The sequence below is a fragment of the Phyllobates terribilis genome, unplaced genomic scaffold (genome assembly GCF_046119375.1).
Source record: "Phyllobates terribilis strain yellow unplaced genomic scaffold, ASM4611937v1 Scaffold_36__1_contigs__length_13169755, whole genome shotgun sequence".
Taxonomy (NCBI): Eukaryota; Metazoa; Chordata; class Amphibia; order Anura; family Dendrobatidae; genus Phyllobates; species Phyllobates terribilis.
This window is the reverse complement of record NW_027362796.1, coordinates 3,224,778-3,296,435: the sequence shown is the minus strand read 5'-3', so window position 1 is coordinate 3,296,435 and position 71,658 is coordinate 3,224,778. Positions and strand designations below refer to the sequence as shown.

Here is a 71,658-nt window from a genome sequence, read left to right as displayed (position 1 = left end):
TATCTAGCCAAGTCCCCTTGGGTGTAGGTTTTTTGTAGAAACTATGCACTAAATGGTCCCTAATTGACTAACCCTTTCTGAAAGTTATTGTGGGAGTAGATCACACAGCACCCTGAGGTCCGGCTCAGCCACAAGTATATCCCAGTGTTTTCTGAGGGTATTAAAGATACGGTCACTCTGATTGTCATAAGTTTTTCTTACTTGTGTTATCCCATCTTTTTCTTGGTCTCTTGGTTAGGTATGGAGGAGTGTCTGTCTCTCCCATTTTTCTGCAAACGATGATGCGGAATCCAATATGTACCATGAGTACCCTTTTTCCCTGAATCTGGTGTTCAGGTCTATTGCCTGCATATTAAAATCTGTGACATTATGGCAGTACCTTCTCAACCATAAAAATTGGCCCTTGGGTATTTCTCTTTTTATGGGGATGGGGTGGTGGTTATCCCACTTCAATAGTTTATTAGTGCTCATAGGTTTATGGTAGTTGAGAGTCCCTAGGGTCCCATTCCAATCTTTCTTGATTAGTACATCCAGGAAAGGCAACTGGTAATAATTAAACTCGGATGTAAATCTCTGGCCCACTCTATTGATGTTGAGTTCCCTGACACATTCAAAAGATTGTTCACTCGTCCCCGACCAGATGATAAAAAAGTAGTCAATATATTTGTACCATACCCCAATAAATGGATGCCATTACTTATGATCATCCCTGAATATTGTGGTTTACTCCCACCAGCCCAGGAATAGGTTAGCATATGAGAGAGCCCAGGTGCTCCCCATCGCAGTACCCCTGAGCTGGTGGAAGTACTTCCTGTCAAAAAGAAAGAAGTTATGAGTAAGACAAGAGTGAATTTTAGAAGATCCTCCATGAAGTCATTATGTCTGCTACACTCTATTGACCTCTATTTCAAGAAACGTCTTACTCCTCTGATATCATCCTCATGCGGAATATTACTGTACAAAGCCTCGATATCTAGTAAGGGCTGCACCCCTACATGCTCGAGGGTCTACATGTAGGGGAGCAGGCAAAGGGAAAACCAACTCCAGAGGGATTATTCCAACTGTAAAACCTCAAGACTTATTCCAACTGCAGAACATCAGGTGGTACTGGGGGAACATTATACTGTGGGGGTCATCATACATCCTGCATAAGGGGCATAATGGAGGCATTGCACTGTGTGGGGGTATCATACATACTTCACAAGGGGCATAATGGGGGCATTACACTGTGTGGGAGCATCATACATCCTGCATAAGGGGCATTACACTGTGTGGGAGCATCATACATCCTGCATAAGGGGCATAATGGGGCATTACACTGTGTGGGGGCATCACACATACTGTATAAGGGGCATAATGGGGGCATTACACTGTGGGGGGCATCATACATCCTGCATAAGGGGCATAATGGGGGCATTACACTGTGTGGGGGGCATCATACATCCTGCATAAGGGGCATAATGGGGGCATTACACTGTGTGGGGGCATCATACATACTGTATAAGGGGCATAATGGGGGCATTACACTGTGTGGGGGCATCATAAATCCTACATAAGGGGCATAATGGGGGCATTACACTGTGGGGGGCGCATCATACATACTGTATAAGGGGCATTACACTGTGTGGGGGCATCATACATACTGTATAAGGGGCATAATGGGGCATTACACTGTGTGGGGGCATCACACATACTGTATAAGGGACATAATGGGGGCATTACACTGTGGGGGGGGCATCATACATCCTGCATAAGGGGCATAATGGGGGCATTACACTGTGTGGGGGGCATCATACATCCTGCATAAGGGGCATAATGGGGGCATTACACTGTGTGGGGGCATCATACATACTGTATAAGGGGCATAATGGGGGCATTACACTGTGTGGGGGGCATCATACATCCTGCATAAGGGGCATAATGGGGGCATTACACTGTGTGGGGGGCATCATACATCCTGCATAAGGGGCATAATGGGGGCATTACACTGTGTGGGGGGCATCATACATCCTGCATAAGGGGCATAATGGGGGCATTACACTGTGTGGGGGCATCATACATACTGTATAAGGGGCATAATGGGGGCATTACACTGTGGGGTCAGTAAAGGGTCCTGTACTATGAGAACAATACGTTTCCTCCCTTCCTGTCTCCATAGTTGGGTCGTATGTATCTATTACAGGAAACAACAAAAATCTTATGATTCTTATAAAGGGGCAACACGACCCCAAAAGAGTCTCCGTGCTGAAGGGGTTAATGCCGCCTGCGCCCAGTAATGGGGTCTCCACATACCTCCACCTGCAGAGCCGCCACCACATATATGGCTGCTCTGTGCGCACAGGAGCTGTGATGAGGTCACAGGAGGGGAGGAGTCAGGGGTCACATGATCAGGGGCCTCAGTGGATGCAGGACTCTGCTGTGCTGGTTGTCATGGTGCTGGATGAGCTGAAGTTTATGTGTGGGGTCAGGAGGGGTTTACAGTGTGGATGTAGCAGAGCCGCGTGTGTACGAGGTGTACGGAGCGGAGCCGCGTGTGTACGAGGTGTACGGAGCGGAGCCGCGCGTGTACGAGGTGTACGGAGCGGAGCCACGCGTGTACGAGGTGTACGGAGCGGAGCCACGCGTGTACGAGGTGTACGGAGCGGAGCCGCGCGTGTACGAGGTGTACGGAGCGGAGCCGCGCGTGTACGAGGTGTACGGGGCGGAGCCGCGCGTGTACAAGGTGTACGGAGCGGAGCCGCGCGTGTACGAGGTGTACGGAGCGGAGCCGCGCGTGTACGAGGTGTACGGAGCGGAGCCGCGCGTGTACGAGGTGTACGGAGCGGAGCCGCGCGTGTACGAGGTGTACGGAGCGGAGCCGCGCGTGTACGAGGTGTACGGAGCGAAGCCGCGCGTGTACGAGGTATACGGAGCGAAGCCGCGCGTGTACGAGGTGTACGGAGCGAAGCCGCGTGTGTACGAGGTGTACGGAGCAGAGCCGCGTGTGTACGAGGTGTACGGAGCGGAGCCGCGTGTGTTTGTCAGTCCTCACTTGTGAGGGCCAATAGCAAAGCCCTTGAGGTGGGAATAACACACAACCCCCTGAAGTGACCCCATTTTGGACACTGTACCCACCAGGGAAGTCATCTGAGGGTGTAATGGGCGTTCTTACGTTCTTATCCCACAGGTGTCTCACTGATTTCTTTACCACTCGTTTGTGTGTAAATATTATTACATTTGCTGAGAGCCGCAGCGAGGGGTTCAGCCAGGGGTGGACACAGGGCCGGCGTCAGCACCCGGGCAAATGCCGGGGCCCTGAGCAGGCAGAGGGGCCCACTGGCGGTCGCGCACCCCGCTGGGCTATGGGCGGAGGAGAGCGGTGTCAGCGCCCGCCCTTCTCCCCCGCTTGCTCAGGGCCCCGGCAGCCCGATACTTACCTCTCCCCGTGCCTCCGCAGATCCGCTGTCTTCCTGCTCTGCGCTCCCTGTGACGTCTCAGGTCAGAGGGCGCAGTGACGTCTTTTCACCGCGCCCTTCCCTGAGCCGTCACAGGGAGCGCTGAGCGGGAAGACACCGACAACGCTGGAGTTCGGACCCGGGCAGCAGGTAGCAGGTGAGGAGAAGGGAGGTGAGTATTTGATTTTTTTTTTTTTAATGTATGGAGGCATGGGGCATTATAAAGAGAGGGGGGGGGACATCCTGCATGGGGCATTATAAAGAGAGGGGGGGCATCCTGCATGGGGCATTATAAAGAGGGGGGGGGACATCCTGCATGGGGCATTATAAAGGGGGGGCATCCTGCATGGGGCATTATAAAGAGGGGGGGGGACATCCTGCATGGGGCATTATAAAGAGGGGGGGGGACATCCTGCATGGGGCATTATAAAGAGGGGGGGGACATCCTGCATGGGGCATTATAAAGAGAGGGGGGGACATCCTGCATGGGGCATTATAAAGAGGGGGGGGACATCCTGCATGGGGCATTATAAAGAGGGGGGGGGCATCCTGCATGGGGCATTATAAAGAGGGGGGGACATCCTGCATGGGGCATTATAAAGGGGGGGGGCATCCTGCATGGGGCATTATAAAGAGAGGGGGGGGCATCCTGCATGGGGCATTATAAAGAGGGGGGGGGACATCCTGCATGGGGCATTATAAAGGGGGGGGGGCATCCTGCATGGGGCATTATAAAGAGGGGGGGGCATCCTGCATGGGGCATTATAAAGAGGGGGGGGACATCCTGCATGGGGCATTATAAAGAGGGGGGGGACATCCTGCATGGGGCATTATAAAGAGGGGGGGGGACATCCTGCATGGGGCATTATAAAGGGGGGGGGGCATCCTGCATGGGGCATTATAAAGAGAGGGGGGGACATCCTGCATGGGGCATTATAAAGAGGGGGGGGACATCCTGCATGGGGCATTATAAAGAGGGGGGGGGCATCCTGCATGGGGCATTATAAAGAGGGGGGGGACATCCTGCATGGGGCATTATAAAGAGGGGGGGGACATCCTGCATGGGGCATTATAAAGGGGGGGGGACATCCTGCATGGGGCATTATAAAGAGGGGGGGGGGACATCCTGCATGGGGCATTATAAAAAGGGGGGGGGGACATCCTGCATGGGGCATTATAAGGTGGGGAACAGCCTGCATGGGGCATTATAAAGGGGGGGCAGCCTGCATAGTGCATTATGTGGGGGGGGAACAGCCTGCATGGAGCATTATAAGGGGGGGCAGCCTGTATGGGGCATTATGTGGGGGGTAACAGCCTGCATGGAGCATTAAAAGGGGGGGGGGGCTGTATGTGGCATTATGTGGGGGGTAACAGCCTGCATGGAGCATTATAAAGGGGGGGACAGCCTGTATGGGGCATTATGTGGGGGGTAACAGCCTGCATGCAGCATTATATGGGGGCCAGTATCCTGTATGGAGCGTTATAAGGGGACCGGTATCCTGTATGGAGCGTTATAAGGGGACCGGTATCCTGTATGGAGCGTTATATGGGGGCCAGTATCCTGTATGGAGTTTTATAAGGGGACCAGTATCCTGTATGGAGCGTTATATGGGGGCCATTATCCTGTATGGAGCTTTATAAGGGGACCAGTATCCTGTATGGAGCGTTATATGGGGGCCAGTATTCTGTATGGAGCCTTATATGGGGGCCAATATTCCGTATGGAGCCTTATATGGAGGCCAGTATTCCTTATGGAGCCTTATATGGGGGCCAGTATTCCGTATGGGGCCTTATATGGGGGCCAGTATTCCGTATGGGGCCTTATATGGGGGCCAGTATTCCGTATGGAGCCTTATATGGGGGCCAGTATTCCGTATGGAGCCTTATATGGGGGCCAATATTCCGTATGGGGCCTTATATGGGGGCCAATATTCCGTATGGGGCCTTATATGGGGGCCAGTATTCCGTATGGGGCCTTATATGGGGGCCAATATTCCGTATGGGGCCTTATATGGGGGCCAGTATTCCGTATGGAGCCTTATATGGGGGCCAGTATTCCTTATGGAGCCTTATATGGGGGCCAGTATTCCGTATGGGGCCTTATATGGGGGCCAGTATTCCGTATGGGGCCTTATATGGGGGCCAGTATTCCGTATGGGGCCTTATATGGGGGCCAGTATTCCGTATGGAGCCTTATATGGGGTCCAATATTCCGTATGGAGCCTTATATGGGGGCTAGTATTCTGTGTGGAGCGATTCACCGGTTTCTGAGCTATTGTGGAATTTACAATAGATATCACTCATGTAATGTAAGAAGTGAAATCTTTGCATTGTAGTTTATATATATATATATATATATATATATATATATATATATTTCTCCGCTGTATCTCTGCGTCATGAATCGTGGTATGTGTTAAAGGGGCCCACTGAGACTCTTTCGCCCGGTGCCCAGAAAAACCTGGAGCCGGCCCTGGGTGGACACACCGTCGATGCAGCCGCTCCCGGGCCCAGAGGTGAAGGGGGGCCCATGCAGGAAGGGGCGTAGTTCTCAGGCAGTAGACCATGCAGCTGCTATGGTGCCCCTTGACTGAGGGCTGATGCTTCTTAACCCCGACCACGCTCACCCGTGATGATTTCTAATACCCTGGGCAGAGTGCGGGCATTGAAAAATGGGGCATGTCATGCAGGAGAGAGGCCGCTGGCCAATGAACGCTTCCCCCATCAGACTGATGAGAGCGCTCATTGACTGCTGTGTCTGTCCTTCTGCAGGGACTTACAGGGCGTCTTACAGGGGGTCTTCTGCCTCCTGCGGTTCCTTTCCTAGCAGCATTTCCTCAAAGAGTATAGTGTGGGGGAGGAGAGTCCACAGCATCGGACTGCACGCAGGAAGCTGAAATCAGTCCTGTCTGCTGTGTCCCCTCCTCCACAGTGCGTTCTGCAGCCCTCTCCAGAATACCCTAATATCGTAAAAGATTAGTATATGTGGTCAGGGCTGCCACCAGGAATTTCAGGTCCCATACTGGCAAAATTTTCAGGCCCCCTGAGACTCCAACCAGGCTCCACCCCAGCTCCTCCTTCACTCCTCGAACCTTCATCAGTCACACCGCCCACTGTTGGAAAAACTCCACTTCTGCACCACATCCTCACCAATTACTCATTAAGGGTATGTGCCCACGGTCAGGAGCCGCCTGTGGGATAGCCGCACGACTTCTGCCCTCATTTTATGCAAATGAGTGGCACAATTTTTTTTTTTGTACATGCAGACTTTCCTCATAAAGGTAAAGTTTGTGGAGAATGTCCACATGTGGACTCACAGGTCAAATTGACATGCTGCTGGTCTGAAATATGCGCCGCATGTCAGTTTCCACGGGTGATCTGCAGTTGCACAGAATCGCAGAGTGAATATGGGATTTCTAGAAATCCATGCACTATGCTGTAATATCTGGCCCCTGTAGGTTTGATGCTGGATACGCACGCAGTGTCAAACCTGCAGTAGCTCTTGACCGTGTGCACATACCCTAACAGTTCCCAGAGAACACCAGATCACATACATAGCCAACAGCTTTTGTATTGGCCAAAAGATTTTGTAAGCCAACACCATGACAAGGTGGACTCTTCTGGCCGGACCCACCCCATAGTAACCAAATAATACTACATACAAGGAGCAAATACCACCTAACCATGGCCGGAGGACATATTGCCACAAAATAGTGAACCAATAATACCACATAAAAATAACAAATATTGGCACACCATGACTGGAGTATATATTACCACCTCATAGTCACCGAATAATACCACGTACAAGGGACAAATATCGCCACAACATTACCAGACCACATATTACCACCACATAGTGACCGAATACTTCAATACTGATCATTGATAAAAAAAAAACAATACTAATATTACCATAAGTGCCATTATACACAGGAGCTCTGTACATAGTATACAGTGTATAGTGTCAGTGTACATGTAATACAGGGATCACCAGTGACATTATACACAGGAGCTCTGTACATATAGTCAGTGTAAAGGTAATACATTGATTACCAGTGATGTTATACACAGGAGCTCTGTACATATAGTATCAGTGTACAGGTAATACAGTGATCAACAGTGACATTATACACAGGAGCACTGTATATAGTGTCAGAGTACAGATTATACAGGGATCACCGGTGACATTATACACAGAAGCTCTGTATACAGTGTCAGTGTACAGGTAATACAGGGATCCCCAGTGACATTATACACAGGAGCTCTGTATATAGTGTCAGTGTACAGGTAATACAGGGATCACCAGTGACATTATACACAGGAGCTCTGTATATAGTGTCAGTGTACAGGTAATACAGTGATCAACAGTGACATTATACACAGGAGCTCTGTATATAGTGTCAGTGTACAGGTAATACAGGGATCAACAGTGACATTATACACAGGAGCTCTGTATATAGTGTCAGAGTACAGATAATACAGGGATCACCGGTGACATTATAAACAGGAGCTCTGTATATAGTGTATAGTGTACAGGTAATATAGTGATCACCAGTGACATTATACACAGGAGCTCTGTATATAGTGTCAGTGTACAGGTAATACAGGGATCACCAGTGACATTATACACAGGAGCTCTGTATATAGTGTCAGTGTACAGGTAATACAGGGATCACCAGTGACATTATACACAGGAACTCTGTATATAGTGTCAGAGTACAGATAATACAGGGATCACCAGTGACATTATACACAGGTGGGAGGGTTAGGGAGCTGCAATGCTGAATTCAAACAGGGTGAACATAATCCACTGTATGGTGCCGGTCCGGCTGGTGAGCACAGCCATATGAAGAAAACTAAAAGGAGAAAATCGGCACTCCAACGGGCAAAGTATGAAAAAACTTTATTGTTTCATTTAAAAAAAGGGAAACAAGTTAAAATTCTTACACGTTTCTGGCGCTACGGTTGCGCCCTTAGTCATAGCAGATGAGAAAAGGACAAGTCATATATATACAAGCACAATGGATTGACATGACCTGAAATGAGAAATCAATTAGACATGCAAAAGGTGTGCAAGAAAATCCCAGCCACAGTTCACATTGAAGGCAATTAGATCAAATACAGACAAGGTGATCATTGCAAGCGTCACATAACAAGCCAGAAATGTAAAACACCATGATGGTGAAAAATATGATAGAATTAGACCTCATACTCTTATTCATGCATATCCGTTTCCCCCTCTGGCAAATAAGTACACCGGTAAATAATAACCGGAAAAACACAAAATAAATTCAGAAAACCTGGAATGTCACCATATAGATGTCTGCTGGGAATGAACCAGTATGAATTTCATCAATAGATGTAAAACAGGTCATTGCGGAAATTCATTAGCCGAAGGGTATTTAGTATTTACACGTCAGATCCAGAAGGCTTAACGCATATTAAGGGGTTTCTGTCTGTTTCCACCCATTACCGGATAATTAACGTTTACAAGACCAAAGAAAGAAACATGTGTGAGATCATAGAATCATAGAATGGTAGAGTTGGAAGGGACCTCCTGGGTCATCTGGTCCAACCCCCTGCTCAAAGCAGGATTCACTAGATCATTATTCTGTGTGGACACTAAATGTTTTGATGCCCCGGAGTATGTGCTATTAGAACTGTTGATATTGGAAATCTGCTCCGGTGCTCTCTATGAATCCTATCAATTTGTGTAAAACAATGTTGTCCACTATTTTGGAGGAAGGCATTTATTTGTCGGGGTTTAATAACAAAATTCAGCGCTGACTGTTACCTGATTATCCCATTTTACCCATTTTTCATGGGCTCACCAAAACACACAAGGGTATCCCCCCCCCTTCGCCCTATTATCTTGGGTATGTATTCATTGAATGAGAATTTAAGCCAACGGCTGGTGAACATTTGTATCCTCTGGTTATTCAAACACCAGGCTATGTGAAAGATGCTACGTCTGTCCTGAAGGTTTTTAACAGGTTCGTGTGGCAGGAAGAATATAGGTTTGTCACCGGCAATCAGTGGCGTACCGCCAATGGCGGCAGACCACGCGACTGCTATGGGGCCCGTAAGCCGGGGGAGCCCATAGCAGTCCAGGTGTGGACATACCGCCGCCGGTGCAGTTGCGCCGGGTCCCCACCATGCAGCTGCACCAAGGGGCCCGCAAGGTGCAGCTGCTCCCTGCACGCGGTGGTCAGGGAGCGATCCCTGCAGCTCCGCTGCTGTCAGGAGGAGAATAGCAGCGGAGCTGGAGGGTTCGTCCTCGGCTTCCTCCCTGACCCAGGCACACGCAGCTTGATGACGTCATCATGCAGCGTGCGCCTGGGTCAGGAAGAAAGCTGCCGGCAACCAGGAGGATGCTGCTGCAGGAGAGCGAGCTGAGGTAAGTTGTTGTTGTTTTTTTTGTTTTTTTTTACTGAAATGTGGGGTGGGGAGGGGAGGTGGGGGGAGAGCAATGGTGGGGCTGGGGAGAGGAATGATGGGGCTGGGAAGAGCAATAATGGGGCTGATGGGACTGGGGAGAGAAATATTGGGGCTGGGGAGAGGGCTGATGGGGCTGGGAAGAGGAATAATGGGGTTGATGGGGCTGGGGAGAGCAATAATGGGGTTGATGGGGCTGGGGAGAGGAATAATGGGGTTGATGGGGCTGGGGAGAGCAATAATGGGGCTGGTGGGGCTGGGGAGAGGAGTGATGGGGCTTGGGATAGGAATAATGGGACTAATGGGGTTGGGAAGAGCAATAATGGGGCTGGGGAGAGGAATGATGGGGTTGATGGGGCTGGGGAGAGGAATAATGGGATGGTGGGGCTAGGGAGAGCAATGATGGGGCTGGGGAGAGGAATGATGGGACAGGGGAGAGCAATGATGTTGATGGTGGGGCTGGGGAGAGCAATGATGGGATGGTGGGGCTGGGGTGAGCAATAATGGGGCTGATGGGGCTGGGGAGAGGAATAATGGAGTTGATGGGGCTGGGGAGAGGAATGATGGGGCTGGGGAGAGCAATAATGGGGCTGATGGGGCTGTGGAGAGGAATTATGGGGCTGGGAAGAGCAATAATGGGGCTGATGGGGCTGGGAAGAGCAATAATGGGGCTGGGGAGAGGAATGATGGGGCTGGGAAGAGCAATAATGGGGCAGATAGGGCTGGGGAGAGCAATGATGGGGATGGTGGGGAAGGGGAGAGCAATGACATGTTGCTGGGAGAGAGCACTGATGGGGGTGCTGGGAGCGAGCACTGATGGGGGTGCTGGGACAAAGCAATGGTGGGGGGCTGGGAGAGAGCAATTATGTGGGGCTGGGAGAGAGCAATGATGGAGGTGCTGGGACAGAGTAATGATGGGGGTGCTGAGAGGAAATGATGGGGGTGCTGGGAGAGAGCAATGATGGGAGGGCTGGGAGAGAGCATTGATGGAGGTGCTGGGACAGAGCAATGATGGGGGTGCTGGGACAGAGCAATGATGGGGGTGCTGGGACAGAGCAATGATGGGGGCTGGGAGAGAGCAATGATGGGGGTGGTGGGACAGAGCAATGATGCGGGTGCTGGGAGAGAGCAATGATGGGGGTGCTGGAAGAGAGCAACGATGAGGGTGCTGGGACAGAGCAATGACGGGGGTGCTGGGACAGAGCAATGACGGGGGTGCTGGGAGAGAGTAATGATGGGGGTGCTGAGAGAGAGCAATGATGGAGGTGGTGGGAGAGAGCAATGATGGGGGTGCTGGGAGAGAGTAATGATGGGGTTGCTGGGAGAGAGCAATGATGGGGGTGCCGGGAGAGAGCAATGATGGGGGTGCCGGGAGAGAGCAATGATGGGGGTGCTGGGAGAGAGCAATGATGGGGGTGCTGGGAGAGAGCAATTATGGGGGTTTCACTTTGCTTGTACTGTGAAGCCTTGTATGTTTTCCGTGTGCACATAGCCTTACAGTTAATTGGGGAGAGTCACAGAGACTGAGTAATTTATATTATTGACTGGTGCAAATTATAGTTAATGGGGGGCACAGTGCTGCTTATCACTTTATATTTTGATTACTAAGTGGCTAATAGTATATTAAAGGGGGGGTTACATATCTGTATTCAGGGGCGCAGAGCGGGGGAGACACATGTATGCATACAATATGTGACCTTGTTATTTTTTAGGCTGGAGATCATCGTGACAAGACGAGTCGTGCCTGGGAGAAGTCGATATGAAGGTCTGATCAGATAGGTGCCTTGGGGGGTCTAGTTTCCAAAATGGGGTCACTTGTGGGGGAGCTCCAATGTTTGGGCACACAGGGGCTCTCCAAACGCAACATGGCGTCCGCTAACAATTTGAGCCGATTTTCCATTCAATTTGTTAGCGGACACCATGTTGCGTTTGGAGAGCCCGTGATGTGCCTAAGCAGTGGAGCTCCCCCACAAGTGACCCCATTTTGGAAACTATACCCCTCAAGGATTTTATTAAGGTGTATAGTGAACATTTTGAACCCAGAGGTACGACACAGAATTTGTTTACATTAGGTCATCATATTGAATAAGTTGTCATTAGTCTTGAGCGCAAGTGCTCACTACTTGAGTTTGCATCGGGTACTCAGGTATGCACCATGTACAGCGTGTGCTCAAGTGACATGCTCGAGTCCCTGCTCCGCATGTTTCACGGTAATTAGACACCCAAAAAAAACATGCGGGGATCGCTCGTGCATGGCAGGCAATCCCCGTAAAGTTTTTTTGGCCGCGAAGCATATGGGGCAGAGACTCGAGCATGTCACTCAAATACCCACGATACTCAATGCATACCAGAGCACCCGATGCAAACTCAAGTAGCGAGCACTTGCGCTCAACACTAGTCGCCATATCGTCATCTTTTTTTCTTACCTTTGAAAAAAATCACAACCCCATCACAACCCCATCCCCAACCCTAACCCCATCCCCAACCCTAACCCCATCCCCAACCCTAACCCCATCCCCAACCCTAACCCTAGCACAACCCTAACCCTAGCACAACCCTAACCCTAGCACAACCCTAACCCTAGCACAACCCTAACCCCAAACCCAGCCCTAACCCTAGCCCAATCCTAACCCAAGAGTTTATTTTTGAAGCCGTTCCTCGTGCGGTATAAGTGATTAGACGACTTTATTCTTCGGGTCGGTGTGATTACAGCAATACCAGAATCATATGGGGTTTTTATGACTGACAGCTGTCACACACTGAAAGACGCATTTTTTGTAAAATCTAGTTTTTGCATCGCCATATTTTGAGAGCTATAATTTTTCCAGATTTTCCAGATTTTGGCAGACAGTTATGTGACGGCTCATTTTTTGCGGGATGAGTTGACGTTGTTATTGGTGCCATTTTCAGGCACGTGACATTTTTTGATCGCTTTCTATTTCGATTTTTGGGAGGCAGAATAAACAAAAACCAACAATTCAGGAATTGTTTTTTTGTTTTTTTTTATTCTGTTCCGCGTGTGGTAAAATTGATAAGGTAGCTTTATTCTTCGGGTCAGTACGTTTACAGCGGTACCACATTTATATCGTTTTTCTATGTTTTGGACTTTTACATAATAAAAGCAATTTTATAGAAAAAATTATTTTTTAGCATAGCTTTATTCTGAGAGATATAACTTTTTTATTTTTCGGCTGATGGAGCTGTATGGCGGCTTGTTTTTTGCGGGACGAGATGACGTTTTCAGCGGTACCATTTTTATTTATATTTGTCTTTTTGATCGCGTGTTATTCCATTTTTTGTTTGGCGGTATGGTGATAAAGCATTGTTTTTTGCTTCGTTTTGTTTTTTTTTTTTACCGTGTTCACTGAAGGGGTTAACTAGCGGGACAGTTTTATAGGTCAGGTTGTTCCGGACGCGGCGATACCAAATATGTGTACTTTTATTTTTTTTATTTTTTTTTTTTAATAATATTTATTGATGGGTACATTATATTTTTATTTTTGGTGGATTATTATTATTTTTTTTTTAATATTTTTGCAATTTTTTTTTTTTTTCGCTTTCTGAAAGTTTATATACTTTATTACTTTGTCCCACTCTGGGACTTTCACTTTTGTTTCTCTGATCGCCTGCATAGCACAGGAATGCAGCACCATCCCTGTGCTATGCAGGCTGTCAGCGCAGGACAGGGAGAAGATTGTTTGGAGATGCACTGCGCATGTCCAAACAATCTTCCTGCTGTCTGGTGACCTGGATGTTGTCATGGCAACACCCGGGAAGCCTTTGCAGACAGCGCTGGAAGCCGGAAGAGGAGGTGAGTATCTGCGATCACCTCCCCTTGCCCCCGCAATGCTGCGATCGACTTCGATCGCAGCATCGCGGGGGTTAATGTGCTGGGAGCGGTGCAGGACCGCTCCCTGCACATAGTATCGGGTGTCAGCTGTGACAATCAGCTGACACCCGGCGGCGATCGCGCCCGCACAGCCATGACGTACTAATGCGGGTCTGGCTCTTAAGTCCCAGGGCACAGACGCTTATTAGTACGTCAAATGTTGTTAAGGGGTTAATTTATAGTTTTGATGCATTCAGTGTGAATGTACAATTTTCATAGTTATGAAAATACAGAAAAATCTTTAAATGAGAAGGTGTGTCCAAACTTTTGGTATGTACTGTACCCCCTGTGATGACATCACAGGGGCTGGTCTCCAGCCTTCATATTTTTATTAGATATCTGTTTTTTGCGATAACTTATCGTGGGTTGATCGTAGAGGCCCGAAAGTAATACCATATTTTCCGTTATGATTTTACCTTTCTCCAGAGACCACACACGGTATAGCTGCCGTCTGCTATTTTGTTACTTTTGCGCCACAGCTCCCCAGAGGGGCTTACAGAGATGGGAAAATAGCCATATTGTTCCTTAGCTGACCCTGCCACCCAAAATATAGGCCCCATTATTATCGGACATATGGAACTTGCTTACAAGGCCCTTCTCATGTGTGTGTTGATTTGCATACAGGCAACTGGCCAAAGTGTCAGCTCTTCTCCCGTGGACAATTACTATAGGGGAGGAGGGTAGAGGAGTCTGAGAGAGAGACTTCTTAATATCTATGACAGGGGAGAAGAAAAGATTTTCAATATTTCCATGACAATCTGTTTTTCATTGATACAGATAGAAATGCTTGCTATACCTATAGCCTCACGATCAGGTTTTTCATCAGACTCTATGCAGACGTATCCCATTGCAATTGATCTGTTATACATCCAACTCCTGGATAGCATGGATTTGTACGTTCCATCTAATCTGATTCACCATTGCAATGTTCTACAGTAATCTCGCCAGTGTTTTGTACATACTTGTTTTCGTCTGTTTTACAATGATGCATCTATTTGCCTCCCGTTGATATGATTGATAATGCTCGGTATATCTGCGGCTCTATGATCCTTTGCCAGGATATTATGCTTTGCACCAGATCAGATGCGGGTGTATTTCCTAACATCGGTGGTTTTCACACAAATTTCCTGCAATAAACAGTTTATATACAGGGTGGGATACAAATATGCATGAACAAGAGTATGAGGTTTAATTCTATATTCCTTATATGTAGTATTATTTGGTCACTATCTGGTGGTAATATGTGGTCTGGTCATGGTGTGGTGGTATTTGTTCCTTGTATGTGGTGTTGTTCGGTCATTATGTGGTGGTAATATGTGGTACGGCCATGGTGTGGTGGTATTTGCTCCTTGTATGTAGTATTATTTGGTCACTATGTGGTGGTAATATGCAGTCCGTCCATGGTGTGACGGTTTTTGTCCCTTTGTATGTGATATTATTTGAAAAAATGTATGTGACACATTCCCTTAAAGAAAAATATACCTAAATAGAGTACTGGATATTTTAAGAAATGTTTAATATGTTAGAGTAGAGTAGGGCCCTGCCAGAAGAGTCTACATTGTCGTGGCGGCGGCTTACAAAATCTTTTGGCCAAAACAAAAGCTGCTGCTATGTATGTGATATGGTGTTCTATGGGAACTGTTAGGGTATGTGCACTTGGTCAGGAGCCGCTGTGGGTTTGACACTGCGTGCTTATGCAGCATCAAACCTGCAGCAGTCTGGTGTTACAGCATACACTGTGTGCAGAATTATTAGGCAAATGAGTATTTTGATCACATGATACTTTTTATACATGTTGTCCTACTCCAAGCTGCATAGGCTTGAGAGCCAACTACCAATTAAGTAAATCTGGTGATGTGCATCTCTGTAATGAGGAGGGATGTTGACTAATGACATCAACACCCTACATAAGGTGTACTTAATTATTAGGCAACTTCCTTTCCTTTGGCAAAATGGGTCAGAAGAGAGATTTGACAGGCTCTGAAAAGTCTAAAATTGTGAGATGTTTTGCAGAGGGATGCAAACTTTTGAAGCGTGATCACCGAACAATCAAGCGTTTCATGGCAAATAGCCAACAGGGTTGCAAGAAGCGTGTTGGCCAAAAAAGGCGCAAAATAACTGCCCATGAATTGAGAAAAATCAAGCGTGAAGCTGCCAAGATGCCATTCGCCACCAGTTTTGCCATATTTCAGAGCTGCAATGTTACTGGAGTATCAAAAAGCACAAGGTGTGCGATACTCAGGGACATGGCCAAGGTAAGGAAGGCTGAAAAACGACCACCTTTGAATAAGAAACATAAGATAAAACGTCAAGAATGGGCCAAGAAATATGTTGAGACTGATTTTTCAAAGGTTTTATCCACTGATGAAATGAGTGACTCTTGACGTGCCAAATGGATGGGCCAGAGGCTGGATCAATAAAGGGCAGAGAGCTCCACTCCAACTCAGACGCCGGCAAGGTGGAGGTGGGGTACTGGTATGGGCTGATATCATCAAAGATGAACTTGTGGGACCTTTTCGGGTTGAGGATGGAGTGAAGCTCAACTCCCAGACCTACTGCCAGTTTCTGGAAGACAACTTCTTCAAGCAGTGGTACAGGAAGAAGTCGGTATCGTTCAAGAAAAACATGATTTTCATGCAGGACAATGCTCCATCACATGCATCCAACTACTCCACAGCGTGGCTGGCCAGTAAAGGTCTAAAAGAAGAAAAATAATGACATGGCCCCCTTGTTCACCTGATCTGAACCCCATAGAGAACCTGTGGTCCATCATAAAATGTGAGATCTACAGGGAGGGAAAACAGTACACCTCTCAGAACAGTGTCTGGGAGGCTGTGGTGGCTGCTGCACACAATGTTGATCGAAAACAGATCAAGCAACTGACAGAATCTATGGATGGAGGCTGCTGAGTGTCATCATAAAGAAAGGTGGCTATATTCATCACTAATTTTTTTGGTTTCTGTTTTTGCATGTCAGAAATGTTTATTTCTAAATTTTGTGCACTGATATTGGTTTACCTGGTGAAAATAAACAAGTGAGATGGGATTATATTTGGTTTTTATTAAGTTGCCTAATAATTCTGCACAGTAATAGTTACCTGCACAAACAGATATCCTCCTAAGATAGCCAAATCTAAAAAAAAACCACTCCAACTTCCAAAAATATTAAGCTTGGATATTTATGAGTCTTTTCGGTTGATTGAGAACATAGTTGTTGATCAATAATAAAAATAATCCTCTAAAATACAACTTGCCTAATAATTCAGATCACAGTGTAGTGAAGAGGATTTCTAGAAATCCCATGTCCACTATGCGACTCTGAGCACCTATAGATCACCCACGGAAACTGACATGCAGTACGTCTTTCAGACCCGCAGCATGTCAATTTCTCTTGCGGGTCCACATGTGGACTTTCTCCACAGACTAACTCAATTGCATAAAATGAGGGCAGAAGCCGCACGTCTATCCCGCAGCTTCGGGGCTGCAGGCGCCTCCTGAGCGTGAGCACATACCCTTAATGTGTGATTGATAAGGATGTGGTGCAGAAGTGGAGTTTTTCCAAGAGTGGGCCGTGTGACTGTGGAAGGTTGGAGGAGTGGAGGTGGAGCCTGGGCAGAGTCTCAAGGGTGCCCGAAATTTTTTGGCCAGTATGGGGACTGAAGTTCCTGGCGGCAGCCCTGCCACATATACATACACTCATATACTAATCTTTCATGATATCACGATCTTCTGGAGAGGGCTGCAGAACCCACTGTGGAGGAGTGGACACAGCAGACAGGACTGATTTCAGCTTCCTGCCCCTACGTGCTGTCCGATGCTGTGGACTCTCCTCCCCCACCCTCTACTCTTTGAGGAAATGCTGCTGGGAAAGGAACCGCAGGAGGCAGAAGACCCACTGTAAGTCCCTGCAGGAGGACAGACACAGCAGACAATGAGCGCTCTCAACAGTCTGATGGGGCAGCGTTCATTGGCCAGCGGCCTCTCTCCTGCATGACATGCCCCCTATTTCAATGTCCGCACTCTGCCCAGGGTATCAAAAATCATTACGGGTGGGAGTGGACGGGGTTAAGAAGCATCAGCCCTCAGTCAAGGGGCACCATAGCAGCTGCGTGGTCTACTACCTGAGCACTACGCCCCTTCCTGCATGGGCCCCCCTCCACCTCTGGGCCCGGGTGTGGCTGCATCGACGGTGTGTCCACCCCTGGCTGAACCCCTCGCTGCGGATCTGAGCAAATATAATATTATTTACACCCAACCGAGTGGTAAAGAAATCAGTGACACACCTGTGGGATAAGAATGTAAGAACGCCCATTACACCCTCGTACACACGCGGCTCCACTCCGTACACCTCGTACACACACGTCTCCGCTCCGTACACTTCGTACACACACGTCTCCGCTCCGTACACCTCGTACACGCGCGGCTCCGCTCCGTACACCTCGTACACGCGCGGCTCCGCTCCGTACACCTCGTAAACGCGCGGCTCCGCTCCGTACACCTCGTAAACGCGCGGCTCCGCTCCGTACACCTCGTACACGCGCGGCTCCGCACGCCTCGTACACACGCGGCTCCGCTCCGTATGCCTCGTACACACGCGGCTCCGCACGCCTCATACACACGCGGCTCCGCACGCCTCATACACACGCGGCTCCGCACGCCTCATACACACGCGGCTCCGCACGCCTCGTACACACGCGGCTCCGAACGCCTCGTACACACGCGGCTCTGCTCCGTACACCTCGTACACACGCGGCTCTGCTCCATACACCTCGTACACATGCGGCTCAGCACACCTCGTACACGCGCGGCTCCGCTCCGTACACCTCGTACACACGCGGCTCCGCTCCGTACACCTCGTACACACGCGGCTCCGCTCCGTACACCTCGTACACACGCGGCTCCGCTCCGTACACCTCGTACACACGCGGCTCCGCTCCGTACACCTCGTACACACGCGGCTCCGCTCCGTACACCTCGTACACACGCGGCTCCGCTCCGTACACCTCGTACACACGCGGCTCCGCTCCGTACACCTCGTACACACGCGGCTCCGCTCCGTACACCTCGTACACACGCGGCTCCGCTCCGTACACCTCGTACACACGCGGCTCCGCTCCGTACACCTCGTACACACGCGGCTCCGCTCCGTACACCTCGTACACACGCGGCTCCGCTCCGTACACCTCGTACACACGCGGCTCCGCTCCGTACACCTCGTACACACGCGGCTCCGCTCCGTACACCTCGTACACACGCGGCTCTGCTCCGTAAACACCTCGTACACGCGCGGCTCTGCTCCGTACACCTCGTACACGCGCGGATCTCCTCCGTACACCTCGTACACGCGCGGATCTCCTCCGTACACCTCGTACACGCGCGGCTCCGCTCCGTACACCTCGTACACGCGCGGCTCCGCTCCGTACACCTAGTACACGCGCGGCTCCGCTCCGTACACCTCGTACACGCGCGGCTCCGCTCCGTACACCTCGTACACGCGCGGCTCCGCTCCGTACACCTCGTACACGCGCGGCTCCGCTCCGTACACCTCGTACTCGCGCGGCTCCGCTCCGTACACCTCGTACACGCGCGGCTCCGCTCCGTACACCTCGTACACGCGCGGCTCCGCTCCGTACACCTCGTACACGCGCGGCTCCGCTCCGTACACCTCGTACACGCGCGGCTCCGCTCCGTACACCTCGTACACGCGCGGCTCCGCTCCGTACACCTCGTACACGCGCGGCTCCGCTCCGTACACCTCGTACACGCGCGGCTCCGCTCCGTACACCTCGTACACGCGCGGCTCCGCTCCGTACACCTCGTACACGCGCGGCTCCGCTCCGTACACCTCGTACACGCGCGGCTCCGCTCCGTACACCTCGTACACGCGCGGCTCCGCTCCGTACACCTCGTACACGCGTGGCTCCGCTCCGTACACCTCGTACACGCGCGGCTCCGCACGCCTCGTACACGCGCGGCTCCGCTCCGAACACCTCGTACACGCGCGGCTCCGCTCCGTACACCTCGTACACGCGCGGCTCCGCTCCGTACACCTCGTACACGCGCGGCTCCGCTCCGTACACCTCGTACACGCGCGGCTCCGCTCCGTACACCTCGCACACGCGCGGCTCCGCTCCGTACACCTCGCACACGCGCGGCTCCGCTCCGTACACCTCGCACATGCGCGGCTCCGCTCCGTACACCTCGCAAACGCGCGCCTCCGCTCCGTACACCTCGTACACGCGCGGCTCCGCTCCGTACACCTCGTACACGCGCGCCTCTGCTCCGTACGCCTCGCACACGCGCGCCTCCGCTCCGTACGCCTCGCACACGCGCGCCTCCGCTCCGTACGCCTCGCACACGCGCGGCTCCGCTCCGTACGCCTCGCACACGCGCGGCTCCGCTCCGTACGCCTCGCACACGCGCGGCTCCGCTCCGTACACCTTGTACACACGGGGCTCCGCACGCCTCGTACACGCGCGGCTCTGCTCCGTACACCTCGTACACACGCGGCTCCGCACGCCTCGTACACGCGCGGCTCTGCTCCGTACGCCTCGTACACGCGCGGCTCTGCTCCGTACGCCTCGTACACGCGCGGCTCCGCTCCGTACGCCTCGTACACGCGCGGCTCCGCTCCGTACGCCTCGTACACACGCGGCTCCACTCCGCTCCGTACGCCTCGTACACACGCGGCTCCGCACGCCTCGTACACACGCGGCTCTGCTCCGTACACCTCGTACACACGCGGCTCCGCACGCCTCGTACACATGCGGCTCCGTACACCTCGTACACGCGCGGCTCCGCTCCGTACACCTCGTACACGCGCGGCTCCGCTCCGTACACCTCGTACACGCGCGGCTCCGCTCCGTACACCTCTTACACGCGCGGCTCTGCACCGTACACACGCGGCTCCGCTCCGTACACATCGTACACACGCGGCTCCGAACGCCTCGTACACGCGCGGCTCTGCTCCGTACACCTCGTACACACGCGGCTCTGCTCCATACACCTCGTACACACGCGGCTCCGCTCCGTACACCTCGCACACACGCGGCTCCGCTCCGTACACCTCGCACACGTGCGGCTCCGCTCCGTACACCTCGCACACGAGCGGATCACCTCCGTACACCTCGTACACGCGCGGCTCCGCTCCGTACACCTCGTACACGCGCGGCTCCGCTCCGTACACCTCGTACACGCGCGGCTCCGCTCCGTACACCTCGTACACGCGCGGCTCCGCTCCGTACACCTCGTACACGCGCGGCTCCGCTCCGTACACCTCGTACACGCGCGGCTCCGCTCCGTACACCTCGTACACGCGCGTCTCCGCTCCGTACACCTCGTACACGCGCGGCTCCGCTCCGTACACCTCGTACACGCGCGGCTCCGCTCCGTACACCTCGTACACGCGCGGCTCCGCTCCGTACACCTCGTACACGCGCGGCTCCGCTCCGTACACCTCGTACACGCGCGGCTCCGCACGCCTCGTACACGCGCGGCTCCGCTCCGTACGCCTCGTACACGCGCGGCTCCGCTCCGCACGCCTCGTACACGCGCGGCTCCGCTCCGCACGCCTCGTACACGCTCGGCTCCGCTCCGTACGCCTCGTACACGCGCGGCTCCGCTCCGTACGCCTCGTACACGCGCGGCTCCGCTCCGTACGCCTCGTACACGCGTGGCTCCGCTCCGTACGCGCGGCTCCGCTCTGTACGCCTCGTACACGCGCGGCTCCGCTCCGAACGCCTCGTACACGCGCGGCTCCGCTCCGTACACCTCGTACACGTGCGGCTCCGCACGCCTCGTACACACGCGGCTCTGCTCCGTACACCTCGTACACACGCGGCTCCGCACGCCTCGTACACACGCGGCTCTGCTCCGTACACCTCGTACACACGCGGCTCCGCACGCCTCGTACACACGCGGCTCTGCTCCGTACACCTCGTACACGCGCGGCTCCGCTCCTTACGCCTCGTGCACACGCGGCTCCGCACGCCTCGTACACACGCGGCTCCGCACGCCTCGTACACACGCGGCTCTGCTCCGTATACCTCGTACACACGCGGCTCCGCACGCCTCGTACACACGCGGCTCCGCTCCGTACACCTCGTACACGCGCGGCTCCGCTCCGTACACCTCGTACACGCGCGGCTCTGCACCGTACACGCGCGGCTCCGCTCCGTACACATCGTACACACGCGGCTCCGAACGCCTCGTACACACGCGGCTCCGAACGCCTCGTACACGCGCGGCTCTGCTCCGTACACCTCGTACACACGCGGCTCTGCTCCATACACCTCGTACACACGCGGCTCCGCACGCCTCGTACACGCGCGGCTCCGCTCCGTACACCTCGTACACGCGCGGCTCCGCTCCGTACACCTCGTACACACGCGGCTCCGCTCCGTACACCTCGTACACACGCGGCTCCGCTCCGTACACCTCGTACACGCGCGGCTCCGCTCCGTACACCTCGTACACGCGCGGCTCCGCTCCGTACACCTCGTACACGCGCGGCTCCGCTCCGTACACCTCGTACACGCGCGGCTCCGCTCCGTACACCTCGTACACGCGCGGCTCCGCTCCGTACACCTCGTACACGCGCGGCTCCGCTCCGTACACCTCGTACACGCGCGGCTCCGCTCCGTACACCTCGTACACGCGCGGCTCCGCTCCGTACACCTCGTACACGCGCGGCTCCGCTCCGTACACCTCGTACACGCGCGGCTCCGCACGCCTCGTACACGCGCGGCTCCGCTCCGTACGCCTCGTACACGCGCGGCTCCGCTCCGCACGCCTCGTACACGCGCGGCTCCGCTCCGCACGCCTCGTACACGCTCGGCTCCGCTCCGTACGCCTCGTACACGCGCGGCTCCGCTCCGTACGCCTCGTACACGCGCGGCTCCGCTCCGTACGCCTCGTACACGCGCGGCTCCGCTCCGTACGCGCGGCTCCGCTCCGTACGCCTCGTACACGCGCGGCTCCGCTCCGAACGCCTCGTACACGCGCGGATCCGCTCCGTACGCCTCGTACACGTGCGGCTCCGCACGCCTCGTACACACGCGGCTCTGCTCCGTACACCTCGTACACACGCGGCTCCGCACGCCTCGTACACACGCGGCTCTGCTCCGTACACCTCGTACACACGCGGCTCCGCACGCCTCGTACACACGCGGCTCTGCTCCGTACACCTCGTACACGCGCGGCTCCGCTCCTTACGCCTCGTGCACACGCGGCTCCGCACGCCTCGTACACACGCGGCTCCGCACGCCTCGTACACACGCGGCTCCGCACGCCTCGTACACACGCGGCTCTGCTCCGTACACCTCGTACACACGCGGCTCCGCACGCCTCGTACACACGCGGCTCCGCTCCGTACACCTCGTACACGCGCGGCTCCGCTCCGTACACCTCGTACACGCGCGGCTCTGCACCGTACACGCGCGGCTCCGCTCCGTACACATCGTACACACGCGGCTCCGAACGCCTCGTACACACGCGGCTCCGAACGCCTCGTACACGCGCGGCTCTGCTCCGTACACCTCGTACACACGCGGCTCTGCTCCATACACCTCGTACACACGCGGCTCCGCACGCCTCGTACACGCGCGGCTCCGCTCCGTACACCTCGTACACGCGCGGCTCCGCTCCGTACACCTCGTACACGCGCGGCTCCGCTCCGTACACCTCGTACACACGCGGCTCCGCTCCGTACACCTCGTACACACGCGGCTCCGCTCCGTACACCTCGTACACACGCGGCTCCGCTCCGTACACCTCGTACACACGCGGCTCCGCTCCGTACACCTCGTACACACGCGGCTCCGCTCCGTACACCTCGTACACACGCGGCTCCGCTCCGTACACCTCGTACACACGCGGCTCCGCTCCGTACACCTCGTACATACGCGGCTCTGCTTCGTAAACACCTCGTACACACGCGGCTCCGCTCCATACAACTTGTACACGCGCGGCTCCGCTCCGTACACCTTGTACATGCGCGGCTCCGCTCCGTACACCTCGTACACACGCGGCTCCGCTCCGAACACCTCGTACACACGCGGCTCTGCTCCGTACACCTCGTACACGCGCGGCTCCGCTCCGTACGCCTCGTACACACGCGGCTCCGCACGCCTCGTACACACGCGGCTCCGCACGCCTCATACACACGCGGCTCTGCTCCGTACACCTCGTACACACGCGGCTCCGCACGCCTCGTACACATGCGGCTCCGCTCCGAACACCTCGTACACACGCGGCTCTGCTCCGTACACCTCGTACACGCGCGGCTCCGCTCCGCACGCCTCGTACACACGCGGCTCCGCACGCCTCGTACACACGCGGCTCCGCACGCCTCGTACACACGCGGCTCCGCACGCCTCGTACACACGCGGCTCTGCTCCGTACACCTCGTACACACGCGGCTCCGCACGCCTCGTACACACGCGGCTCTGCTCCGTACACCTCGTACACGCGCCGCTCCGCTCCGTACGCCTCGTACACACGCGGCTCCGTACGCCTCGTACACACGCGGCTCCGCACGCCTCGTACACACGCGGCTCCGCACGCCTCGTACACGCGGCTCCGCACGCCTCGTACACACGCGGCTCTGCTCCGCACACCTCGTACACACGCGGCTCTGCTCCGCACACCTCGTACACACGCGGCTCCGCTCCGTACACCTCGTACACACGCGGCTCCGCTCCGTACACCTCGTACACGCGCGGCTCTGCACCGTACACATCGTACACGCGCGGCTCCGCTCCGTATGCCTCGTACACACGCGGCTCCGAACGCCTCGTACACACGCGGCTCCGAACGCCTCGTACACACGCGGCTCCGAACGCCTCGTACACGCGCGGCTCTGCTCCGTACACCTCGTACACACGCGGCTCTGCTCCGTACACCTCGTACACACGCGGCTCCGCACGCCTCGTACACACGCGGCTCCGCTCCGTACACCTCGTACACACGCGGCTCCGCTCCGTACACCTCGTACACACGCGGCTCCGCTCCGTACACCTCGTACACACGCGGCTCCGCTCCGTACACCTCGTACACACGCGGCTCCGCTCCGTACACCTCGTACACACGCGGCTCCGCTCCGTACACCTCGTAAACACGCGGCTCCGCTCCGTACACACGCGGCTCCGCTCCGTACACCTCGTACACACGCGGCTCCGCTCCGTACACCTCGTACACACGCGGCTCCGCTCCGTACACCTCGTACACACGCGGCTCCGCTCCGTACACCTCGTACATACGCGGCTCTGCTCCGTAAACACCTCGTACACACGCGGCTCCGCTCCGTACAACTTGTACACACGCGGATCTCCTCCGTACACCTCGTACACACACGGCTCCGCTCCGTACACCTCGTACACGCGCGGCTCCGCTCCGTACACCTCGTACACGCGCGGCTCCGCTCCGTACACCTCGTACACGCGCGGCTCCGCTCCGTACACCTAGTACACGCGCGGCTCCGCTCCGTACACCTCGTACACGCGCGGCTCCGCTCCGTACACCTTGTACACGCGTGGCTCCGCTCCGTACACCTCGTACACACGCGGCTTCGCACGCCTCGTACACACGCGGCTCCGCTCCGAACACCTCGTACACACGCGGCTCTGCTCCGTACGCCTCGTACACGCGCGGCTCCGCTCCGTACGCCTCGTACAAACGCGGCTCCGCACGCCTCGTACACACGCGGCTCCGTACGCCTCGTACACACGCGGCTCTGCTCCGTACGCCTCGTACACACGCGGCTCCTCTTCGTACACCTCGTACACACGCGGCTCCGCTCCGTACACCTCGTCCACATGCGGCTCCGCTCCGTACACCTCGTACACACGTGGCTCCGCTCCGTACACCTCGTACACACGCGGCTCCGCACGCCTCGTACACACGCGGCTCCGCGCGCCTCGTACACACGCGGCTTCTCTTCGTACACCTCGTCCACACGCGGCTCCGCTCCGTACACCTCGTCCACACGCGGCTCCGCTCCGTACACCTCGTCCACACGCGGCTCCGCTCCGTACACTCGCGGCTCCGCTCCGTACACCTCGTACACGCGCTGCTCCGCACGCCTCGTACACACGCGGCTCCGCACCGTACGCCTCGTACACGCGCGGCTCCGCTCCGTACGCCTCGTACACGCGCGACTCCGCTCCGTACGCCTCGCGCACGCGCGGCTCCGCTCCGTACGCCTCGCGCACGCGCGGCTCCGCTCCGTACGCCTCGCGCACGCGCGGCTCCGCTCCGTACGCCTCGCGCACGCGCGGCTCCGCTCCGTACGCCTCGCGCACGCGCGGCTCCGCTCCGTACGCCTCGCGCACGCGCGGCTCCGCTCCGTACGCCTCGCGCACGCGCGGCTCCGCTCCGTACGCCTCGCGCACGCGCGGCTCCGCTCCGTACGCCTCGCGCACGCGCGGCTCCGCTCCGTACGCCTCGCGCACGCGCGGCTCCGCTCCGTACGCCTCGCGCACACGCGGCTCCGCTCCGTACGCCTCGCACACACGCGGCTCCGCTCCGTACGCCTCGTACACACGCGGCTCCGCTCCGTACGCCTCCTGCACGAGCGGCTCCGCTCCATACGCCTAGTACACGCGCGGCTCCGCTCCGTACACGCGCGGCTCCTCTCCGTACGCCTAGTACACCCCCGGCTCCGCTCCGTACGCCTAGTACACCCCCGGCTCCGCTCCGTACGCCTCGTACACGCTCCGCTCCGTACACCTTGTACACACGCGGCTCCGCTCCATACGCCTAGTACAACCCCGGCTCCGCTCCGTACGCCTAGTACACCCCCGGCTCCGCTCCGTACGCCTCGTACACGCGATGCTCCGCTCCGTACACCTCGTACACGCGCGGCTCCGCTCCATACGCCTAGTACACGCGCGGCTCCGCTCCGTACGCCTAGTACACCCCCGGCTCCGCTCCGTACGCCTAGTACACCCCCGGCTCCGCTCCATACACACGCAGCTCCGCTCCGTACGCCTAGTACACCCCCGGCTCCGCTCCGTACACCTCGTACACACGCGGCTCTGCTCCGTACACCTCGTACACACGCGGCTCTGCTCCGTACACCTCGTACACACGCGGCTCTGCTCCGTACACCTCGTACACACGCGGCTCTGCTCCGTACACCTCGTACACACGCGGCTCTGCTCCGTACACCTCGTACACCCTCGGCTCTGCTCCGTACACCTCGTACACCCTCGGCTCTGCTCTGTACACCTCGTACACCCTCGGCTCTGCTCCGTACACCTCGTACACCCTCGGCTCCGCTCCGTACGCCTCGTACACGCGACGCTCCGCTCCGTACACCTCGTACACGCGCGGCACCGCTCCATACGCCTAGTACATGCGCGGCTCCGCTACGTACACACGCGGCTCCTCTCCGTACGCCTAGTACACCCCCGGCTCCGCTCCGTACACCTCGTACACACGCGGCTCCGCTCCGTACACCTTGTACACACGCGGCTCTGCTCCGTACACCTCGTACACACGCGGCTCTGCTCCGTACACCTCGTACACACGCGGCTCCGCTCCGCACGCCTCGTACACACGCGGCTCTGCTCCGTACACCTCGTACACACGCGGCTCTGCTCCGTACACCTTGTACACACACGGCTCTGCTCCGTACACCTCGTACACACGCGGCTCTGCTCCGTACACCTCGTACACACGCGGCTCTGCTCCGTACACCTCGTACACACGCGGCTCTGCTCCGTACACCTCGTACACACACGGCTCTGCTCCGTACACCTCGTACACACACGGCTCCGCTCCGTACACCTCGTACACACGCGGCTCTGCTCCGTACACCTCGTACACCCTCGGCTCTGCTCCGTACACCTCGTACACCCTCGGCTCTGCTCCGTACACCTCGTACACCCTCGGCTCTGCTCCGTACACCTCGTACACCCTCGGCTCTGCTCCGTACACCTCGTACACCCTCGGCTCTGCTCCGTACACCTCGTACACCCTCGGCTCTGCTCCGTACACCTCGTACACCCTCGGCTCCGCTCCGTACACCTCGTACACCCTCGGCTCCGCTCCGTACGCCTCGTACACGCGACGCTCCGCTCCGTACACCTCGTACACGCGCGGCACCGCTCCATACGCCTAGTACATGCGCGGCTCCGCTACGTACACACGCGGCTCCTCTCCGTACGCCTAGTACACCCCCGGCTCCGCTCCGTACACCTCGTACACACGCGGCTCCGCTCCGTACACCTTGTACACACGCGGCTCTGCTCCGTACACCTCGTACACACGCGGCTCTGCTCCGTACACCTCGTACACACGCGGCTCCGCTCCGCACGCCTCGTACACACGCGGCTCTGCTCCGTACACCTCGTACACACGCGGCTCTGCTCCGTACACCTTGTACACACACGGCTCTGCTCCGTACACCTCGTACACACGCGGCTCTGCTCCATACACCTCGTACACACGCGGCTCTGCTCCGTACACCTCGTACACACGCGGCTCTGCTCCGTACACCTCGTACACACACGGCTCTGCTCCGTACACCTCGTACACACACGGCTCCGCTCCGTACACCTCGTACACACGCGGCTCCACTCCGTACACCTCGTACACACGCGGCTCTGCTACATCCACACTGTAAACCCCTCCTGACCCCACACATAAACTTCAGCTCATCCAGCACCATGACAACCAGCACAGCAGAGTCCTGCATCCACTGAGGCCCCTGATCATGTGACCCCTGACTCCTCCCCTCCTGTGACCTCATCACAGCTCCTGTGCGCACAGAGCAGCCATATATGTGGTGGCGGCTCTGCAGGTGGAGGTATGTGGAGACCCCCCATTACTGGGCGCAGGGGGCATTAACCCCTTCAGCACGGAGACTTTTGGGGTCTTGTGTTGCCCCTTTATAAGAATCATAATGTTTTTGTTCTGTTTCCTGTAATAGATACGTACGACCCAACTATGGAGACAGGAAGGGAGGAAACGTATTGTTCTCATAGTACAGGACCCCTTTACTATCCCACAGTGTAATGCCCCCATTATGCCCCTTATGCAGGATGTATTATGCCCCCACACAGTGTAATGCCCCCATTATGCACCTTATGCAGGATGTATGATGCTCCCACACAGTGTAATGCCCCCATTATGCCCCTTATGCAGGATGTATGATGCCCCCACACTGTGTAATGCCCCCATTATGCCCCCCACACAGTGTAATGCCCCCATTATGCCACTTATGCAGGATGTATGATGCCCCCACACAGTGTAATGCCCCCATTATGCCCCTTATGCAGGATGTATGATGCCCCCACACAGTGTAATGCCTCCATTATGCCCCTTATGCAGAATGTATGATGCCCCCCACAGTGTAATGCCCCCATTATGCCCCTTATGCAGTATGTATGATGCCCCCACACAGTGTAATGCCCCCATTATGCCCCTTATGCAGGATGTATGAGGCCTCCACACAGTGTAATGCCCCCATTATGCCCCTTATGCAGGATGTATGATGCCCCCACACAGTGTAATGCCCCCATTATGCCCATTATACAGGATGTATGATGCCCCCCACACAGTGTAATGCCCCCATTATGCCCCTTATGCAGTATGTATGATGCCCCCACAGTGTAATGCCCCCATTATGCCCCTTATGCAGGATGTATGATGCCCCCACACAGTGTAATGCCCCCATTATGCCCCTTATGCAGGATGTATGATGCCCCCACACAGTGTAATGCCCCCATTATGCCCCTTATGCAGTATGTATGATGCCCCCACATGGTGTAATGCCCCCATTATGCCCCTTATGCAGTATGTATGATACCCCCACACAGTGTAATGCCCCCATTATGCCCCTTATGCAGGATGTTTGATGCCCCCCTCACAGTTTAATGTTCCGGGACGTACTAAAAAGAGTGAAGATCGGGAATAAATAAAAAGAATGAACATAGAAACATACAGGTCCAAACATATGGAGAGATATTATGGATTTCTTGTGTATCTTGCACATGGGATGAACATGAAATACAGTATATGAAGATTACAAGGGCATGAACACATTCCATATAAACAGGTGTATATTATATTCCTACACTACCGCCATCCCCCTACACACAGTATAATATTTCCACAGTACCACCTGAGGTTTTACAGTTGGAATAATCCCTCTGGAGTTGATTTTCCCTTTGCCTGCTCCCCTACATGTAGACCCTCGAGCATGTATACAGGCATGTAGGGGAGCAGGCCTTACTAGATATTGAGGCTTTGTACAGTAATATTCCGCATGAGGACGGTATCAGAGGAGTAAGACATTTCTTGAAATCGAGATCAATAGAGTGTAGCAGACATAATGACTTCATGGAGGATCTTCTAAAATTCACTCTTACTCACAACATATTTCTTTTTCACAGAAAGTACTTCCACCAGCTCAGGGGTACTGCGATGGGGAGCCTCTGTGCCCCCTCGTATGCTAACCTATTCCTGGGCTCATAGGAGGAAACCACAATATTCAGGGATGATAATAAGTGGTGGCATTCATATATTGGGGTATTATATAGATATATTGACAACATTTTTATCATCCGGTCAGAGACGAGTGAACAATTTCTTGAATTTGTCTGGGTACTCAATATCCATAGAGTGGGCCTTAGATTTATATCAGAGTTTAATTATTACCAGTTGCCTTTCCTGGATGTACTAATCAAGAAAGAACGGGATGGGACCCTAGGGACACTCATCTACCATTAACCTATGAGCACTAATAAACTATTAAATTACTAAAAAAAAAAACAAGCAATATCCAAGGACGATTTTTTACAGTTGAGTAGAAACTGCTCTAATGTCACAGATATTAATATACAGGCAATAGACATGAACACCAGATTCAAGGAAAAAGGTACCCATAGTATATTTTGGATTCCGCACGATTGTTTGCAGAAAAACAGGATAGACAGACACTCCTCCATACCTAACCAAGAGAGCAAGAAAAATATGGGATAACTCAAGTAATAGGAACTTGTCACAATCAGAGTGACCATATCTTTAATATCCTCAGAAAACACTAGTATGTACTTGTGGTCGACCCGGACCTGAGGGTGCTGTGTGATCTACTCCCACAATAACTTTCATAAAGGGTTGGTCTATTAGGGACCGTTTAGTGCATAGTTTCTATAAAAACCTGCATTCAAGTGGACTTGGCTAGATAGAAGAATCTGTGGTTTCTTTAGTTGTGGAGAAAGTTGTACATGTAATTGGATGAGACCATATAAATCTTTCTCGAGTTCATCTACGGTTGAAGCCTTTTTCTAGAGGGATTATTCCAGCTGTAAAACCTCAGGACTTGTATATATGGCCACATGCAACTGCCCCCTAGATTATGTATGCACGACCAAGAGGATTGTGGGGGGGCATTTGGGCGAAATATTCCATGGCCGGGACACCTCATTAGTGAGACACATGAACAGTGTACATTGAGGTGAAACCGGAGACATCTCCTTTTGCATCATTGAGGTGGTTAAAGCCAATGTGAGAGGAGGTGATCTCAATAGATGTATCCTCAAAATGGAAAGTGAGTGGATTTCCAGACTGGATTCACAAGCTCCAAAGGAACTCAATGAGCAAATTTCTTATGCCTGTTTTGTGTGAATACAGCCCCATTCTGGATTACATTTTAGGATTTTATACTCTCCCCATTGCTACTCAGTTCCCTGTGAATGAGGTTCACTTACTGTTTTACTTCATCAAGATATCTGAGCTTCTATATCAGAATTATTTCTTATCAGTTATATCCCACTTATACTGTTTAGTAACTAACTAGTGTGGTGTTCCTTGTGTATCTCTAATTATGCAATAGGGGTCAAATATCACCATTTAGGAATATACTGTGGGCCATCATCCCATATTTTTTGTAGTGATAAAGTAGATCTACATGCCTATTGCATGATGGGAGGATGTGCAATAGTTGTTTTTAGTCTCCCATGACCCTGATCTCAGAGAGAGGATTTTTTTGTTTGTGGAATGCAATCCAACACCATATATGCTCCGGCCTGGAACGCAGACATCTGGGCATGCGCATTCGTGACCATGATCCTAGATGCGCTCCAGTGTGGAATGATAACTACGGGCATGCACAGTCACAGGTACGAGTGAAGCGGCGGCAATCAGTTTTTTATTATTATTATTCTTATTAATTTATATAGCGCTATTGATTCCATGTTTATCTAGCTTTTCAGTGCAAAATACTTCACTTCCGGACATGCACACTAGGGAATGGACATTATTGGACTTCTAGCTTATGAGAAGTTGCGTAGGTGCAGTACATTATTGTAGACAGATCCCAGTTCTTCTGCAACAACTCTCGACGCTGCTGTTTCTGGGCCTTCGGTAGCGTTTCCGCTATTGCGACTCGTCCAACGTCACCTTCTGGCTTGCCCAGCAAGCATGGAGCTTCCACAGCCTCTCTGTCTTGCCACGGCTTGATGAGGTTGACACGATATATCTGGTACGGCTTACGTCGTCCCTGTTGATGATCCTTGTAGTTCACTTCACCTACTTTTTCCACCACCTCATACGGTCCTTGCCAGTTGGCCAAGAACTTACTTTCCACCGTAGGAATTAGCACGAACACTTGGTCTCCCGGATTGAATTGGATCACTCTGGCTGAGCGGTTGTGGACTCTGGCATGAGCTTATTGTGCCTGGAGGAGATGTTCTTTCATAATGGGCATCACCTTCGCAATCCTCTCCTGCATCAGAGCGATGTGCGCGATGACGCTGCTGTGGGGCGCGACCTCCGCTTCCTAGGTTTCCTTTGCGACATCCAGGAGACCCCGCGGATGTCAGCCATACAGGAGTTCGAATGGCGAGAACCCTGTAGAGACCTGTGGAACCTCTTGGATGGAGAACAAGAGATACGGTAGGAGACAATGCCAGTCTCTGCGGCACTTTCTATGGCCTTCCTCAGCATACTCTTCAGAGTCTTGTTAAACCTTTCGACAAGGCCATCTGTCTTAGGATGGTATACTGAAGTCCTCACTTGGGAGAATTGCAGGACTTTGCATAACTCCCTCATCACCTTACTCATAAAGAGAGTTCCCTGGTCGGTGAGTATCTCCCTTTGGTGAGCCTGTTTGGGGAAAAAGCGTGGACTAACTCGCAGGCTATACTCTTTGCGAAGGAGCCTCTCAGTGGAATCGCTTCAGGAAAGCGTGTGGCATAGTCCAGGATAACCAATATACACTGCTCAAAAAAATAAAGGGAACAATCAAATAACACATCCTAGATCTGAATGAATGAAATATTCTCATTGAATACTTTGTTCTGTACAAAGTTAAATGTACTGACAACAAAATCACACAAAAATCATCAATGGAAATCAAATTTATTAACCAATAGAGGCCTGGATTTGGAGTCACCCCCAAAATTAAAGTGGAAAAACACACTACAGGCTGATCCAACTGTGGGATCTCCTCCCAGACCTGGACTAAAGCATCCGCCAACTCCTGGACAGTCTGTGGTGCAATGTGACGTTGGTGGATGGAGCGAGACATGATGTCCCAGATGTGCTCAATCGGATTCAGGTCTGGGGAACGGACGGGCCAGTCCATAGCTTCAATGCCTTCATCTTGCAGGAACTGCTGACACACTCCAGCCACATGAGGTCTGGCATTCTCCTGCATTAGGAGGAACCCAGGGCCAACCGCACCAGCATATGGTCTCACAAGGGGTCTGAGGATCTCATCTCGGTACCTAATGGCAGTCAGGCGACCTCTGGCGAGCACATGGAGGGCTGTGCGGCCCTCCAAAGAAATGCCACCCCACACCATTACTGACCCACTGCCAAACCGGTCATGCTGAAGGATGTTGCAGGCTGCAGATCGCTCTCCACAGCGTCTCCAAACTCTGTCACATCTGTCACGTGCTCAGCGTGAACCTGCTTTCATCTGAGAAGAGCACAGGGCACCAGTGGCGACTTTACCAATCCTGGTGTTCTGTGGCAAATGCCAAGCATCCTGTACTTTGTTGGGCTGTAAGCACAACCCCCATCTGTGGATGTCGGGCCCTCATACCACCCTCATGGAGTCGGTTTCTAACTGTGCAGACACATGCACATTTGTGGCCTGCTGGAGGTCATTTTGCAGGGCTCTGGCAGTGCTCCTCCTGTTCCTCCTTGCACAAAGGAGGAGGTAGCATTCCTGCTGCTGGGTTGTTGCTCTCCTACAGCCCCCTCCACGTCTCCTGGTGTACTGGCCTGTCTCCTGGTAGCGCCTCCAGCCTCTGGAAACTACGCTGACAGACACAGCAAACCTTCTTGCCACAGCTCGCATTGATGTGCCATCCTGAAGGAGATCCCACAGGAGACCATCCGCAACCTCATAAGGAGCATGCCCAGGCATTGTAGGGAGGTCATACAGGCACCTGGAGGACACACACAATGCTGAGCCTCATTTTGACTTGTTTTAAGGACATTACATCAAAGTTGGAGCAGCCTGTAGTGTGTTTTTCCACTTTAATTTTGGGGGTGGCTCCAAATCCAGGCCTCCATTGGTTAATAAATTTGATTTCCATTGATGATTTTTGTGTGATTTTGTTGTCAGCACATTCAAATTTGTACAGAACAAAGTATTCAATGAGAAAATTTCATTCATTCAGATCTAGGATGTGTTATTTGAGTGTTCTGTTTATTTTTTTTGAGCAGTGTATATTGATGTTGCCCGCGGGCAGATTCAATTAGGGGACCAACCAATTTCCATAGCAATTCTCTTGAATGCTCCACAATAATGGACAAAGGCACAAGGGGACTTCGAAAGTGAGAGGTGGGGGCGGTTAACTGGCGTGTAGAGCAAGACTTGCAATACTTACATCCGGGCCAATAGAAGCTCTGTACAAACATTTCCTGCGGTTTTTCTACTCCCAGATATCTCCCCAAGACATGTCAATGGGCCATGTCCAACACCTTCTGTCTACAGTGGCCCGGCACTATTAACTGCTCCACTCGCTCCTCCCTCACTTTCTTGACCCGGTACAACGACTCCCCACTCATCATAAAATGGGGAAACCTTGTGTCAGCCCCCGGCTCCTGTGTAAGCCCATTTATAACAGTGACATTATTAAAAGCTTCCTTCAGAGTTGGGTCACTATGTGGGGCAAACCCAAAATTCTCGCTGGTCACCCCTTGGATGGCCCACCCCCTTTTGAGTCTCCGCCCCCTGTTGGGAACCCTAGTATGCAGTGGGCTGCCTTCCCAAGGAACCTTCAACCCCCTGGTATCTCTCGACCAGTTCAATCAGGTCATCCGCATTCCAGGGATCACCCTGGGCAACCGAAGTCTGTATGGGCCTTGGCAGGGAGTGCACAAACCGGTCCATCACCACCCGCTCTACCATCTGCGCAGGTGTAGGGGAATCCGGTACCGGCAACTTCTCCACCAGGTGCAACAGGTCAAACATTTGGAAGCGAGGTGGTTTGTCCCGGTGATTACCCCAGCGGTGAACCCACTGTGCCCTGATAGTCATTGTCACCCCCAAGTGGGCGAGAATCTCAGTTTTTAGCTTGCCATACCCTTTGGCGTCCTGCAAAGCTAAATCATAGTACACCTTCTGGGGCTCTCCCGTCAAGTATGGCGCCAATACCTCAGCCCACTGCTCTGACGCAAGTTTCTCCCTCTCAGCGACCATTTTAAACAACGTTGGGAAGGCCTGAACGTCATCCACCAAAGTCATTTTCTGCAGTGCCCGTTGTGACATGCAGAAGTAGTGCTGTTGCAGAGTGTGACATGCCGAAGTAGTGCTGTTGCTTTAAAAGCATTCAGCAGCTATTAGCAGTAACACAAGCACATGAGACAGGAAGTGTTGTGCTCTAGAAGCATCCAGCAACTAGAGGGGTTAACACGGTCACAGGAGTACAGTGTCCATTTTAGGACATGATCAGATATCAAAATCAAACATCATAATGATGTCAGTTTGAGGCTAAATACCCTGTCTAACAAGTGTTTCTGACAAGTGACTTTGATAAGTGACTTTTACAACTGTAATAATAATAAGAAAAAAGTCACTGTTCGCTGATGGGATTTGAACCTAAAATTCTGTATCCAGACACCAGTGCACTAACCACTGAGCTATTAACTCAGTTGAAGAAACCTAGGAGTTCCATTTGGTTTTATAATTTTCAGTGCAAATCTGATTGAAACTCATTGGGACTTATGCACAGACTGCAAGCAAGACCAATTCAAATGATGTTTGATTTTGATGTGTGAGTCTGATGTGTGACTTTCTTCAAACATCAGAATCACAATGACTTTTAGTCACCCTGAGTAGTTTCATGGTTGAAAAGCTGCCAGTTACTATCACTTGCCTGGATAGCTCAATGGTAAGGCATCAGCCTCTGAAACTAAAGTGTCACAGTTCAAATCCCAATACAAGTATTATTTTTATTATTATTAGTTTTTTTTTAACTATCCCTATTTAGCACACAAACTACAGGGGTGTTTTACTTTTAAATATCTGACATTTTGATTGTCATCGTGACGTGTTAAGAGTTTCAGACAAGCTGTCTATTTGCATGGTAAATTACATAGCCAAAGTAAATTGGGAGGCACTAATTTACTACATATCTATTTCCAAGTGAGTGTTCATTTGCATAATTTCTTAAAGGGGTCTAACGATAACATTTCTTTATTGTCAATTTTTCTTTCCATCCAGCCAAGAACAGGCTGCAAACTCCCAATTTACTTTTGCTATGTAATTATTATAATTATATATCACTACCTAAATAATCAGATAATGAACCTACAGTTTAATGGTAAGGCATCTGTGTAACATAGTTTTGGTTTGAAAGGATAATAGTAGTAATAATAATAATAATAATAATAAAAAGTTCAGTGTCCCTACAGGTTTTTCTTGGCTTATGAGATTAACCATGATAATACTTAGTAATTGTGATTCTTATTCTGATGTGTGAGAAAAGTCAGATATCAAAGCCAAGCATCAGTGAAGTTTGTGTGCTCGCCAACATCATTTAAAAAATAAAAGTTTATTTTTTCTGCACCAGGGATTTAAACTCAGAACTAGTGATGGGCGAGCACTAAAATGCTCGGGTGCTCGATACTCGGGTTGAGCACATTGGAATACTCGGGTGCTCAACCCGAGCAACGAGCCCAATGTAAGTCTATGGGAAACTCAAGCATTTTTCAGGCGGCTCCCTCCCCCCGGCTGTCTGTTTTTGATCAAAAATAGCATGAAAGCTATCCCACCATGGCAAGGTGAACCCATTCGGGATAGTCCTACTCTGTATAATATTAAAAACCTTACCATGTGTCAAAGCCTCAAACTTCTGTGTGTGAATCAGACATGAGATCTAAAGTGATAGAAGATTACTGTCCAGGGAAGATGGGAAACATTCATATAGACGACCGGTGGAGATGTAGTCAGTGAAGCACTCTAGCCAAATATGTTTCTGGAGCCGTAGTAGAAGATGAAGATGTCGTCCTCATCATGAAGTAGTTATTCCTCATGTCTCGTGTAATGAATATCTCCTGCAGTATTGCTAATGCCGATTCCAGTGTCGATAAATGAGCTGAGAATTAGCTTTATGGAAGATGAGTCTTTGAGAAACTAGTTCAGCTACAGACTCCAAGGAAGAAACTGCTTGTTGTCTGTGGCCTAAAATATATAGGTTTTATTACTAGATGTAAAGAAAAAACTAAATACTGTAAAATAATATATCTCCTCATATGTTTTCCTTTATTATCTCCAGTAATTGTATTATTACACAGGATTTTTATGATGTTACATCGGCTCATCATCTTCTCATTCAGGTCTCTACAATATCTGATCCTCTCAGTGAAGATCTATTAAAGAGAATTTTCCTTATGGAATCATCAAAGGTGGATTTGGACAGGGACAAGATGATGGAGAGGATATTACACCTCACCCTAGAGATCCTCTTCCGGCTTACTGGAGAGGTGAGAGATTCTGATGATGTCACATTACATCATTCTTATCTATGGGAATAACAGATGGACAGAACTGGAGAGGTGAGGACTCTGGAAATGTCTGTAGTAAGATTTATTAATGTGTCTCTCCATAACCAGGATTACACAGTAGTGAAGAAAACCTCTAGTGAGCACCGTCAGGTCCATATGTCTGAGGGATGGGGAAGACCCCTGAGCCCATTCACAGTGCCTCCATCTCAAGCCTTGATACATGAGGTCATCAATGACCAGAAGATCCTAGAACTCACCTACAAGATGATTGAGCTGCTGACTGGAGAGGTGACACTGCTGGGAATACTGGGATATTATACAGTAACACAATGAAAGGATCGGGGGGATGACGGTATCATTGTATGTGTTAGGTTCCTATAAGGTGTCAGGATGTCACTGTCTATTTCTCCATGGAAGAGTGGGAGTATTTAGAAGGACACAAAGATTTGTACAAAGACGTCATGATGGAGGTTCCCCAGCCCCTCACATCACCAGGTAATAGACAGGACTAAATACACACGACCTATAATTTTCTGTATGTAAAGAATGAATTCAGTCCCTGTATGTGTTTCCTCCAGATCTATCCAGTAAGAGGACAACACCAGACAGATGTCCCCATCCTCTTCTTCCACAGGACTGCAAACAAGAAGACCCCAGTGTTCCTCAGGATCATCAGGTAGATGAAGAGAAGGTGTCATGAGATCTCCCCTATGATGTGTAGACGGCTGTGAAGGTCTTGTGTTCAGTCTTGTTTTATCCACCAGTATTATGTGTTTTCTATTTGTGTAATGAGAACGGTGGAGATGGCAGGATTAGATCTGATCATAGATGTGACTTCTCATCTGTTTGTGACTTTTACAATATTTGTTTCAGGGTGAAGATCTGACCCATATTAATACTATAGAGGCATATGTGAGGGGTGATGAGCGGTGTAAAGAGGAGATTCCTACATATGACTACCCAGGTGAGTAGTAACCACTAAAAGCAGAGAAGTCACAGATTCTTCTCAGTCACCGGCTGTGGCTGCTTTATCGGTTGTTTAGTTCAGCTGTATCATAATAGTGTGATCACCATTTTGCCTCCAGACCACAACATTCTCTTCCACCCAAAACTGTTCAAATGATTTTGGGCATTGAAACCCTTTTCCATAGAACTTACAACCTGGAGGATCCACCTACTCCCTGTGATTAGGAGACGTTACCTGCCCAGATCTGTAAACCACAAAGCCAGAAAATTACTTGAAGAAAAATATTATGATGGGCCTGTAAGAGAAAGTGGAGGGTAATGATGCTGTTGGCTTCCTAGATCTCTGATATCTTATTGGATGAATCTACCTTCTCTCCCTTCTGTGCTGCTGAATGTCCTCATATGGTCCCTACAAGACCAGGTCCAAACTTTCTGGCCGAACGTCACTTTTATGATCGACAGCATTAAATGTGCAGTGAGGCTGAGTGTGAATTTCTGTACAATAACACCAGAGTTTCCCTTTATCCTGACTTTTCAATTTCTTTTAAAACCGACTAACTTCATACAGGATCGCGATTAACTATGCAAAAAGCATTACACCTGTGCCATGATATACAGGTGCTTCTCAATAAATTAGAATATCATCAAAAAGTTAATTTATTTCAGTTCTTCAAAAAAGTGAAACTCCTATATTATATAGAGTCATTACACACAGTGATTTATTTCAAGTGTTTATTTCTGTTAATGTTGATGATTATGGCTTACAGACAATAAAAACACAAAAGTAATTATCTCAGTAAATTAGAATACTTTATAACACCAGCTTGAAAAATGTTTTTAAAATCCCAAATATTGGCCTACCGAAATGTATGTTCAGTAAATGCACTCAATACTTGGTCGGGGCTCCTTCTGCATCAATTACTGCATCAATGCTGCGCGGCATGGAGGCGATCAGCCTGTGGCACTGCTGAGGTGTTATGGAAGCCCAGGTTGCTTTGATAACAGCCTTCAGCTCGTCTGCATTGTTGGGTCTGGTGTCTCTCGTCTTCCTTTTGACAGTACCGCATAGATTCTCTATTGGGTTAAGGTCAGGCGAGTTTCTGGCCAATCAAGCACAGTGATACCGTTGTTTTTAAACCAGGTATTGGTACTTTTGGCAGTGTGGACAGGGGCCAAGTCCTGCTGGAGAATAAAATATCCATCTCCAAAAAGCTTGTTGGCAGAGGGAAGCATGAAGTGCTCTAAAATTTCATGGTAGACGGCTGCGCTGACTTTGGTCTTGATAAAACATAGTGGACCTACACCACCAGAAGACATGGCTCCCAAACCATCATGAATTGTGGAAACTTCACACTAGACCTCAAGCAGCTTGGATTTTGTGCCTCTCCACTCTTCCTCCAGACTCTGGGACCTTGATTTCCAAATGAAATGCAAAATTTACTTTCATCTGAAAACAAGACCTTGGACCACTGAGTAACAGTCCAGGTCTTTTTCTCCTTGGCCCAGGTAAGACGCTTCTGGCGTTGTATGTTGGTCATGAGTGGCTTGACACAAGGAATGCGACACTTGTAACACATATCCTGGATACTTCTGTGTGTGGTGGCTCTTGAAGCAATGACTCCAGCAGCAGTCCACTTCTTATGAATCTCCCCCCAAATTTTTGAATGGCCTTTTCTTAACAATCTTTTCAAGGCCGCAGTTATCCCAGTTGGTTGTGCACCTTTTTCTACCACACTTTTTCCTTCCACTCAACAGCCAGCTTCTTTAGCAATGACCTTTTGTGGCTTACCCTCCTTGTGGAGTGTGTCAATGACTGCCTTCTAGACACCTGTCAAGTCAGCAGTTTTCCTCATGATTGTAGAGCCTACTGAAACAGACTAAGGACCTTTTTAAACGCATAGGAAGCCTTTGCAGGTGTTTTTTGTTAATTATTCTAATTTACTAAGATAATGACTTTTGTGTTTTCATTGGCTGTAAGCCATAATCATCAACATTAACCAAAATAAACACTTGAAATAGATCTCTGTTTGTAATGACTCTATATAATATATGAGTTTCACTTTTTATATTGAAGAACTGAAATAAATTAACTTTTTGATGATATTCTAATTTATTGAGAAGCACCTGTATCTCTAAGCTGTGCGAGGCTGATAGCTGTAATATATTGTAATATTTACACCTGCATGAATGTGTCGGCATGACTCGAGCCCTGGTATGTTCATTGATTCACTTCACGTCATAAATTCCATTATGTTTTCAATCCTAAGGAATTCAGATTACTGCACAATCTCTCCTGAAATGGGGGCGCTAATACTTTCTCTACTCTTCTGATCAGGTTATTGTAGCTCCAATGGTCCACCATAAATAAGTGTAAGTTAATGTTGGAGTTCTCCCCTCATACATATGTTCTTGTTGAGGATGTAACATATTTTTTATGTCTTTATTTATAGGTTTATTCTGTATAATAGTTTGATTGTGGTGGGATCGGCCGGCCTCACTTATGTGAATCTGCAAGTCCCTGATAGTCTTTAAAAAAAATGGTCTCCATTACGTCTTCCTAATGCCCGAGGTCTAAATATAAGACACCTCAGCGCTGCACTATTATAAAAAGTTCATTTAAAATGTCTAATATTTCTTCTTGAAACTCATCTGATCTGAAAATATTGGCACTTAGCGATAATTTAGATTGCCAAGAGCCACCGAGCCCCATACTCTAATTACTACAGAGAGGTTTCACCACCATTTACTCATTTTTTTACTAAAGAAGCCTGTTCAGCTTGATTTCTTCAGTTCTTCAGTAGATGTGTTATGGTCTATAGTCACAGTTTTGCCCATCACCCTTTTAACTTCTTTAAAGGGAATCTGTCATCCCCTGTGAGATTTGAGACCCCTAATATGGGCGTACAGGTTATAGAAAAGTAAATCTATACATGCCTGTGTGGCCCATAGTAGAGGTCTGCTTGCAGTGAAATGGAGTTTTATAAAGTCTGTCTTCACATGCTTGGCGTCCCCCGGACACAAAGAAATCCCCACCTATCTCTTTAGTTAGTCTATAAATTCCCGCCTATATGCTTATTTAGCATGTCCCCCCCCCCCTCCCCTGCACGTCACAGGGCCCTGTGACGTGCTCTCTTGTCACTCAGTTCCTGCACATGCGCGTTGCGACGCTCACATCAGGAGCGCTTTGTTTCCTCCAGGCCCGTTTGTCTCTGCACTGTTCCGCAGTGTTCTGGTGCACCGGGGAGGCTGCACCGGGGAGCCTGCACACCAGAACACTGCGGAGCATTGCAGAGACAAACAGGCCGGGAGGAAACAAAGCACTCCCGATGTGAGCATCGCATTGCACATGCGTGGGAAATTAGTTAGATCAGTGCATGTCACAGGTCCCTGTGACGTGCAGGGGAGGTGGGGAACATGCTAAATAAGCAGATAGGCGGGGACTTCTTGGCGTCCGGGGGACGCCAAGCATGTGAGAGGGGATTTTATAAAACTCCATTTCAGTGCAAACAGACCTCTAGTATGGGCCATACAGGCATGTATAGATCTACTTTTCTATAACCTTGTATGCCCATATTATAGGTCTCAAATCTCCCAGGGGGTGACAGATTCTCTTTAACCCCTCTACATGGATCTGGACTTACACAGAGGCCCGTAGGCTTGGGCCACGGTGTTACCTGCTGTTCTGTGGTGTGAGATGGGAAGAAGAATAGTCCGTTAGCCGGGTCAGAACCAGGAGGGCAGAGAAAATACAAAATCAGAAGAAACGAGTAGTCAGTAAACAGGCCGAGGTCACAACAGGAAACAAATACACAAGCCGGGAGCTGAGCACAGGGGACTGAACCAGAGGAGAACAAGGCTGTATCTGGCAGCTTCCGGCAATATGCTTCCAGCTTTAGTAGGGTGCGGTGCTTTCCAGTTCTCTGAAGGAGGGAGCAGATTACTCCAGCTGGACAGCACGCACACCCATACTGCCAAACTGGATGATACTACTTGTCCCAGCAACCCTAATCTTAATGGCTGGACAGAGCCTGCACCGCCCAGAGCTTCTGGTTCCAACGTCTCCTCCATCACCAGCGCCGCCTGCAGAATGAATAAGGCTCCTGCTGACAGAATTAGACGTTGCAGGAGCAGATCCCAGAAAAAATGGGACACACCATTTTAAGAAACCTTGATATGACAAAATGAAAGAAAACCAGAGCAGTAGAAATCCCCATAAAGTGACTCCATCTTGGAAATTATAACCTTCAGGTAATTAATCTATAGGAGTAGGGAATATTTTGATTCCACAGGCACTTTCCGGAAATTAGCACGCAGTGGATGTTGGAGAGTGAAAATTGCAAACATGCCATTTTATTACCCAACACACAGTGCCCAGATAAATTAAGTGGGTTCTAAATGTGGTTTGGGCACAGCCTTTTAGACTGTGAACTGTCATTGACTTGGTGAATAATTCTTTTTTTTTACGTAACTTGCCATTTTTACAGACACTAAGTAAAAATGTGAAAAAATGTAAGAATATTTTATTCAAAAACAATACTTAATTTTATTCTTGGCAGATGACTGTACCAGGAGATCAGAAGGACAACTGACATCTTTTAAATCACATGAGGTTGAGATCCCACAAGATACAATTGAAATAAATGCCATTACTCCAGATATAACATCATCCCATCACAGCAAAGATCAATCATCTAATCCTTTGAAACAGGTCCTGTCTTCTGATACATTAGCGACTACTAAGGAAAATCAAAGTTACAAAATAAGCATTAAAAAACAAACTGCTCCTAAAGCAAAGAAGACATTTTCACCTTCAGAATATAGAAATACTCTTCTTAAACAAGAAAAAAATCCCAGATCAGATCTTGTGAGGCAGAGAAATCACACAGGGGAGAAACCTTTTTCCTGTTCAGAATGTGGGAATGGTTTTAACTACAAATCAGAGCTTGTTATACATCAGAGAACCCACACAGGGGAGAAGCCTTTTTCATGTTCAGAATGTGGGAAATGTTTTAACCAAAAATCAGCTTTAGTTATGCACCAGAGAACCCACACAGGAGAGAAGCCTTTTTCATGTTCAGAATGTGGGAAATCTTTTAACTATAAATCAGTTTTGATTAATCACCAGAGAACTCACACAGGGGAGAAGCCTTTTTCCTGTTCAGAATGTGGGAAATGTTTTAATCCAAAATCAGCTTTAGTTATGCACCAGAGAACCCACACAGGGGAGAAGCCTTTTTCTTGTTCAGAATGTGGGAATGGTTTTAGCTACAAATCAGAGCTTGTTATACATCAGAGAACCCACACAGGGGAGAGGCCTTTTTCATGTTCGGAATGTGGGAAATGTTTTAACCATAAATCAGTTTTGATTACTCACCAGAGAACTCACACAGGGGAGAAGCTTTTTTCCTGTTCAGAATGTGGGAAATGTTTTAACCAAAAATCAGCTTTAGTTATGCACCAGAGAACCCACACAGGGGAGAAGCCTTTTTTCTGTTCAGAATGTGGTACTGGTTTTAACTACAAATCAGAGCTTGTTATACATCAGAGAACCCACACAGGGGAGAGGCCTTTTTCTTGTTCAGAATGTGGGAATGGTTTTAACTACAAATCAGAGCTTGTTAATCATCAGAGAACCCACACAGGGGAGAAACCTTTTTCTTGTTCAGAATGTGGAAAATGTTTTAACCTAAAATCAGTTTTGGTTAGACACCAGAGAGCTCACACAGGGGAGAAGCCATTTTCATGTCCAGAATGTGGGAAAAGTTTTAAACATAAACCGGTTTTGGTTAATCACCAGAGAACTCACACAGGGGAGAAGCCATTTTCATGTCCAGAATGTGGGAAAAGTTTTAAACATAAACCGGTTTTGGTTAATCACCAGAGAACCCACACAGGGGAGAAGCCTTTTTCCTGTTCAGAATGTGGAAAATGTTTTAAACAGGAATCGGCGCTTTATACACATCAGAGAACTCACACAGGGGAGAAGCCTTTTTCCTGTTCAGAATGTGGGAAATGTTTTAACCGGAAAGCGCATCTTGATAGACATCAGAGAACTCACACAGGGGAGAAACCTTTTTCCTGTTCAGAATGTGGGAAATGTTTTGTGACGAAATCATCTCTTTTGAGTCACCAAAGAATTCACACAGGGGAGAAGCCTTTTTCATGTTCTTAATGTGGGAAATGTTTTACACGGAAATCAATTCTTAATAAACATCAGAGAAGCCACACAGGTGAAAATCCTTTTTCATGTTCAGAATTTTGGAAATGTTTTAACCGAAAATTGTATCTTCTTAAAGGGGTTACTAAGAAAAAAAAACAAAATAAGTCAGCTCACCCATTGAGGAATCCAAAGCTCAGGAAACCAGCAGGAATACGAATCGAGAGCAGAAAAAAATCCAGCTTCAATGACTAAAGACCTTACTGTCTGAAACGTGTCTGCTAGAAAATATTTCCCCCTCTAGAGGTCATAACATCCATGCTGTTATCTCAGATTTTTTATATTTACTCAATAAAGCAATGTTTTTAGAGGATCATTGAAGCTGGATTTTCTTCTGCTCTCGATTCTTAAAGGGGTTGTCCACTGCTTGGACAATGCTTTGTCATTCCTGATGTTTGGCCTCGTTAAATGTGACGCCAGCGCTGATTGGGCTCAGGGCTCACATGGCGTAACAACCTGACCTGAGCCCCGGGAACACAAGTGCTGACACAGATGGAACGGCACAAGTATGGGAGGTTTGTATAATTCTTATACTAATTTTTGTAATAAGTATATTGTTTATCCATTATGTATATATTCAGTGTGTTCATTAATAGAGATTTGAATCCTTAGGTATAGAAATATAGGTTTATCAAAAGATCATAACAGGTCTACTTTTCAGTCATGCTCTTTGCGGTCAGAAGCATCTAACATTCTGAGATACAGTGGTGTAAAACAAAGTGTTTGCCCCGTCCTGATTTCTTATTCTTTTGCATATTTGTCACACCTAAATGTTTCAGATCATCAGATTTAAATATTAGACAAAGATAACACAAGTAAACACAAAAAGCCGTTTTTAAATGAAGGTATTTTATTATTAAGGGAAAAAGAAATCCAAAGCTCCAGGGCCCTGTGTAAAAAAGGCCCCACTCATGCCCCACTTAAAACCTAAATTAACTGTGGTTTATAACATCTTTGGGAACCTGAGTTAAATTTCCCTAGCCACACTCAGGCCTGATTCCTGCCACACCTGTTCAAGAAAATACTTTAATAGGAATTGCTTGACAAAGTGAGGTAGACCAAAAGATGCTCAAAAGCTAGACATCATTCCGCGATCCAAATAAATTCAAGAACAAATGAGAAAAAAGTAATTGAGATCGATCAATCTGGAAAAGGTTATAAAGCCATTTCTAAAGCTTTAGGACTCCAGCGAACCACAGTGAGAGCCATTATCCACAAATGGCAAAAGCTTGAAACAGTGGTCAACCTTCCCAGGAGTGGCCGGCCCACCAAAATTACTCTAAGAGCGCAGCGGCCGCTCATCCAAGAGGTCACAAAAGACCCCACAACAACATCCAAAGAATTGCAGGCCTCACTTGTCTCAGTTAAGGTCAGTGTTCAAGACTCCACCATAAGAAAGACACTGGGCAAAAATTGCCTGCATGGCAGAGTTCCAAGACTAAAACCATTGCTAAGCAATAAGAACATAAATGCTCTTCTCAGTTTTGTCAGAAAACATCTTGATGATCCCCCAAGACTTTTGAGAGAATACACTGTGGACTGACAAGACAAAAGTTGAACTTTTTGAAAGGTGTATGTCCTATTACATCTGGCGTAGAAGTAACACAGCATTTCAGAAAAGGAATATGATATCCATAGTAAAATATGGCGGTGGTAGTGTGATGGTCTGGGGCTGTTTTGCTGCTTCAGGACCTGGAAGACTTGCTGTGGTAAATGGAACCATGAATTCTGCTGTCTACCAAAAAATCCTGAAGGAGAATGTCCGGCCATCTATTCGTGACCTCAAGCTGAAGTGCATTTGGGTTATGCAACAGGACAATGATCCGAAACACACCAGCAAATCCACCTCTGAATGGCTTAAGAAAAACAAAATTAAGACTTTGGAGTGGCCTAGTCAAAGTCCTGACTTTAATCTGATTTAGATGCTGTGGCATGACCTTAAATAAGCGGTTCATGCTCGGAAACCCTCCAATGTGGCTGAATTACAAAAATGTAGCAAAGATGAGTGGCCAAAATTCCCCCAGATCGTTGTAAAAGACTCATTTCCAAACTGCAAATGCTTGAATGCAGTTGTTACTGCGAAGGTTGGCCCAACTAGTTATTAGGTTTAGGGGGCAATCACTTTTACACACAGGGCCCTATAAGTTTGGATTTTTTTTCCCTAAATAATAAAGACCTTCATTTAAAAACTTTTGTGTTTACTTGTGTCATCTTTGTGTAATATTTAAATTTGTTTGGTGATCTGAAACATTTAAGTTTGACAAACATGCAAAAGAATAGGAAATCAGGAAGGGGCAAACACTTTCACACCACTGTATGTGCAGAAGCAGTAACTATCTTTTGAAACACAGTATGCTTGGAATATTATCTATAGGCGGCAGCAAGTATTAGTTTTAACTGCCTGTCATATCTGATTGTGTATATTTTGCATCGCCTATAATAAGCTTGATCGGAACGAATTAGCGTCAGACGGCCTGCTGAGTATCTCACTTGTCTCCTAAACAAAATAAACAGATTTTTACTGCGGAATTCAGGATGATCTCCTATCTCACTTGGTAAAAAGTGAAATTCGGCTGTCAATAAACGATGCTGAAGTTGGTTTCTTATTCGGCCAGTTTCTTATTCGGGGCTGAAGTTGGTTTCTTATTCGGCCAGTTTCTTATTCGGGGCTGAAGTTGGTTTCTTATTCGGCAATTTCTTTTTTGCAGGTTTAATTACAAAAAATAGATAAATAAATGAAAAAATATATTGCAGCGAGGTGCCCTGATGTGAAAACGCTTAAAAGCAGCTACAAATGTCATAAAACTGGCACAAAAATGGGCATCAAAGCGGGCACTGAAGGGTGTTACTGAAAAGGTTAAATTACTTTGGGCCACTAATCTCACACCACCACTACATACATAGTGATGACCCATATCAAATTCAGTTCCCTCCAGCCTGGCCCAAATGGGTTCTGGGCATCAAAATGGGCATCAAAGCGGGCAAATAGCCACTTTTCACAGATTTGAATAAGTAACTGGTGTTTTTCAAGGGTTAAATGACTTTGGACCACTGATCTCACACCAACATTACATACATAGTGATGGCCCACATCAAATTCAGGTTCCTCCAGCCTGGCCCAAATGGGTTCTGGGCATCAAAGTGGGTAAATAGCCACTTTTCACAGATTTGAATAAGTAACTGGTGTTTCTAAGGGGTTAAATGACTTTGGGCCACTGATCTCACACGAACATTACATACATAGCATTGGGCCGCATCAAATTCAGGTCACTCTAGGCTGACCCAAATGGGTTCTAGGCATCAAAATGGGCATCAAAGCAGGCAAATAGCCACTTTTCACAGATTTCAATAAGTAACTGGTGTTTTTCATTGGTTAAATGACTTTGGGCTACTGATCTCATACCAGTATTTCATACATAGTGATGGACCACATCAAATTCAGGGCACTCCAGCCTGGCCCAAATGGGTTCTGGGCATCAGAATGGGCATCAAAGTGGGCAAATAGTCACTTTTCACAGATTTGAATAAGTGTTACTTATCGGCCACTGATGTCATGAGTGCTGCGTGCAGTATATAGCCAATATGAGCTGTGTGTGCTGTATACGGCCAGCGAGAGCGCTATATGGCCAACGGGAGTGCTATATGTGGTATATGGCCAATGTGAGCGCTGTGTGGCAGTATATGGTTAGCGTGAGTGCTGTGTGCAGTATGTTTGTAGTGTGGAGTAAGTGAGGAGTGGCATTGCCACTCATCATTTTTTACACCACTAAGGTAGAGTAAATTACACCAAAAAAGTACAACAATCCAAGGCTTAAGTAACATTTCTGGTGGAGCAGCAGTTGCAAGCTGTGCCTTAATCACTAATATGCACATGTTTTAAAGACATGAAGAATCTGGAGGAAGTTCAGAGAAGAGCAACCAGAATGGTGACAGGTCTGCTAACAATGTCCTATGAGGAACGGTTAGAGGATCTAGGAATGTTTAGCTGCAAAAGAGAAGACTAAGAGGAGACTTAATAGCTGTCTACACATATCTGAAGAGCTGCCACAGTGTAGAGGGATCGTCCTTATTCTCATTCGCACATGGAAACAGGAGAAGCAATGGGGATACAGATTAGATATTAGAAGACACTGTTTGATATGGGGTGATCAATCAGTGGAACAGGCGGCCACGAGAGGTGGTGAGTAGTGTTGAGCGAGTATGCTCGTTGCTCGAGATTTACGAGTATACTCGGGCGAGTACCTCTTATCGGAGTGCTCGGCGTGTAAGTTTTTCCCGTTCGTGAACATGATTTGTGACAGTTTGACAGCTTTAACACGTGATGAATGCCTGTTTTCTCAGCATTCCTCACATGTAATAAAGCTGCCAAACAGTCGCAAATCATGTTCACGGAACAGGAAAAACATACACACTGAGCAGTCCGACGATAAGAGGTACTCGCCCAAGTATGCTCATAAATCTCGAGAAACAAGCATACTCGATCAACACTAGTGGTGAGTTCTCCTTCAATGGAAGTCTTCAGAGACTAGACAGTCATCTGTCTGAGATGGCTGGGTGACTCCTGCAGTGAGCAGAGCAGTAGCATAGCTACTGGGGGGGGCAAAGGGTGCGGCGATGCCGGGCTCCACACTCTGAGGGGCCCACGTAGAATGAAGCTACTTTCAACTGTATCAGTGTGTGCCGATGCAGTTAAACTCTGCAGTAGAGCATGGAGACATGATCTCCCTGTACTGCCGCTATATGGCCCATGAGTTGGTTGATACACTTCAAAGCAATGAGGGAGGGAGCGTCAACTGTCGCTTCCTCCCCCACCATTCTTCCTCTGCGTCTGACGTCTGAGCACGATGATGTCACTAAGTGGCGTCCTCTACTCTGAGATGTGTGACGCTTCAGAATAAAGCTGTGGCGACCAGATCAGCAGGGAATGGTGAGGTGAGCATTGTATTTTAGTATTTTTTACAACATTGGGGTGGCCGTTAAACTGTAATGAGGACTATGGGGGTGTATTATACTGTATGGACTATGGGGTGCATTATACTATATAGGGGTGCATTGTACTGTATGGACTATGGAGTGCCTTATACTACAGTTATATGAAAAAGTTTGGGCATCCCTATTAATCTTAAGCTTAATGTTTTGTAAAAATTGGTTTTTTTGCAACAGCTATTTCAGTTTGATATATGTAATATGACGCGCCCCCTGGGCCTGTGTTGTGTAGCGTTGCGCATGCGGGGAATACCCGGAGCCGGATCTGATAGGGGCAGTAGTCCTCGTGGCGGTGACCCGGTCCGTGCCCAGGGTGTCAAACCAAGTGGCAGAACTTAGAGTAAGATGTTATAGAGTTCGACTACGCCACCCGTTGAATGCGGTTATGAAACCGCCGCTGCAGGGCAGACCGCTGAGGCCGGTGGTACGGTTGTGCAGCGTGGATGGTATAACCCCCAACGGGAGGGGTATGGCCTCAGGGCAGCGGACGTGGATGATGGGGATAGCAGAATTGCATGCAGGCACCAGAAACCACTCAGAGACGGTGCGGTGTAGTTTAGGGTCTTTACTGGTGGCAAAGGTAGACCCTCCCGGGAGTACTGGCTAGCGATCGGGGCCTGGTCAGTCCGTGAGCAGATAGGATCTCCCCTGGCCAGGCGGAGTTGTAGGCCTCCCCAACTAATTGTACTCTTCCTGGCTACCTTGCTAGAAGCGGGTAGAAGTAGCCCACGTCCCTGAGTGTACCGTGTGGTGCTCACCCGTATGGCCGGTGACTCGGGGCCTTCTGGTAGCCTCCGCTCCACGCCGGCGGTGCTGGTCCCTTGCGTGTGACCGTGCCTTCGGGTTTCTTGGCCAGAGGACCTGAAATCCCCTGCCGGTCGGTTTCTGCTGCTGGGTATGGATCAGTCCCCACAGCCTCGGACTCCGTGTCCGGTGAGATCTCTTCAGTCAGGATGAGCTCTACAGCTTCCAGTCCCTGACCCCTTCTATCACTGCTCCCACAGAGCTCCTGATCTTGCTCTCCCTGTATCTGCTCCACTCCAGACCAGACTGTGTCTCTGTCTGGGACTCCTCTTCTTCTCTCTCCTCTAACCCTGCCTCAGCCCCAGTTTTTATAGGGGAAGTTCTTCCCCTCCCAGGACTGGGCAGGAGGTGTGGCATGCTTAGGGTACCTGACCAGGAGACCTCCCACCTGCTCTCAGACGTAATATTGCTATTACTGTGGTAACCAGACCCCTGGGGTTCCACATTCCCCCCTAGTAAAATTTAGTACTCCGGGACTAAACATATTTTTGAAAACATAACAGGGTATAAACAGGAACAATACAATAAGGAAAAACACGTTAGGGTGGTCACGGCATGTCCGCAACCGGGTGCAGTTTTTGAAGCAATAAGGGTGTCCATTTCACCAAAGAACAGGGAGCCGTAACCAGGTAGGGGTCTGTCCTACCCCGAGTCTTTAACAGTCTTTAGTCCGTTCCTGGGTTACGCTCCAAACATATATACAACAGAGTTCCAGTTAATCCACAAAAGACACCTATAAAATAACTGGAAAAACATAATTATTTACAAGCAACAGTAAACAGGTAAATACCACTAAAACAGTCTGAACACTTTAGATCCTCCAACGTACTGGCAACTGGCCTCTAGTGGCCCTAGTAGACCTACGGAGCTTACTGACCAGTCCTGAGCTACAGGGTGTAGGAGCTGTCAAAGGTAAGCTGGGCAGCTGTCTACGGGTTCTTTGGCTCACTAGGGGCACGGCAGGCTCACTATAAGCAGAGGGTCGATTCTCCTGGTCTGCTTGTGTGGGGTCTTCTGCCTCCTGGACCGGCTGCTCTTCCAGCTCTACCTGTTTTTCCGTAGGCACTTGGGATGCTGGCTGGAGGAAGGTGAGGACGGGTACCACAACAGCGCCATTCACTTGTGTCCAAGACCGAGGGAAGTCTCCGAGTACAGTACTGACCATCTCTTCCCTTTCCTCTGCGGGTCGAGGGTTTTCTTGATCTTCTTCAGGGTTTCGTAGCTGCTCGGGACACTTCTTCAGGTGATCTCGGGAGACAATGGCTGTGGTTTCTCCTCCATCCTTACTGATTGTGCAGATTTTTGGGTTTTCATGGCTTGATGGCAGTACGGTGTACGGGTCCTTCTCCCACTGGTCGTCCAACTTGTGGAGCTGTCTCTTCCTTTTCAAGACCTGCTCTCCAGGTACCAGGGGAACAGCGGGAGCATACTGGTTGTAAGTCTTCTCCTGTCTTTCTCTTGCTTGACAGAGACTTCGCTCAACGCTCTCCTGTACTTTCCGGTACTGCTGCAGCCTCTCTGTGTCCCAGTCTGCTTCTGGTGAAGTGTCCTCGGGTGTCAGGACTCACATATCCAGATCAACAGGCAGCTTACCAGGTCTTGCTCTCATTAGGTAAGCCGGGGTACAGTTGGTAGAACCTACAGGGATGTGGTTGTATAGGTCCACCAGATCAGGCAGTTTCTCAGGCCACAGACTGCGTTCTTCCAGGGGCAACGTTTTCAGGTCTATCACCACCTGGTTCATGTTCTCGTAGAGTCCATTGGTTTGCGGATGATAGGGTGTTGTTCTTATCTTCCGGCAGCCATACAGAGTGCAGAACTCCTGGAAGACTTCCGCTTCAAAGGCAGGTCCCTGGTCCGTCAGCACCTGCTCTGGGTATCCGTGTGGACGGCAGAAGTGCTGCTGGAAGGCTCTAGCTGCTGTTTGAGCCGTTAAGTCCTTGACGGGGACTACAACCAAGAACCGGGAGTTGTGATCCACGATGGTTAACGCACAGACGTAGCCACTTCTGCTGGGGGTCAGTTTTACATGATCCAAGGCTACCAGTTCCAACGGCTGCCTGGTGACGATGGACTGCAGGGGAGTCTTCTGGCTGGCACGGTCCTTCCTTCTTAGGCTGCATGGGCCACAGTCTCTGCACCACCTCTCGATGGTTCCTCTCATGCCTACCCAGTGGAACCGCCCGCGCAGCAGGAACTCCAGCTTCTTCCATCCGAAGTGCCCAGCTCCGTCGTGGTATGCCTCCAGTACCATAGCCGCGTCTCTTCTTGGCACCACTACTTGCCAGATCAGTTCATGCGTCCGGGAGTTAACCATTCTTCGGCACAACTTCCCCTTGTAAAGGAACAGTCGACTCTTCTCAGCCCACAGTTGCTTGGTTTCCTCCGGAGCGTCTGGGTCAAGGCGAGCATCTGGCTGAGTCAGCATCTCCTTCACCAGTTGGACGGCGGGGTCACTGTCTTGCGTTTCCGCCCAATTGTAATGAGGTAAGGGGTTGAACGTAGCGGATTGCTTACCCCTTACACGGTGGGAATACTGGGTAGTCCCATGACGGTGGAACACGGGGAGTTCAACTTCTTCCAGTTCCTCTGGATCTTCCCCTACGTCCGGTAGGTTCGGCATTCTGGACAAGGCATCCGCGTTGGTATTGGAGCGTCCTGCCCGGTGTTTGATTGTGAACTCATAGTTGGACAGGCGGGCCATCCATCTCTGCTCCAGGGCACCGAGTCTTGCAGTGTCCAGATGTGTCAACGGGTTGTTATCCGTGTACACGGTGAACCGGGAAGAGGCGAGGTAGTGCCTAAAGCGTTCGGTGACTGCCCTGTCACGGGTGTGTTGCCACGAAGATCGTCACGAGTACACAGCCTGACTTCTCGCAGCTGACTTGTTGGTGCTTTGTGTTTTCTCGGCAGTGAAGGAGTTAATTCTCTCTCTCTCTGGGCTAGCTGAGGTCCAGCCTCGCCCAGCTGCAATCAATGCTTCGTTAGTGAGACTCCTTTATATTCCTGCAGGTCTATTTGTGAGGTGTCGGTGAAAGCTTTTCATTCAGACTTACAGAGCGGATCGTGGTGTTTGGAGTTGCTGAGATAAGTGTATTTGAAAGTGTTATTTCCCTTTCCTCGCTTTATCATTTATCTCCTTTCCCGTTGGTGTTCCCTCTGTTGTAGTTTTGTTGAAGTTGTATGCAAGGTGGTTTTGGTTTTTCCCTTGTACTGTCTCGTTCGTCTAAATACTGTGTGTGGGCATATTATCGCTGGTTCCCAATTGTTGTGATCGGGGTCCTTCTCAGGACTAGATTACTGTGGTGCAGGGATCCTCAGGAGGTAGGGGTTACGCTGGCGGCCTGGACCTCTGTACCTTTAACAGTACCTCCAGGATGAGGGATTAGTCAGGGCCCCAGCTTAGGGTCAGCTTAGGCCCCCTACCTCCAGTATTCTGTGACAGTGTGACATTTTCACCGACCAACTTAGTTTTTCTCCAGCTACCATGGATCCAGTAGCCGGTCTAGCTCAGCAGTTGCAGAGTTTGTCCATGGGGCTGGCGGACGTTAGGTCCAAGGTTTTGCATCCTCTGGAGCAAGCCGGACCAGAACCTAAAGTAGCTCTCCCTGACAGGTTCACTGGGGGGCGGGACAAGTTTTTTGTTTTCCGGGAGGCATGCAAATTGTACTTTCGGCTGCGGCCTCGGTCATCGGGCAGTGAAGAACAAAGGGTGGGAATTGTCATCTCGCTCCTACAAGGGGACCCACAATCTTGGGCGTTCTCTCTTCCCCCTAGCTCCCCAGTTCTCCAGTCAGTGGATAGGTTTTTCGCTGCTTTGGGACTCGTATATGATGACCCAGATCGGATCTCCCTTGCTGAGTCTAAGTTACGTAGGATTCAGCAGGGAGATCGTCCGGCGGAGGAATTCTGTTCGGAGTTCCGTAGGTGGGCCACGGACACCCAGTGGAATGACCCGGCTCTTAGGAGCCAGTTTTGTCATGGTTTATCCGACAAATTACAGGATGTGTTGGCACAGTATGACTCTCCCGCGTCACTGGAAGCCGCTATGGCCCTTGCTATTCGCGTTGACAGACGGCTTCGGGAGAGGTGCGGGATAACTCTACCCCCTGTAATGTCTCCACCTCTTACAAGGTCCCCTCATATGGTGGTTCCCCTGGTCAGTCCGGAGGAGCCTATGCAATTAGGAGGGACATCATTTCGGGGAAGGGGACCGGTGGTGCGCCATAAGACAGGAAGGTGTTTCCTCTGCGGGAAAAAGGGACATTTTATTGGGGGGTGTCCATCCCGCCCCTTGCTGAGTAAAGAGTCGTCGAAAAAACTGTTGATCCCAGGTTGTGTGGTGGACGGCAATCTGGGAGTAGGTATTTCGTCCCTAGGTTCGTCTCAGTTTCTCGTACCGGCGGAGGTGGTGGTGGGTACGAGAACTGAGAGGATATCTGTTCATCTGGATAGTGGGGCCGGGGCTAATCTGGTTGATGCTCGGTTTGCCCGGGTTCAAGGTATGCGATTGAGTGAGTTGGCTAAACCCATCCCCATATTCTCGATCGATGCCAGGCCTCTCGGTCAGGGAAGTTTTTTGCAAGCTGTGCATGGCGTAAAACTTCAAGTGGGGGCAATACATAAAGAACTGTTGTCTTGCTACGTGTTGGAGGGTCTTCCCACTCCTATAGTGTTGGGCCTTCCTTGGTTAGCTAAGCATAACCCTGTTATTAATTGGCAAACCAGAGAGATAAGCCAATGGAGTAAATTCTGTAATAAAAACTGCATGAACACGGTCATCGGTGCGGTTACTCCTTGGGTCTTACCTCCATTTCTGGCAGACTTTGAGGATGTATTCTCGGAGAATGGGTGTCAGGAACTACCTCCTCATCGCGAGTATGACTGTTCTGTAAAACTGCTCCCTGAGGCCAAGTTACCTAAAGCTAGGTTGTATAACCTTTCTGGTCCTGAGAGGCAGGCCATGAAGGATTATATTTCTGAAAGTCTGGCTAAGGGGCATATTAGACCTTCATCTTCACCGGTGGCCGCGGGGTTCTTCTTTGTTAAGAAGAAAGATGGAGGCCTACGCCCTTGCCTGGATTTCCGTGAACTTAATCGGATTACGGTCCGAGATCCGTATCCGCTCCCACTTATTCCCGATCTCTTTAATCAGATCGTGGGCGCCAAATGGTTCTCTAAGTTGGATCTCAGGGGGGCGTACAATTTGATTAGGATGAAGGAGGGGGATGAGTGGAAGACGGCTTTTAACACTCCGGAGGGGCATTATGAGAACCTTGTCATGCCATTCGGTCTGACTAATGCCCCGGCGGTGTTTCAACACTTTGTTAATGATATTTTTCGCCACCTGGTGGGACAGTTTGTTGTCATATATCTGGATGATATCTTAATTTACTCGCCGGATCTGGTGTCTCATCAGGAGCACGTTAGACAGGTGTTACAGATCTTGCGGGATAATAAACTGTATGCCAAGTGGGAAAAGTGTGTGTTCGCCGTACAGGAACTCCAGTTTTTAGGCTTCCTGGTTTCTGCGTCCGGTTTTCGTATGGACCCTGGGAAAGTGCGGGCAGTTCTTGAGTGGGATCGGCCGGAGAATCTTAAGGCACTACAACGTTTCCTGGGGTTTGCTAACTATTACCGGAAGTTCATTCGTAATTTCTCGTCCGTGGTTAAGCCTCTCACAGACATGACTAAAAAGGGGACGGATTTTTCTAGGTGGTCTGACAAGGCTTGTCAAGCATTCTCCTCCTTGAAAAAATGTTTTGCCTCGGCACCCATACTCATTCAACCTGATGCGTCTCAGCCATTCTTTGTAGAGGTAGACGCTTCCGAGGTAGGGGTGGGAGCAGTATTGTCACAGGGTTCGTCCCCTGGTAAGTGGCATCCGTGCGCCTTTTTCTCTAAAAAATTGTCGTCCGCTGAGAGGAATTACGATGTCGGCAATAGGGAACTCCTGGCCATTAAGTTAGCTTTTGAGGAGTGGCGCCATTTTTTGGAGGGGGCAGTTCATCCGGTCACCGTCATCACCGATCACAAGAACCTGCTATATCTGCAGTCCGCTAAACGTCTGAATCCCAGACAAGCTAGGTGGTCATTGTTTTTTACCAGGTTTAATTTCGTCGTTACATATCGTCCTGGGTCTAAAAATGTAAAGGCGGATGCCTTATCTCGTAGTTTCCCTGGGGCCGGGAATACGGACGACCCGATTCCTGTTCTTCAGGAGGGGGTGGTGGTTTCGGCAGTATGCTCTGAGCTGGAGGAGGAGATATTGGAGGCTCAGGGGGACGCCCCTGTTGGACCTCCGGGGAGACTGTTCGTTCCAGATCAGTTGCGACAAAAGGTGATCGAGGCACACCATAACTCAGTTTTTGCAGGACACCCGGGGAGTAAAGCAACTGTGGATCTCCTCTCGCGTCGGTTTTGGTGGCCTAACTTACATAAAGAGGTGGTAACTTTTGTCGCGTCCTGTGGGGTTTGTGCGCGCTCTAAGACCTCACATACCCGTCCGTCTGGGGCCCTCTTACCTTTGAAGATCCCGGAGCGTCCTTGGACTCATCTGTCTATGGACTTTATTACGGACCTCCCTCCGTCTTCGGGTAAAACGGTCATACTCGTTGTAGTGGACAGGTTCAGCAAGATGGCACATTTTATCGCTCTTCCGGCTCTCCCTAATGCTAAAACTCTTGCGCAGGTGTTCATTGGGGAGATTGTGAGGCTTCACGGGGTACCCTCCGAGGTGGTGTCTGATCGGGGGTCTCAGTTTGTGTCCAAGTTCTGGAAGGCGTTTTGTGCACGGCGGGGGATGCATTTGTCATTCTCGTCGGCTTTTCATCCTCAGACCAATGGTCAGACGGAACGTATGAACCAGAGCTTGGAGACATATCTTCGGTGTTTTGTGTCAGAGAACCAGGAGGACTGGGCTTCTTTCCTACCTCTGGCAGAGTTTGCTCTCAATAATAGGCGAAGCGAGTCCACTGGTAAGTCCCCGTTTTTTGGGGCATATGGTTTTCACCCCCAGTTTTGTACTTTCAGTAGGGGGGGCTCTTCGGGGGTTCCGGAGGAGGAACGATTTTCCTCATCTCTCGCTTCAGTATGGAGAGGGGTGCTGAAGAATCTGAATACTATGGGGAACCGATACAAACGTATGGCTGATAGGAGGAGAGTGTCTGGTCCGGACCTAAGTGTGAACGATCAGGTATGGTTGTCTACCAGGAATATTAAACTTAAGGTTCCCTCCTGGAAACTGGGTCCCAGGTTCATCGGGCCGTACAGAATCAGTTCTGTTATTAATCCGGTGGCATTCCGTCTTGACCTCCCCCCTACGTTTAAAATTCACAACGTGTTTCACAGATCATTGCTTAAGAGGTATGTGGCGCCGGTGGTACCGTCACCTTTACCTCCCCCTCCTGTGGTTGTCAATGGTAACTTGGAGTTCCAGGTATCGAGGGTCATTGATTCACGCTTTAATCGCCGGTCCCTTCAGTACTTGGTTCATTGGAAGGGGTATGGTCCTGAGGAGAGGATGTGGGTTCCTGCGTCGGATATTAACGCAGACCGATTAGTTCGGGCCTTCCACACGACTCACCCGGATAAACCTGGCCCTGAGGGTCCGGAGGCCCCTCGTAGAAGGGGGGGTACTGTCACGGGTGTGTTGCCACGAAGATCGTCACGAGTACACAGCCTGACTTCTCGCAGCTGACTTGTTGGTGCTTTGTGTTTTCTCGGCAGTGAAGGAGTTAATTCTCTCTCTCTCTGGGCTAGCTGAGGTCCAGCCTCGCCCAGCTGCAATCAATGCTTCGTTAGTGAGACTCCTTTATATTCCTGCAGGTCTATTTGTGAGGTGTCGGTGAAAGCTTTTCATTCAGACTTACAGAGCGGATCGTGGTGTTTGGAGTTGCTGAGATAAGTGTATTTGAAAGTGTTATTTCCCTTTCCTCGCTTTATCATTTATCTCCTTTCCCGTTGGTGTTCCCTCTGTTGTAGTTTTGTTGAAGTTGTATGCAAGGTGGTTTTGGTTTTTCCCTTGTACTGTCTCGTTCGTCTAAATACTGTGTGTGGGCATATTATCGCTGGTTCCCAATTGTTGTGATCGGGGTCCTTCTCAGGACTAGATTACTGTGGTGCAGGGATCCTCAGGAGGTAGGGGTTACGCTGGCGGCCTGGACCTCTGTACCTTTAACAGTACCTCCAGGATGAGGGATTAGTCAGGGCCCCAGCTTAGGGTCAGCTTAGGCCCCCTACCTCCAGTATTCTGTGACAGTGTGACATGCCCACACCACTGCCAGGAACTCTAGCTTGAATGAGCTGTAATTCTCAGGGTTTCTTTCGGTGGGTCGCAGTTTTCGGCTGGCGTAAGCAATTACCCGTTCTCTTCCCTGCTGGATCTGGGACAGTACGGCTCCTAGCCCGATGTTACTTGCGTCGGTGTAGAGGATAAAGGGCTGGCTGTAATCAGGGTACGCCAGGATTTCATCCCCCGTGAGGGCCATCTTCAGCTGGCGGAAGGACTCTTCCTCCAGCTTCTCCCATCTGAAGGGCGGCTTCTGGTTCTTGGCCTTCCTGGACTGGCCTATCAGGAGGTCCTGCATAGGAGCTGCCTTTTTGGTGAAACCGGGAATGAACCTTCGGTAGTAGCCTACCAACCCGAGGAACTGCCGCACTTCCTTTACGCTGGAGGGTCTTGGCCATTCCTTAATCGCGGTGATCTTATCAGGGTCGGGAGCCACTCCGTCAGCACTCACCACGTGTCCCAGGTACTGCACTTTTGGTTTAAGCAGGTGACAATTCGACGGTTTCACCTTCAGACCGTAGTTTGCCAGGGCTTCAAACACTTCCGCCAGGTGTTTCAGGTGGTCCTCGTAGGTTTTGGAATAAACTATAACATTGTCCAGGTACAGCAGGACCGTCTCAAAGTTCCGGTGTCCCAGACAGCATTCCATCAATCGTTGGAAGGTTCCTGGTACGTTGCAGAGTCCGAACGGCATGCAGGTAAACTCGCTAAGTCCCATCGGGGTGGTGAATGCGGTCTTCTCCCGGTCCGCCTCTGCTACAGGAACCTGCCAGTACCCGCTAGTGAGATCCAAAGTGGAGAAGAAGTTAGCAGATTTTAAAGCAGCCAAAGACTCCTCTATCCTTGGTAAGGGGTACGCATCTTTGTGTGTGATACGGTTGATTTTCCGGTAATCTACACACATTCTCATGGTGTTGTCTTTCTTTTTAACCAAGACTAGTGGAGCTGCCCAGGGGCTACAGCTATCCCTGATTACCCCAGCCTCCTTCATGTCTCTAAGCATCCCCTTGGCGTGTTGGTAGTGTGCAGGGGGTACGGGACGATACCTCTCCTTTATGGGAGGATGGTCTCCCGTGGGATGTGATGTTCCACTCCCTTTACCCGCCCGAAGTCTAGCGGGTGTTTACTGAACACTCTCTCGTATTCCTGGATCACCCGGTAGACTCCCTGCTTGTGGTGAGCGGGTGTGGAGTCAGTACCCAAATGCAGTTGCTGACACCAGTCCTCCATTTGTTGCTTAGAGCCGTTACCTTCCTCTGGATGAGATGGAGGCAAGGGTTCCACGGACTGTACAGAATTTTGGTTGATGGTATACAATTTGGCTAGCGTAGCATACCGGGGCAGGTACACTTCCCTCTTCCCGATATTTATTATGCGAACGGGCACCCTCCCATGGCGTACATCAACCACCCCCCGTGCCGTCAAAATGGTGGGCCTACTGTCTGAGTAGACTGGTTCTACCATTGCCTGGTAATCTCTACCTCTCAGACCAATAGCTGCCCGGCACCAAATCATCATTTCACTTTTCGGGGGCATGGCAATAGGGACAGGGTCACACATTCTCACGCTACCAATCTCACCACCGGAGAGTTCCACCTGTTGCCGTCGCATCAGTGCCCGGATCTCTTTTTGGAGCACTCGCTGCTGGCCGGAGCTGGCGTTCTTGGCAACCTGCTGTAAAATGAGAATCACCTCTGCAAGACAATTTTCAATCACATTAGTTCCTAGAGTTATCTTTGGGTGACTCTCGCGCTTGTCAATGTCCACAATGATCAGTCACTGTGCTGCCAGTTCGACTTTACCGATTTTAATGGTCACCTCTTTAAATCCGATCTGTGGCACGGGCTGACCATTGCTGGCGATGATACTCAAGTCGTCGTCAGGGTAGCGGGTTATATCCGAGTCATTCCAGTACTGCTTGAAGAGCACGTACGGGATGGTGGTGACCTGTGACCCGGTGTCCAGTAGGGCACTCATAGGAATGCCATCCAGTACCACAGGCAAGACTGGACGTTCTCCCACATATTTGTCACGCCAGTTCGATGGGCCTGGTGATCTTATTCCTAGGGGTTGGCCCTCTACCCCAGGTTGTGCCAGTTTAAAGGACAGTACCTTGCCATATGTCCGGGTTGATTGCAGCGGCAGCAGATGGGTTGTCCGTCCTCGTATCGGTCGCTGGGTCTTCCTCTGGCCGGTGGGGTCCTCCTTGGTCGTCGCCACGGGATATCCTCCGGTCCGGATGCCAGCTGGATCTTCCCTGGAGTAGAAACCTGTAAAGACTGCACAGTTCGGGTTAGCGCAGCAACGCTTTTAGTTAGCTCTTGGACCTGATGGTGCAGGTCTGTAGCCGGGTCATTGTTTAAAGCCTGCGCATCAGCTCCCACAGGCCCTGCCGACAAGGGCGCCGTCTCCTGGTGGTAAGTGGTAGTAGGGCGTCTGTGGGTCACAGCGCCACCTGGTGCCGGTTCTCGGAGCACCCGGATGGCTCTGTCCTTGAACTGTGCAAAGTCCAGATGAGGGTCCTGTAAGGCCATTGCCCGCAACTGGGTTCGGTGGGCATTGCAATGTAGACCCTCTATAAATTGTTCAGTCAACAACTTGTCTTCGTTTCCCACGCCGTCAGGGTCGGCCTGCTTAATGGCTCTCAGGGCCTCTTGTAAGTTTAGTGCATAGTCCCTTATATTCTCATGTGCTCGCTGCTTGCACCCGTAGAATCTAAGCTTGATCTCGGCTGAGGTACGGGTATCAAAGGTGTCCTTCAGCCGGGCTAGTATCTCTGCGACAGTCCTCCTCCTCCCAAGTGGCCAGGACTTTACCTCCCTTTGGGCTGCCCCTGTTAATTGAGCCACCAGGATGCTCACTTTTTGCTCTTCTGTGAGGGGGTACACCTGGAAGAGGCTATCCAGCTTTTCTCTGAAGTCATTTAGGGTATGTGACTCCCCTGAGTACTGGGGTAGCCAGGCTGCCCCCGGGATATAGGGCTTGGTGAAAGGCATGACCGCAGCAGCGGTGGCGCTGGCGGTGGCTGTGGCAGTGAAGCTCTCCTCCGTATCCGACATCCTCCTCCCCCCTAGTGGACCGTGGCCTACCTTGCGATGATCCTCTTCCGTAGGCCGCGGCTCCGCAGTGGATCGTCAGGGTTGAGGACCTTCCGTCGCGCTCCTGTGACGTCGGCGTCTGCTGGGCTCCTTCCAGGACCTTACGCAACGTCCGGACGTGAGGCGGAGCTTCAGTTCTCGCGCGCTTTCGGAGTCCACGCCCCTCTTCTTCCCGCGCGGCGTCCTCAAGATGGCGTCCAATGGCGGGAAAACTCCACGGATGGCGGGAAGAAGGCAGAAGATGGTGTCGGATGGCGGGAAAACTCCACGGATGGCGGGAAGAAGGCAGAAGATGGCGTCGGATGGCGGGAATCTTCACCACAGGTAAGTTTAACAGTCTTTTTCAGGCACGCAGTACCCGGTGGTTGCGGGCACGAAATCCTGCCGACTACGCCAAAGTTGACGCGCCCCCTGGGCCTGTGTTGTGTAGCGTTGCGCATGCGGGGAATACCCGGAGCCGGATCTGATAGGGGCAGTAGTCCTCGTGGCGGTGACCCGGTCCGTGCCCAGGGTGTCAAACCAAGTGACAGAACTTAGAGTAAGATGTTATAGAGTTCGACTACGCCACCCGTTGAATGCGGTTATGAAACCGCCGCTGCAGGGCAGACCGCTGAGGCCGGTGGTACGGTTGTGCAGCGTGGATGGTATAACCCCCAACGGGAGGGGTATGGCCTCAGGGCAGCGGACGTGGATGATGGGGATAGCAGAATTGCACGCAGGCACCAGGAACCACTCAGAGACGGTGCGGTGTAGTTTAGGGTCTTTACTGGTGGCAAAGGTAGACCCTCCCGGGAGTACTGGCTAGCGATCGGGGCCTGGTCAGTCCGTGAGCAGATAGGATCTCCCCTGGCCAGGCGGAGTTGTAGGCCTCCCCAACTAATTGTACTCTTCCTGGCTACCTTGCTAGAAGCGGGTAGAAGTAGCCCACGTCCCTGAGTGTACCGTGTGGTGCTCACCCGTATGGCCGGTGACTCGGGGCCTTCTGGTAGCCTCCACTCCACGCCGGCGGTGCTGGTCCCTTGCGTGTGACCGTGCCTTCGGGTTTCTTGGCCAGAGGACCTGAAATCCCCTGCCGGTCGGTTTCTGCTGCTGGGTATGGATCAGTCCCCACAGCCTCGGACTTCGTGTCCGGTGAGATCTCTTCAGTCAGGATGAGCTCTACAGCTTCCAGTCCCTGACCCCTTCTATCACTGCTCCCACAGAGCTCCTGATCTTGCTCTCCCTGTATCTGCTCCACTCCAGACCAGACTGTGTCTCTGTCTGGGACTCCTCTTCTTCTCTCTCCTCTAACCCTGCCTCAGCCCCAGTTTTTATAGGGGAAGTTCTTCCCCTCCCAGGACTGGGCAGGAGGTGTGGCATGCTTAGGGTACCTGACCAGGAGACCTCCCACCTGCTCTCAGACGTAATATTGCTATTACTGTGGTAACCAGACCCCTGGGGTTCCACATAATAACTGTTGGAAACAGTAATGTTTCTGCCTTGAAATGAGGTTTATTGTACTAACAGAAAATGTGCAATCTGCATTCAAACAAAATTTGACAGGTGCATAAGTATGGGCACCCTTATCATTTTCTTGTTTTAAATACTCCTACCTACTTTTTACTGACGTACTAAAGCACTTTTTTTGGTTTTGTAACCTCATTGAGCTTTGAACTTCATAGCCAGGTGTATGCAATCATGAGAAAAGCTACTTAAAGTGGCCACTTGCAAGTTGTTCTCCTGTTTGAATCTCCTCTGAAGAGTGGCATCATGGGCTCCTCAAAACAACTGTCAAATGATCTGAAAACAAAGATTATTCAGCATAGTTGTTCAGGGGAAGGATACAAAAAGCTGCCACAGAGATTTAACCTGTCAGTTTCCACTGTGAGGAACATAGTAAGGAAATGGAAGAACACAGGGACAGTTCTTGTTAAGGCCAGAAGTGGCAGGCCAAGAAAAACATCAGAAAGGCAGAGAAGAAGAATGGTGAGATCAGTCAATGACAATCCTCAGACCACCTCCAGAGAGCTGCAGCATCAACTTGCTGGAGATGGTGTCACTGTGCATCGGTCAACTATACAACGCACTTTGCACAAGGAGAAGCTGTATGGGAGAGTGATGCGAAAGAAGCCGTTTCTGCAAGCACGCCACAAACAGAGTCGGCTGAGGTATGCAAAAGCACATTTGGAGAAGCCAATTTCTTTTTGGAAGAAGGTCCTGTGGATGATGAAACCAAGATTGAGTTGTTTGGTCATACAAAAAGGCGTTATGCATGGCAGCAAAAAAACACAGCATTCCAAGAAAAACTCTTGCTACCCACAGTAAAATTTGGTGGAGGTTCCATCATGCTTTGGGGCTGTGTGGCTAATGCCGGCACCGGGAATCTTGTTAAAGTTGAGGGACGCATGGATTCCACTCTGTATCAGCAGATTCTTGACAACAATGTTCAAGAATCAGTGATAAAGTTGAAGTTACCCAGGGGATGGATCTTTCAGCAAGACAATGATCCAAAACACCGCTCCAAATCTACTCAGGCATTCATGCAGAGGAACAATTACAATGTTCTGGAATGGCCATCCCAGTCCCCAGACCTTTATATCATTGAACATCTGTGGGATCATTTGAAGAGGGTTGTCCGTGCTCGGTGACCATCAAACTCAACTGAACTGGAATTGTTTTGTAAAGAGGAATTGTCAAAAATACCTTCATCCAGGATCCAGGAACTCATTAAAAGCTATAGGAAGCGACTAGAGGCTGTTATTTTTGCAAAAGGAGGATCTACTAAATATTAATGTCACTTTTCTGGTGAGGTGCCCATACTTATGCACCTGTCAAATTTTGTTTGAATGCAGATTGCACATTTTCTGTTAGTACAATAAACCTCATTTCAAGGCAGAAACATTACTGTGTCCAACAGTTATTACATATATCAAACTGAAATAGCTGTTGCAAAAACACCAATTTTTACAAAACATTAAGCTTAAGATGAATAGGGGTGCCCAATCTTTTTCATATAACTGTATATGGGAGTGCATTATACTGTATGGACTATGGGGGTGCATTATACTGTATGGACTATGGAGTGCATTATGCAGTATGGACTATGGGGGTGCATTATGCAGTGTGGACTGTGGATGCATTATACTGTATGGACTATGGGGGTGCATTATACTGTATGGACTATGGATGCATTATACTGTATGGACTATGGGGGTGCATTATGCAGTATGGACTATGGGGGTGCATTATGCAGTATGGACTATGGGGGTGCATTATACAGTATGGACTATGGGGGTGCATTATACTGTATGGACTATGGATGCATTATACTGTATGGACTATGGGGGTGCATTATGCAGTATGGACTATGGGGGTGCATTATGCAGTATGGACTATGGGGGTGCATTATACTGTATGGACTATGGGGGTGCATTATACTGTATGGACTATGGGGGTGCATTATACAGTATGGACTATGGGGGTGCATTATACTGTATGGACTATGGATGCATTATACGGTATGGACTATGGGGGTGCATTATACAGTATGGACTATGGGGGTGCATTATACTGTATGGACTATGGGGGTGCATTATACAGTATGGACTATGGGGGTGCATTATACTGTGTGGACTATGGGGGTGCATTATGCAGTGTGGACTGTGGATGCATTATACGGTATGGACTATGGATGCATTATACTGTATGGACTATGGGGGTGCATTATGCAGTGTGGACTATGGATGCATTATACGGTATGGACTATGGGGGTGCATTATACAGTATGGACTATGGGGGTGCATTATACTGTATGGACTATGGATGCATTATACTGTATGGACTATGGGGGTGCATTATGCAGTATGGACTATGGGGGTGCATTATGCAGTATGGACTATGGGGGTGCATTATACTGTATGGACTATGGGGGTGCATTATACTGTATGGACTATGGGGGTGCATTATACTGTATGGACTATGGGGGTGCATTATACTGTATGGACTATGGATGCATTATACGGTATGGACTATGGGGGTGCATTATACTGTATGGACTATGGGGGTGCATTATACTGTATGGACTATGGGGGTGCATTATACAGTATGGACTATGGGGGTGCATTATACTGTGTGGACTATGGGGGTGCATTATGCAGTGTGGACTGTGGATGCATTATACGGTATGGACTATGGATGCATTATACTGTATGGACTATGGGGGTGCATTATGCAGTGTGGACTATGGATGCATTATACGGTATGGACTATGGGGGTGCATTATACTGTATGGACTATGGGGGTGCATTATGCTGTATGGACTGTGGATGCATTATGCTGTATGGACTATGGGGGTGCATTATACTGTATGGACTATGGGGGTGCATTATGCAGTATGGACTATGGGGGTGCATTATGCAGTATGGACTGTGAATGCATTATGCTGTATGGACTATGGATGCATTATACTGTATGGACTATGGGGGTGCATTATACAGTATGGACTATGGGGGTGCATTATGCAGTATGGACTGTGGATGCATTATGCAGTATGGACTATGGATGCATTATACTGTATGGACTATGGGTGTGCATTATACTGTATGGACTATGGGGGTGCATTATACTGTATGGACAGTGTGAAGGTTTGTGTGGGGTCCATCATGATGTGTGGGGGCCATTATATAGTGTGGAGAGGTGGGGGGCCATTATATTGTATGTAGGCCCATTATACTGCATGGAGTGCTGTGTGAAGGCACAGTTGGGGGATCATACTATGTTGGGGTCACCATACTTTTCCAGGACAGTTGAGGGGTGGGGTTCAGTAAGAGAGCACACAATACCAGTAGTATGGACACATATGACAGCGGCTCAGAATTGGGGTATCAGCAGGATAAGGAGTTTGTGCAGCTTGGAGATAAATGGAGACGCTGCCTGAAATGTGAGAAGTCAGGTGTCATGTCGGTTTGGGCCAGAAAATATGGAAAAAGTGAACAACTCCGCCAGAAAGAACGTCAGCTGTAAGTCACTATATATAACTGTACTTTAACCCTTTTATGACATGTGCCGCAATAGTACGACACACGTCATAACCCCCTGTTTGGTGCACCTTTTGAGTCACACCTTTACAGGCAATTGTCAGCTAATCTATACAGCTGACATGTGCCTGCAACATCCGCGGGTGGAATCGCGATCCACCAGCGGCTGTAAAAATGTTAAATGCCAATGTCAATTTCTGACAGCGGCATTTATCTCCCGCCTCCGGAAAGCGCGTCATAGGCCCCACCCATCGGTGAACGAGTCACATGATCACGGGTCACCGATGGGTTGTTATTGCCAGATTGCTATGAGCGCCGCCCAGTGGTCGGCACTCATAGCAAATGAGTTAATCTGCTACACACAGGCCATCTGTTCATTGTATATAGCAGAGCCAATCAAGCAACTGCTGCTTCTAGTCTCCCATGGAGACTATAGAATCAAGCAAAAAAGTGTAAAAAATGTTTTTAAAAATATAAAAAATATAAAAGTTTAAATCACCCCCCTTTTGCCACAAACAAAATAAAACGTACATATTTGGTATCGCCTAGTTCAGAATCGCTCGATCTATCAACATAAATAATTAATCCAATCGATAAACAGCGTAACAAGAGAAAAAATCAAAACGCCAGAATTAAATTTTTTTGGTCGCCGCAACATTGCAATTTAATGCAGTAATGGGCGATCAAAACATCAAATCTACCCCAACATGGTATCAATAAAAATGTCACCTCAGCGCGCAAAAAATAAGCCCTTACCGGCCTCAGATCCCGAAAAATGGAGACGCTACAGGTCCAATTTTTTTATGTTATGCAAACTTTGGGATTTTTTTCACCACTTAAATAAAAAATTAACTACACATGTTTGGTGTCTACAAATTCATTAAGACCTGGAGAATCATAATGGCAAGTTAGTTTTAGCATTCAGTGAACGTGGTAAAAAAAAAACAACTGTGGAATTGCACTTTTTTTGCAATTTCACCACACTTGGAATTTTTTTCCCATTTTCTAGTACACAATATGGTAAAATCATTGATGTAGTTCAAAAGTACAACTTGTCCCACAAAAAATAAGCCCTCACATGGCCATATTGACCCCCCCCTCCCCCAAAAAAAGTTATGGCTAAGGGAAGAAAGGGATCAAAAAAACAAAAACGGAAAATGCTACGGTCATTAATGGATTAATCTATTATATGTTTTGCAGCACCGGTATCTACCACTATATGGTCTCCATATGGTGGTAATATCAGTGCTGGTCTTTGTATAGAGATTATCTGTAGTAACAGCGCGGTCATCTGCTGAGGTTCCTCTACATCCACTATCTGGGTGCGCCACTATTTTTGTAATCAGGGTTACCTGGTTAGGGGCCCACTCAGAAGTCCCACCCCCCGGAACCAAAACCCGAGCTATGCCTCTGGAGCAGGGGGATGGACACGATGACCCTGGGGGTCCCTTCCAACTCTAACATTCTATGATTGTTATGGGGTTGCTCCATTACTTTTACTGTTATCAGGTCGGTGGAGTTCCAACTCCTGGCAACTGAGTAGAAAAAACAATGGAGTGGGGGGAACCAAAGGCAATTTTCCACAGGGTACCGTTTAGCTCAAAGCCGACCCTGATGCTAAGTCACAAGATAAAGAGCAAACAATTTGTAGACAGTTGGTACTTCAATTAAAAGTAGTGAGATAATCGAGTGTTCCATTGTTCAAGGTGGAATGGGTATGGCTGAGCTAAATGGTACCTTCCCAACTAAGGCACAGCAAGCTATTAGAGAAGTCTTTACAGTTATTTATAACAAAGCAGGAGTTTTTACACTGTGAAGAGAAGGTAAGTCTGCATTTTAATATCGATTACAATGGCTTGGAAATATTTTCATGACCAAGATCTGGCTGAAGATAACATAGTGAAGCTATTCAATAAATACAAATCTCCCTTACACTTGGATGGATACAGAAAGCCTTCACCTGTTTGGCGGATCATGGCTTCCCATATACTGGATAACAACCTGAAGACTCGAAAGTGGCTTTACCAATTATGGCATGATGATCGCAGAAGTTTTCGCAAAAGAACAGAATCATCGGCAGCATCTATTAGGCTATGTGCACACGATGCAGAAATGAAGCGGAAAATTTCTGCTTCATTACTGCATGTCCTTTCCCGGAAAACGCATGCGGAATTTCACATGCGTTTTTCGCGCGTAATTCGCGCGTTTTTCACATGCGGAATTGCCTTGCGTTTTTCTAATGTATTGAAGATGGCAATTCCGCATGCGTTTCCGCAAAATGAATGGACATGCTGCGGATTTTTGAACGCAGCGTTTACGCTGCCGAAAAATCCGCATCATGGGCACAGCACATGCGGATTTCCACTGGGGAACATTGCTGCCCTTCTACCATGCGTTTTTAATGCGTTTCCGCGGCGTTTATGCAGTTGCGGAAATGCATTAAAAACGCATCGTGTGCACACAGCCTAACTCCAGCTACAGACTGCAACAGTGTGAATGAGGATGATCAGCTGTATTGTATATGCAGGCAAAAAAACAATCCAGATGAACCATATGCGCAATCTCGTAGTTCATGTCAAGACTGGTTTCATCCAGCCTGTGTGGGATATGTGACCATTGAGGATATAGAAGTTATCTCACCATGGTTTTGTCTATCATGCAAAAAAAACTCACTACAATCAAGGACTATATCTGTTGAATCAGAAAGTAAAGACAAAAAAAGGAATTTATTCCCTAACATTCAGGAAAATACAATTCCAACATTCCAAAATAGTCCAACACAAGAGCATATAAGTGAAGAAGACAATGAAGAAAATGCCACATCAGATTATCTGGGTAACAATAACCATCAAACTTTGGACAACAAAACCCAAACCATTAAGTCTTTGACTATCCCAAAAATGCTCAATGTTGACACCAGTACAAGGACATCTGACAGTAAAAATGGACTATTTTGTTCTGATTGTCCAGCAGAATTTTGTTTGAGAATTTCTAAAGAGGAATGGAGTCAAATAAAGCCAATTAAAAGGTATGGCTATAGAATATTAAAACCTGGCTGGACAGATATCTTGTGTAGGAAATTTCACAACGTGAACAATGTTTGTGTTATAAAATTAATTTATAGCCGAGTAAGATCAATTCAGTCAAGGAAAAAAAATGCATTGTATTGGCATGCCAGAGCAATATGCAAGTTTGCTGGATGTACAAAATATTTTTTTTTTCAATTGATAAAAACCCCCCAAAAAAATGTTATGAAGTTGAGATAAAGGTAAATGTTTCTGGATCCATTAAACATATCAGAAGCCAATCCTTCCAGAGGCATACACGGCAAAAAGGAAAGGAACACTTTAAAAATGGAACTAGGACAGTTGAAACCAAGTCTACTTTATACCAAAAAAGTAGCAAGCTCTGATGCAGAGGAACTATTATTTGGCAATTTAAACAATGTGAAAACAAGGAATATAATCCAGAAAATCTCAAGTGAGAAAAATCTTGAGAACAGATTGAGCAAAGATTTTTTCATGGATTGTCTGCTTGTGCAAAAGTTGCAAACAGAAAGTGTCCAAAACCCAACAGAGCTTAACCAGGCATACATGCAGCACTTTGGAGTGTCTCCATTTGTTGTACACATGTACTCAGACGCACAGTTGTATGTACTAAAAGACTTGCAAGCTGCAAAAAAATGTTGCTTGTATTTAGATGCAACTGGATCAGTAATTAAAAAAATAGAAAACATATCACATAAAATTGTATATTATGCATTGTGCATATTAGTGCCTGGGAAAGCTAACATTACATTACCTATAGCGGAACTGATGTCATCAGACCAGAGTACTCCAACAATTCTGCATTGGTTATCTTGTCTGTGTCGTGATTTTTTTTTATGTTTGCAAACAGAAACTCGTACCCCAGAAAGTGGAGCTGGATTTTAGCTGGGCGCTTATCCACGCAGCATTAAATACATTTTGCAATTTTGGTTTAAGTGAGTATTTACAAAAATGCTTTACAGCTGCAGAAGGAAAAATGTAATGCAATTTCACTGTTGTCCACATATGTTCTGCTCACATGATAAAGCTAGTTAGCATGAAAGCAACCAGACACAATGTAAGCAAGCAAAAAAATGAGTTTTCATACATTTATTTGCTTTGCTGCAAAATGCAATCAATATTAATGACCTTAAAAATGTACTTGCACAGATGGTGTATGTGTTCCAGGCCAATGTGCAAACAAGGAATTGTAAAGAGTATATGAAAACTTTAAGAAAAAACATTGAAAACCAAGATCTTAATGATACAGAGGTGATTCCTGGCATGAGCACTGAGAGCAAAATTCATTTGGATGGAACTGATGGAAACATAAAAAAAGAGTCACCATTTACTAAAGTTTTTTTAAAAATTATTGAAGATGCAAAACGAGGAGAGTAACCAACAGGTTTGTGGTGATGTCAATGAATTGTTCTGCCCTCCTCTCATATCTGTCTTGGAGTCATATTGTGCCGCAATCCCACTGTGGAGCGGACTCATGATAAACTGCATAAACAGGGGGCCACCAGGGA

The 71,658-nt window shown here is 49.6% G+C and overlaps 1 protein-coding gene across 1 annotated transcript; it reads left to right on the top strand.

The window, feature by feature from the left end:
* The first annotated feature begins 17,521 nt into the window (after positions 1 to 17,521).
* On the top strand, positions 17,522 to 47,143 carry LOC141182773 (uncharacterized). Its single transcript, XM_073660878.1, has 7 exons — positions 17,522 to 17,657; positions 37,560 to 37,706; positions 37,836 to 38,015; positions 38,099 to 38,222; positions 38,306 to 38,403; positions 38,601 to 38,691; positions 43,250 to 47,143. Exons 2-7 carry the CDS (start codon positions 37,614 to 37,616, stop codon positions 44,863 to 44,865), a joined length of 2,202 nt encoding a protein of 733 aa, XP_073516979.1. The 5' UTR covers positions 17,522 to 17,657; positions 37,560 to 37,613; the 3' UTR covers positions 44,866 to 47,143.
* The last annotated feature ends 24,515 nt before the right edge of the window (positions 47,144 to 71,658 follow it).

Excerpts from the sequence above, each read along its gene's own strand:
- LOC141182773 (XM_073660878.1), top strand. The coding sequence starts at position 37,614 with ATGGAATCATCAAAGGTGGATTTGGACAGGGACAAGATGATGGAGAGG. Across the intron at positions 38,016-38,098 it reads TTGAGCTGCTGACTGGAGAG|GTTCCTATAAGGTGTCAGGA; the intron begins GTGACACTGCTG and ends TGTATGTGTTAG. Across the intron at positions 38,692-43,249 it reads TCCTACATATGACTACCCAG|ATGACTGTACCAGGAGATCA; the intron begins GTGAGTAGTAAC and ends TATTCTTGGCAG.